The following is a 69,720-nucleotide window of genomic DNA, read 5'->3' as shown; positions in this document are numbered from 1 at the left end:
GTACCTTTGTCATAAAACGGTAATAGGAAAAACTTACAAGTCCATAGAATGCCAAAAATATTAGCTTTGAAAACAAGAAAAAGTACACAAAAAGACATTTCAATGTACATGTTTAGAGGGTTGTAAGGTCTGGAAAATATACACGTCCCTTTCAAGCAGTCGAAGTTCCACGTGAAACACAATTAGAAGTAAATTAGTCCAAGTGTGCCATGGCTTTGAGATACTTTTTGGTTGAAATACAGATCCCAGAGTTGACATACGCGAGGACGACAGCGACGGCCATGCTACAGAATCACCACCACCACGACATCCGCGAGGCCACACTTCAAGTTGAACGATTTTGAGGAGGAAAAAAAAAGTTCTTGTTGACAATTTTACCAAAATAAAAGCAGAAATATCTCAAGAATAATGTCAAACTTTCAGAGGAAAAGAAGGGATTGTTGTGGGTGATTACGGGTCAAATGACAGCTTTAATCTTCATGCTGTTTTCACAAAAATAATTAGATAAAATTCTGACTTGGTGACTTTTTCATAACATTTTTGGAAAATTTAATTTTATCAACGTTTTATGGCCTTTTTCCAGGAAGATTTTGACATTTTAATTTGTTTTCATGTTTATCCTGACACACTTATGACATTTCATAATGCTTTTTTCTCCTCAAAATATTAAAACTCATTTGTCTTTTTTTTTTTTTGCAGCTGTGACCCTAAATCCACACCGCATGGATCCAAATCAGAAAAGTGTCGGACAGAGGGTTGCATTTAGTTTAACAGTCTCAGAGATCCACTGGTTCCCAGCGTCTGATTAGATCTTAATTTTTCAAACCAAACATTTGGCAAAAGAGACGTTTAAAGTTTTCTTTTTAGTGACAGTTAATGTGGGTAAAGATGCCGACGATCTCAAACACTGCTCAGTAATTTTAGCCTGTTAAAGACGCTTCCTGCAGCTGCCAGGCCGTGGAGTCTAATACGTGAAGCTGTCGGGGAAAGCCAGCCCCTGGACGCACTGCTCCCCTCCTTCCACCAGGTAGGGACCCTCCTCCTCGTAGCTGGGCAGCGGGACGCCGTCCTCCTCGCTGGGAGGAACCACGGTGTCCGGGTCGGCCTTCAGACTCGGCCTCTGGTTGTCAGGGAAGGCCATGGAGAAGAGCGCCTCGGGGTTGCACACGAACTTGTAGACGTACCTCTCTCCGGCCACCTGCAGGGGGAGCCGATCAGAACATTCACCGGATGATCCAAGATAATGATGAATGGTGTTACAATCTATAGAACAGTGTTCTGATAGGAAAATGCCAGAAGAATCACAATTTTCTGATCAACTTAAAAAGGTCTCAGATGGTAAAAATGGCTCAATAGCGCCACCTGGAAAATTTTAAACACGCTCTATGACCAGGACGCGTCACTGACAGCTATGAAATTTGAAAAACATGTGTAACATATAAAGACGCACAAAAATGCAACTGACAACCGTGTCTAAAACACAACAGGAATGACACAAATGAGGCAAAAAAATGACAAAATTAAGAAAAAAAAATAAACACAAGTGAAACATGAAGACACAAAACGACAAAAACACGAGACAAGCAACAAAAGTCAGACAAAAATAGACAAAAAGACAAAATTTTACAAAAATGAGGCATAAAATGACAAAAGTGAGACAAACTACATGAATAAAACATGATAAAAAGTTACAAAGCAACAAAAAACGGACAAAACAATACAAAAAATGACAAAAGAGAAACAAAATGACAAAAATATGAGACAAAACAAAAGTCAGACAAAAAAACAACAAAAACAAGACAAAATAATACAAAAATGAGGCACAAAATGACAAAAGCGAGATAAACTACACAAATAAACAAAAAAAGAGAAAAAAAATTAGACAAAAAAGTTGCAAAGCAACAAAAAAGTGGACAAAACGAGACAAAAAAAGTCATGAATACCAACAACTTTCATGCATGTATGAGTCATTTGACAGGAAGATAACAGAATATGCTGCCCTGGTTTTACTACTTGACCAAAGTTTGTCTGTGTTTCGTTTTGTTCCAAGCGTTTTATTGTGTCTAATTTTGCTTCCATGTAGATGGTTTTCCTTTTATTCAAAGCATCAGAAGAGTCTGACTAACGCTTGAGGGCCATAATGAACGGAAAAAGTCAGTGAATGTAGCACAGTCCAAGGTGGAGTACAACCGGTGAATGTAAACAAAGCTGTTTAACAGCGCTGCGTGACGACGTATTCATCCGCTCCGTTCGCAAACTAGTTCCATGTAACAACAAAACACCGTAAACAGAGGACCCCCTGTATTATATTGTATTGTAATCCTTTCCAATGAGAAGTGAAAGTCGACCTGCCTTTACCTTCTGCATGATGCCCTTTTCGTAGTAGTAGCGCAGGGAGCGGCTCAGCTTGTCGTAGTTCATGGCCGGCCGATTCTTCTGGATGCCCCACAGTCGAGCCACCTGCACACAACACCGGAGAAAAACAACTTTAGCCATCCTGCTCTTGAGCTTTTGTTCAGGAAAAGACTCCCCCCCCCCCCCCTCCTCCCCCCCTCCCTCCTCGAGAGATGAAGTCCTTCTCAGCCTATTGGAGACACGTGAGGCTTTTAGGCAGCGACTGACCTCTTCGGGGTCGATGAGTTTAAACTCCATGTTGCGTCCCGTCCACACGATCAGGTGTCCGTTAGCTGGGTTGTCCAGCAGCGTGAGCAGGAACTGCCAGAGCTGCAGGGAGCCGCGGCGTTGGTACGGCAAACCCTCCTGCTTGACTTTAGCTGCTTACAGAACCACACAAAACACACTGAGTACAACCCTCCTGTTTGTGGGCACTAAAATGTTCATAATCAGGTGTTTTCCTCTTGGACTATCAGCAGCAGTAAAAGCAGTACTCAGGGTTTGCTCAGGTCTTACCTTCCAGTCTGTCTGGAACCACACAAGTATCGTCATAGTACAAACGTGGCTCTCTGTCGTGACCAAACCCTGTGGGGCGAAATATGAAATATTAGAAGAGCTGTGGCGGGTCAGAGAACAGCAAACTTTAGCTTAGACTGAAGACAAAAAAAACTTACCTGCACTGTTGTTGTGGTAAAAAACTGAAGACGACTGGCAGGTCTGAACCTCTGAAAGACACAAAGGTCACAAAAGTCAGACAGTTTCTATCTCTGGAGCTTCTGAATGTAAAATCACTGATATCAAATCCATGTGAAGGTTTTTTTAGTATGGATATTGAAAATTAAACAACAAGAAAAGCAGTCAGAGAGCTCAGTACTCCTCCAAGGCTGCTCAGTCGTCATATCATTCGGTGAATGTGTAGTAGGAACGCAATCATGTGATCGTCAGCAGGCAGCTGATGTAGTGTTCACTTGTTGCCATAGTTACAGTGATGCCACTATCTCGCAATGATACAGAAACCTTTAACAAATCCATGGATCCAGACTAAAAGCTGCATCACTGCTCAAATCTAATGAGATGGTCCTTGAGTCATTTCTGAAAATTCCGTCCAAATTCGTTTTTCAGAAATGTTGGTAACAGACAAACGGACGGACAAAGAGATGGACTGACTGGCAGACAGACAGTGTCATTTCTGAACTTCTCTGAAAGGTTTTTGAGTAACGTTGCCAACAGACAGACAGATGGTGGAGTAATAAGGCTGTATGCTCGTGTAAAACCCAACGTCTTACAGGTAGAACAACAAGTCAGTCAGCATCTAAACACACACACCTGAGTCGAAGCCAAAGTCTCTTGGCTCTTGTTTAATCGTGACGTGGCCGAAGGAGGTCTGGGGCCGGGTCAGACCAGGTCCAGGAGGCCCCGGGTCTGGATACCGAGGGTCCACCAGTTCTTGTTTGAACCCTCTGGGGCCCGGAGGAACGAGGGGCTCTGAGAGGTGGCGCTGGTACAGAGGCCGGCCGTCTCTGCATGAAGGGTGATACGCCGTGTTTGTGGTTTTCTCTGGGGGGAGGAAGGACAGGCAGGGATCCGACAGCTGCCGTTGGAACCTGAGGAAGAACGTAGTACGACAGTCAACGCCTTTATGCAACAAACCATGAAAGAGAAACACCAAGTTCACTTTCTATGACTGTTGGTTTTGTAAAAACCATTTTCCAAATCCCCACAGGTGTTACCAACACAGTGACACTACACACACTCACTGCCTCTTCATTAGGTACACCTGGCTAGGAGAAGGTTGGACCTCTGTAGTTCTTGGTGGCAAACCTTCAACAAGGAAGCATTCCTCAGAGGTTTTGCTCCACATTGACATGACAGCATCACACAGTTGCTGCTGATTTATGGGCTGAACATTCATGATGCCAACCTCCCGTTCCACCACGTCCTAAAGGTTCTACTGGATGGAGATCTGGTGACAGCTGGAGTACAGAGAACTCACTGTCATGTTCTAGAAACCAGGTAGAGATGATACATGGAGCTTCAGAAGATGGTCCACTGTGGTCATAAATACTCAGGTAGTCTGTGGAGTTTAAACCAGGATCAGGTCCTAAGAAACTATCCTCCACACCATCAGACCAGCAGCAGCCTGAACCGAAGGCAGGATGGATCCATGATTTATGTTGACCACGTCTGATTTGTGTGGTCATTTTCAATCTCTTTTGTTTTTAGTAATTTTCAACCTCTTGTTGTTTTTATTGTCATGATCAATCTCTTGTTGCTTGTCAGATTGTTTTGTCAGCGCTCGATTTAGACGGTCGCCGGGAATGATAGGAGGTTGATGACATCATACAAAGTGGCTGCCTCCATGAAGAAAACATGATACACGGTTCAGCTCAATCGGGCGCTTGATTTGGACGGTCGCCGGGTCGCCATTTGTGACATTTTTAGTCTTAAATGGCGACCCTCCAAATCGAGTGCTTTGTATGATGTCATCAACTTCCTATCATTCCCGGCGCTCACGGCAACCTGGCAACCGTCTAAATCGAGAGCTGTTTTGTCATTTTCAATCTTTTTTTTTTTTTTTCTATTTTAGTCATTATCAATAATTTCGTTGTCTGATTTTTTTGTCACTTTCAATCTTTGTTGTTTTTTGTTAATTTTTTGGTCATTCTCAACCTTTTTGTCAATTATTTTGTCATTTTCAGTCTTTTTTTGTACTTTTGGTCATTTTCAATATTTGTTGTAGTTTATTTCGGTCATTTTTTAAATCATTTTTAATCTTTTGTAGTTGTCTTTTCTAGTTTTTGTCGTCTTTAATCTTTTGTTGTTTTTTTGGACTATCATTTTCAATTTTTTGTAGTTTTTTTTTTCAATTTTAATGTCTTGGTTTTTGTTTCTATTTTTTGTCATTTTCAATCTCTTGTTTGTCTAATTTTTGACATTAGAAATTTTTTTGCTGTTTTTTTCTAGTTTTTATCATTTTCAATGTCTTGGTTTTTTGCCCTTTTTGACATTATCAATCTCTTTTTGTAGTTTTTTTTGTCAATTTTTTGTAATTTCAATCTTTTTTGTTTGGTTTTTGTCAAATTTTTATCATTTCAATCATATTTGCTTTTTCGTCATCAATCACTTTCTGTACTTTTTTGTCAAATCTTTCGTGATTTCTGATCTTTCTTTGTCTTGTTTCTCTGTCATTTTCAATCTTTTTGTAGCTTTTTTTCCTTGTTTTTGTCATTTTCAATCTGTATTTTGTTTCTTTTTTTTGATGAAATATCATGATATCGTGAATTTTCCCCCAAAAAAACCTAAAAGTCGCACAAGATGATTTCAGGACCGTCGGAAAACTGAATATCTGACAATTCTGTTTCTACAGTTTCTCATTCTGATGAATGTGGCTGCTTTGCCCGTTTCATTATTATTTTTAAATAGCACACCTCTAACAGTAGCAGCCGTCACGTCTGACAGTTCAGCGGGTTAAAACACATAGAAGTGATGATGAGGACTCACCTCTGCTCTGTGCTGAACGACGCCGTGGAGCAGCCGATGGGAGGATGCGGCAGAGCGAACTGCCGGTTCTGGTGGGCCTGAGGGAGGCTGCGATGGTGGGAGGGGCTGAGGGCGGGAACGTGGCTCGGGGAGCAGCTGCTGGGGAGCTGGGGGGCCGCCGGCTGGAGCTGCCTCTGTAGGGGTGGAGGTGCAGCGGGGTGGATGGGGCCACACTGGGCTGCAGGCAGAGCTGGCTTGCTGTCACAGGCACTGAGGAGACATAAGGAAGGCCGTGAGACGTCGGACCGGTGGTCCTCAAATCACACGCCGGTTTCACACGCTGCTTTGGTACCTGTAGCTGTAAAGGCACATGTCGGCCTGAGGCGTCCTGCAGGGAGAAAGGTCTTTGGGCAGACTGGATTCTCGCTTCACTTTACTGGCAGGCGGTCCATGAAACATCACTGCAACACACACCAATTATCATTTAAGCCAGAAGAATGAATTACCGTTAGAGTGAACGCTACAGAAGATACGACCGCGGTTTGATCACCAGACTCTAAGTCTGTTTGTCTGATTTTTAGTCTAAATGTCTCACTTGATTTAAGAAATTCACTTTAGAGACATTTCAGCAGACAGAGGGGCTTGTTTTAGCCCTCGTGTCGTCCTGCGGGTCAAATTAACCCGTTTTAAAGTTTGAAAATGTAAGAAAAAAATTATATTTTCACAGTGAAACTTCTGATGTTCACATTTTCAACATTTTTTGGAAATTTTTGAGCATTTTTTTGGGGGAAAAAAAATGTTCAAAAATGTTTAAGAACATTCACATAAAAATCAACCAAAATCCAGCGAATTTCGCTGGATTTTGGTTGATTTTTATGTGAATGTTCTTAAAGAAAATATTAGAAGCTTCACTGATATACACCCCCTGTCACAAGTTTTAGGACGCTTTCCCATTCAAATGAATGAGAAAGCGTCCTCAAACTTTTGACATGAGGTGTACATGTAATCACTTTAGATGTTTTTTAGGATTTTTTTGGGAAGATTTTTACTCTTTTTTAAAAAAAAATATTTACAAGAACTTTCTTGCCAAATTCGGGGATTTTTTTAAAATAAAACTTTTAAGGAATTATTGGTATTTTCTTCCTGTAGATTTTACAAATTTTCCGAAATTTGGGGGATTTTTTTTACTGATTTTTTGGATTTTTTCAGACAAGGAAACTATATTCTTTGGTGCCCGTAAATGAGGACAACAGGAGGGTTAAAACATCTCAGATTAGGAGGTGACATGAAAGCAAAAATCTGCATATCTGGCTTATTGTAAGACACCTAAGCTTGACAATGCTGTTAAAATAAAGCTTAAAATAAATTTTCCCAGCTCATTTTAAGATCTCAATACTGTAAATATCACATCTTATTTCTAGAAATCTCACCAAGACATTTTCATTTGTTCTATTGGCAGATTTTTTTACGGTAAAATTTGCTTGAAATAAGTTTTTCCTTCTTGTTTTTTCCAGAGTGGTCTCTTCCTTCCTGGAACCTGCAGTGACATCGTCCCCATGTTGTTGCCGTGACGACACCTCAGCGATAACGTTTCCGTGCACAGCAGTCGTCAGCTTCGTTATCTGAAGCGGGAGTCGCTCCTGGGAGGCAGCCGTCATTACAGCGGCAATAAAAGCAAGCAGTACGTGTCTGGCAGCAGCACTGAACGCACTCGCTCACCTGCTGCCTTATCTGTGGCGCTCTTCAGGTACAGGTGAAGTCATTTTATCGCCCACCATTTCCTACGCCACGTGCCTCCTCTCGTTTATTGGAGGCGTTCCAGCGTTGAGTGAGGGAATAGACTGTACTGCTGATGGACTGTATTCACTGCTGTGACCGCGCAGAGTGCAACGAGTTTCAAACAAACGAGGAAAATGTGCACCGAGCCGAGTGTCATTTAGTATCGTTTTGTCATTTTTGTGCTATTTTAGCATCCTTTGAGTCTTTTTGCATTATATTTGGCATGTTTTTGTCCCAAATGTGTTATTTCAGCACCCTTTCCTGTCTTTCTGTGTTATTTAACCATCATTTTTGTCCTTTTTGTGCCATTTTAATAATATTTTTGTGTTAAATTTGGCATCTTTATGTGTCGTCTTTGTGCTAAACTTGGCTTCCTTTTGTGTCGTTGTGTTATTGTTTAGTTATTCAAGAATCTCCTGAGTCATTTTTGTGTTATTTAATCATCTTTTTGTCTTATTTTGGTATAATTTTTGTGGTAAACTTGGCATCGTTGTGTGTCATTTTTAGTTATTGTAGCATCCTTTTGTGTCGTTTGTGACCTCTTGTCATTTTTGTGTTATTTTAGCATCCTTTTGTCTTATTTAACCATCATTTTTGTCCTTTCTGTGCCATTTTAGGAATATTTTTGTGTTAAATTTGGCATTGTTGTGTCATTTTTTAGTCATTTTAGCATCCTTTTGTGCTTTTTGTGTTATTTTAGTATTCTTTTGTGTCATATTTTGTTTATGTACGCACCCCTTCGTGTCTTTGTCTTTCATTTTTGTGTGAAATTTGGCATCCTTTTGTGTCACTTTAGTTATTTCAGCATCTTTTGTGTCATTTTTGTGTTACTGAAGCATCGTTTTGTCATTGTTGTCTTAATTCGGTAATATTTGTGTGCTAAATTTGGCATCTTTATGAATCTTTAAGTTATTTTAACATCCTTTTGTGTCTGTCGATTTTGTGTTAAATCTGACATCCTTTTGTGTCACTGTTTATTTAAGCACCTTTTGTCATTTTTGTGTCATTTTTGTTTATTTAGGCTTCCTTTTCATGTCTTCGTCTTTCATTTTTGTGTTAAATTTGGCATCCTTTGTGTCATTTGTGTCGTTTTGTGTCACTTGTGTTATTTTCAAATCCTTTTGTGTAATTTTTTTAGTTGTTTAAGTGTGTTTTGTGTCATTTTTGTTATTTAAGCACCGTTTTGTCATTATTGTCTTGTTTTGGTAATATTTGGCATCTTCTTAGTTATTTTTAGCATCCATATGTGTGTCGTTTTTGAGTTAAATTCGGCCTCCTTTTGTGTCATTCCTGTGTCTTTTCTTGTCATTTTTGTCATATTTAAACGTCCTTGTGTGTCTTTGTGTAACTTTCTAGTTATTTACGCCTCTTTTGGTGTCACTGCTGTGGTATTTTAGCATCATTTTTGTGTCTTTTTGTGTGAACAGGTTGTTTTATTGGAGAACAATGAGGAGCATAAACATTTATGACGGCAAAAAGCTGCGACTTGAAATGATGTAAGGCAGGAATGTTGGTAGAAAACTGTTAAAGTATTTTTAATAGCTGATGAATCAGACTAAATCAGACTTGTCAGTGGGATCAGTTCATTGTTGGGCTGGTCTTTGCATGCGATTTATATCTTTAATGCTCCACGGTTCAAAAACAACGCCCACGGTTCACATAAATAATGTGTGTTCTTCTGTAAAATGTTCCTGTTGTACGACTCTATAAATATTAGAGGAGAAGGAGCTACTCACAGTTACTGGACTGGAAATCTGGGACAAACTGCTCGTCGTCAGGAACCTGAGCTGTCAGAGAGGAAAGCACACCGAGTTTAAGGACTCTTCTCATCAAATGTCACACAATTCACAGAGCTACCTCCTACATTAACCCAGAATGCCTTCTCTCACCTGCTGTACATGGAGCATGAGTTTATTTGGCTCAACGAGGTAGAAAACAACGATGGTTCCTAAGTTTCAAAAGCGTGTCGTTTCTTAAAGAATCACCAAAATGTCATCATATGTCAGAGCTGCAAACTGTGAAAAAAAAAAGTTTGTCGTTTCTCTCATTTTTGACATTTTCTGTCTTATTTCTGTTATTTTGTGTCTGGTTTTTCTCGTTTTGTCTCATTTTTGTCATTTTGTGTCTGGTTTTTGTTGTTTTCTGTCTCGCATTTGTCGTTTTGTGTCTCGCATTTGTGGTTTTCTGTCTCATTTTTGTTTTTTCTGTCACGTTTGTCATTTTCCGTCACGTTTCTGTCATTTTCCGTCTCGTTTCTGTCATTTTCCGTCTCGTTTCTGTCATTTTCCGTCTCGTTCGTTTCTGTCATTTTCCGTCTCGTTCGTTTCTGACATTTTCCGTCTCGTTTCTGACATTTTCCGTCTCGTTTCTGACATTTTCCGTCTCGTTTCTGTTGTTTACATCATCAAACAGTTTTCCTGAAGAATGTGTAAACCTATGTCCTCTCTTCTAGTTTTCATATTTCCATCCCATTGTCAGCTTTGATTGAACGTCTCACTCTACCTCATTATCAGGATCAGACTCATTCTTTTTACTGTTTTCCATCAGTCAGTTTGTCCTCTTGGTCAGCAGTAACAGCTAGCTAAATATCTAACTTCTACTGCTGAGAAGAAGCTAACATTAGCATGGATTAGCGTCCCTGTTACTGTGATTAGAGTAGGGTTAGCAAACAACAAATAAAACATGGAATAAAAATGCTACCATTGATGTATAAGCTGAGCCTATCAAGCCTTTGATAGTTTATTTCCTATTATTGATCAATATGGAGCAGAATATTGGTTTATTTTTCAAACATTTTGAAGCCCAAATGTCCTCCAGTTCTGGAAGGACCCTTTAATCAAACATTCTGAATGCGAGTGGTAAAATATCGCTCACATGTACCACCAGTATTTCTATTTGCAGTATCAGTAAGACCTCTGGGCACTTGGAGTTGTATTTTTAGGTCTTATTTTCTTTTACTGTAAAGCACTTTGTGATTTTTCTATCTGTGAAAAGTGCTATATAAATAAACTTTACTAACTTACTCATCATTTCCAGGTTACTTACAATTTCTTTTAAATACAAAAAATGAACGAAACTAATTTGTTTCTTTTGTTGTGATTTATGGCCGTTGCTGTGCTGTTTCTACAAAGGTGCAGGACTTTATACGGCAGTGAAAAATGAGCCCACAGCGAGTAAAAAAAAAAAAAGTGTCAGGAGCAACTGGTTGAAGTCGGGACTCACCTTCTGCAATCCAAATTTCTTGGAGCTGACTCAGATCTTGAAAAAGTTCTGCAAGACAGTTAAAAACTGTTAAAAACTGACGTGTTAACTATAATTTAATTATTAAGAAATAAACGTTTATACCTTCTTACAGCCTATAGTTTATTATCACTACTATGTGTCCTTTTAAATTGCATTCACATTTTGAAAACGTCTGAAAAGCTTTCTTGCAACACCACAAACGTCCAAATTAAATCCTCGCCGTTTCAACTATTCCTTTACACTCCTACAGTCCAAATATACAGCTGAAGAGACGCCATGTGATGCACCTTCTGTGTCCTGAGCCAGCTCTGTGTCCATGAACTTCCTCTTCCTGTCGCTGAGGCATCTCTCTGCTCCCTCTGTGGGACATTTCTACAGCCGGAAGAAGAAAAGCGAGCGTGAGTGCAGCCGGCAGCTTTTAGAGCAGGAGTAAATAAACGTGTGCATCCAACTTACGCTCTCAGGGACCACAAAGGGGACCTGCTGGTCATAAAAGCCGTCCATGTCGCAGCAGTCTTCACCCTGGATTTAAAAAGGAAACATCTTAAAAAGCTGTTCTCTAGGTTGGTGGCAGAAGGATTTCTGTATCGGCCCACAGCGATGGACTAATTAGCGGGCTAACCCCTCCGCACACGTAACCGTCATCCCTTTCATGTGACTTTGTGTTTTTCTAACCTCCATGACCCCAATGATGGGAGGTGGTTGTAAAAGCCCCGCTGTCAATGAAAGTGTTACGCAACCGCCGGTGCATTAAACATGACGTGAATAAGAGCAGCTCTTCAAAGAGCAGCTGACGGCACTTTCTAAGGTAATAAAGAGGCAATAAAAGGCAGCTGTACAGGTCAACAAAACGTGACGTCCTTTCCCTCAGCGACTTCGTCATTAACGGCGCAAAGACGACCGTCCATGTGTTTGGAGTCAATCTTTACAGGACAGACATTTCTAAAGGTAACAAATAAATATAAGCAAGAAAAGAGTGGATGAAGGAAGAAACCTTGAATAAAAAAAGACCTTGCGCTGAGCACAGGCATGTGCTATACATGTGTACGTTATCAATGGATATCGAACTGCGTGATCTAAACATGTAGCAGGCGGCAGGAATTGATGGGACTCGGAAACACCCCCACAATTTAATCAGTTGTTCCTTGAATCATTTCTGACAGGTAAGTCCCGATAAGTCCTCAGTGGTGGATTTGTAGTAGGATCACAATCATGTGATCGTCAGCAGGCAGCAGATGTAGTGTTCATGGACTGTCATGGTTACAATGACATGGAAATCTTTAGCCAATTCATGGATCCAGACTATAAGCCACATCACTGCCAAAATCTAATCACTTGGTCCTTGTGTCATTTCTGACCGTCCCTGAAAATTTCATCCAAATCCGTTAATCTGTTTTTGAGTAATGTTGCTAACAGACAGACAGACGAACAAACCAACACCGATCGTCACATAACTTCCTTGGACGATTAATAATTAAGGGAACAGCTTACTTGTACATAGTTTGACAACAGTCTATGAAGTGTTTTCATAATAATACAGCTGAGTACTAGCCTTTAGATTTACTTCAACAACATAGTGTCGACAGTAGGAAATTAGTGCACCTGCAGTTCTTTCATTACAGACATTCAAATCTTTGGTTTTAATGTCTCCATCCTCAGCACAAAGGATACAAAATTTCCACAGAGAGATTCTGTCATTCTTCAGAGACTATTTTTTCTTTTCTGGAGGGGTTGTACTGCTCTATCTACTTCTGCAGCCATAATTAGTGGTACTATGGCCGTTACATCAGTAAGTTTGTCCTCTTGGTCAGCAGTAACAACTAGCTAAATATCTAGCTTCTACTACTGAGAAAAAGCTAACATTAGCATGGATTAGCAACCCTGTTACTGCGATTAGAGTAGGGTTAGCAAAAAGCAAATAGAACATGGGATAAAAACGGTACCATTGATGTGTAAGCTGAGCCAATCAAGTCTTTGATAGATCATTACCTATTATTGATCAATATGTAGCAAAAATTTGGTTTATTTTGAAAATATTTTTAGGCCCAGATGTCCTCCAGTTCTGCAATGAGCCTTCTGTGTAAAGCAATATTTTGTGATTTTACTAGTTGTTAGCTCTAGTTTCACAACTCTGAAAAATAGCAATTAATTGTTCCAAAAATTAAAGTTAAAAGGGTTGTTTTTTTAATTACACAAATCAAGATATATGTTCTTAGTTCACTCACAATCATAACTGAATTGAATAACATAGCAAAATTATAATGGTGTAAAGGTGTTTTTTGTAACTTCCTGTACATCGGATTTAGTTTGATGAGAAAATTAACAAACCGGAAGCTGAGATTTACAATCTGCTTCGATGCTAAATCACTCTGACTGTGTTTCTAGTTGATAATTCTGAACTCAGCCTGCAGGCCGGATGTTAAATCAAGTCTTTTTTTTTTTTGTGAATGGAGTCTGTGACCTCCTTGTTTTTCTCAATGAAGTGAAACCTGATCCTGGCAGGAGGGGGGAGGAGGAGGGAGGAGGAGGGAGGAAGGGGGACGCCATTGAGAAAAACCTTCACGCAGGACAGAGAAACAATCACGACGCTTTTAGAGGCTCTCAAACGGCGTCCACGCAAACGGACACGCCGCTCCGCAGAGCCCCGCGGATGCGGCGAAATGGACGCGGTGTCGCCTTCAGGGTTTTTTAGAAAATGGCGTTCGCCTCTTCGCCCCGTTCTGCTCGGCGCGCAGCCCGGAGAACAAACACGAGCAAAACAAGCACCGAGACCATCGTTAAAAAATGTTTTGAAAGCAAATAAAAACAACAACGGTGCAGCACTCACCGGCGAGGTGAAGTTTCTCGGTAGTTGTGTAGAATCGAAGTGGACGCAGATCCTCTCCTACATCCCCTGCAGCTCCGCGGATAAACACTCGGCTGACGACTTTTCTCAATGAAGACCTCTGGGAGCTGGAGCACAGCGCCGCCATCCCATTGGCTGAGATGCGGCGTCACTCAAACATCTGACCAATCGGAGGGCAGGCTGCTCCTGACGTCCGTCCCTTGTGTTTTTTATGAATGGCTGCGTTTCATTCATGGATTCGCAGCTCTCTTAAAGGGCCAGTCACTGCTTTTTCTCTTTTTTCCCCAACTGTGTTTATTGTTTTATGAGCGTCTTGGTTTAACAAACTAAGACACGTTCCACACATACGCACACGTGCTCGGCTACACACAGGTAAATTAAGAATAAATAAATAAATAAAAAACTAAAAAGTAAATTAAAAAAACCCACTGTTGAAATCTGATAAAACAAAAGTACATAACAGAACAAGCAGGAATACACACATATATATATGTTCTAATGGCAACATCTCAGGAACTGTTTAAGATAAAAGCCTGAAATTTTCAGTCTTTTTCCTCATCGTGCTGTTGATTAAGATTCTGTAATATATAATAGAGTATCTCATCTGTCCGTCTCTCTGATGCCAGGTCCTGTGTGTTACGTTAGATTTATCTACTCCGTTCTCTAGCCCACATGACTCCTACAACCACCACGATCCAGCATGTCATAATAACTGCAGACGTGAAAGGTGTGAGAGTAATGTCCTCATTACCTTTATTGTTTATATTTTTATCTTTACTGCATCTTCTGAGCTTCTTCAGGATGTGAGATCAATAAAGTCCATCGTTATCTTTTCAATTGCACTCTGTAAAATATTAACTGTCAGAATTTGATTTGTATTTAGACCAAGCTTTTTTTTAAAGCATTATTAACTTAAAAAATCAAACAAACAAAAAAGACATGTTACCTAACTAACCATTGGCTCTTGAAAACGAATAAAATCTTTCAATCCAGGCTGGTATTGTGTCTCCAGAAAGTTCCTGTAAGTGCATATATATGGATGGATCCATATTTCTCCTAAAATACAGTCTTTGATCAATATTTAACCAACTTTGAGGCTCTATCAGGAGAATCTGATGAGTAGCAAATAAAATGACAATATATGTACATTTAATATGTGCTTAAATAACACAGAATGACAAAAAAATGACACAAAGAGAAGCTAAAATGACATGAAAATGTTCATGATGTTTCACTCACTTCCTAAACATTATGCCAGGGGTGTCAAGATCCGTTCCTGGAGGGCCACTGTCCTGCATGTTTTAGATGCTTCCTTCTTCCAACACACCTGATTCAAATGATCAGCTCGTTATCAGGCTTCTGCTGAGCTTGATGATGAGCTGATTATTTGAATCAGGTGTGTTGGAAGAGGGAAACATCTAGAACATGCAGGATAGTGGCCCTCCAGGAACTGAGTTTGACACCCCTGCATTATGTTAATCTCTTACAAAGACAATATTCGGTGTGGTATCAACAGCTGGTCGGTCAAATCTAAAACTCAGAGACACAATCTGATCAATAAAAAACAGCAGGTAAAGATTCTGGGTCACACTGGACTTCATACAGCCTCTGGACTCGATGATTGAGCTCCAGTTCCCACCTGGGACTCATCAGGACTGATTAAGTCTGGAGCTCCAGACCTCCTCCATCACCATGATTCTTTCTCCTACAAGCCACACGTGAAGAGCTTAAAAACTGCAGGTAAACTCTCAGTCAGGGGGGCTGGTATTGGTGACCAGTCCACCCTGGTGCTGCTGTATTGTTGTCCTTTGTGGTCCTTCGGTCTGTAAGTATTTGCGCTACGGACAAATTCCTGCTTCTGTTGGCAGCTGTTGATTTGGTGTGGAGCCTTAAGTCTCTGTGGAGACTGAGGCTCCAATTCGCCAACTGGGTAAAGAAGCTGTTTGGGATTTTGACAAGCTAGCCGTGATCTGGAAAAAATGGCCCTCCCAAAACAAAAACAAACAAACAAAAAAAAACTTATTTCAAGGAACTTTTACCTTGAAATAAGTGGGGAAAAAATCTGCCAATAGAAAAAATGAAAATAAGCTGTGATATTTAGAATCTTGAGATCTTAAAATTAGCTGGGAAACTTATTTTAAGCTCTATTTTACCAGGATTGTCAAGCTTGGGTGTCTTAAAAATAAGTCAGATATGCTTAAAAAAAAAAGTGTTTTTTTTTCTCTCAAAAATAGATTTTTATTTTAATGTTACCTTCTAATTTGAGATGTTTTAACCCTCTTCTTGTTCTCATTTACAAGCACCAGAAAGTATTTTCCTTGTCTGAATAAAACAAATCCAAAAAGTCCCCAAATTTCTAAGAAGTTGCCAAACCTTCAGGAAGAAAATTTCAATAACTCTTTGAAAGTGTTTTTTTTTTTTTTTTTTTTTTTAATCCCCGAATTTGGCAAGAAAATTATTGTAAATATTTTCCAAAAAATGAGTAAAAACATCTGAAGTGATTCCATATGCCAGTAAAACTTCTAATATTTTCTTTAAGTACAGTCACCAAAAAAAATCAACCAAAATCCAGTGAAAGTCGCTGGATTGTGGTTGAGTTTTTTTGTGAATGTTCTTAATAAACATTTTCAACATTTCTTTTTCCACCAAAAAAAAAGTTCAAAAATTTTCCCAAAAATGTGAGCATCAGAAGTTTCACTGTGAAAATATATATATATATTTTTTTTCCCACATTTTCAAATTTTTAAAACGAGTTAATTTGACCCGCAGGACGACACAAAAGTGAAACTCATTCTGAGTTTTCTTGTAAAATTCAACTCAAAACAAGATAATTTCAAGATTGTTTGCCTTAACAAGATATTTAAGATGCGTTGTCTTAAAACACGTCCCTCCATCTGCTGAAATGTCACTTAAGAGAATTTATCTTCAAGTGGGATGAGACATTTTGACTAAAAGTAAGACAAATAGACTTGGTAAGATTTAGAGTTCTTGCAGTGCAGGATGTGTGTTTTGTTTTGTGCACTTTTGTATTGTTTTTGGACAGTCTGAGTTCTGACTTGCGGTGAAAATCGCGTTACGTTGCACCATTAGAACAGAATTCCAACGTTGAGGCCCTCCTGTATACGCTGTTGGACTCAGAAGAATCAGGTCCCTCTCTGTAAATATAACAGCTAATCAGTCATTTGTCTTGGTCTGTCAGGATCGTCAACAAGCAAACATGACAGACTGGTGCCTTTCTCTTTGCGCGTTGACTGTGTTTTAGTCTGTCTTGGTTTGTTTTATTATCTGTATGCTTTTATTCTGAGCTTGTCTTGCTGTTTTTGTGGTCTTACACCCTGAATGTTTTTATTGTTTGTGCTGCAGTACCCCTCTTAAGCTAAATTTCTCCCACCAGAGCTGAATAAAGAGTTTTGACTTCGTGTTTCTAGGTTGTTGTTTTTTTTTTTTTTTGTTTGTTTTTTAAAGACGAATATTCAAAGACAGTCATGATTTATGTTGCTGTCACCCTGGCCAGAACACTGAAAAACTAAAAATCTTATCAAGTCTATTTGTCTTATTTTCAGTCGAAATGTCTCCTCCCACTTCATTTAAGATAAATTCACTTAACAAGAGGCATTTCGGTGAGATGGAGAGACTTGTTTTAAGACAACGCATCTTAAATATCTTGTTAAATCAAACAATCTTGATCTTGTTTTAACCCTCGTGTCGTCCTGCGGGTCAAACTGGTCCCTTTTAAAGTTTAAAAATGTGGGGAAAAAATGGATGTTTTCACAGTGAAGACTTAAACATTTTCAATTTTTTTGGGAGATTTTTGAACATTTTTTGGTGGGGAAAAAATGGATGTTAAAAGAAAAGTTTCTTCCAGAACATTTGGGGAAAAATCCAGTGGATTTCACTGGATTTTGGTTGTTTTTTTTTTCCCCCCTTAAATGTTCTTAAAGAAAATATTAGAGCTTTTAGTGACGTATATGTAATCACTTTAGATATTTTTAGGATTTTTTTTTGGAAGATTTTTGTTCATTTCTTAAATATTAATAATTTTTAGATTTTTTTTTTTTTATTTCTTGCCAAATTTGGGATTTTTTTAAATAAAACTTTTAGGGGAAGCTTTAGGAATTTTCTTCCTGAAGATTTGGGGATTTTTTTTATTTATTTTTTTTGCTGAATTGTTGGATTTTCTTTTGTTCAGACAAGGAAACAACCTTTTTCGGTGCCGTAAATATGGACAACAGGAGGGTTAAGAAACCTCAGCTTCGCAATCCAGGAAAATGTAGCTTAAAATAAATGTTCCCAGCTAATTTTAAAATCTGAATATGATATCTTATTACAAGAAATCTTACCAAGCCATTTTTAACTTGCTCTATTAGTGGATTTTTTTTTCACTTATTTCAAGGTAAAATTTCTTTGAAATAAGTTTTTTTTTTCTTGTTTTGAGAGGGGCATTTTTTACAGTGAAGACGTCCTCTCCTAGTCAATGTTTTGCTGTTTGCAGTAAAAATGAACACACAGAGAGCAAAAGGAGCTCAGAAGTGATGTTGTGAGATCTATTTGGAGCGACAGACGCTTCACCAAAGCCAGTTAAACGTTTTCTTCTTAACAGCACCATGAGATTTCACTTTAACTTCTAAGCTTCAGAGAATGAGCACAGTCTTGCTTAATTTATTTTATCACCTCTGACTCCACCTGTCCATCAGTTCCTGGTGTCTGCTTTACCTCAGGACGTCTTCATCTGAGATGCAAAAATCTGACGAATCAGACGCTTGGAACGCATTTAGAACTGGTGATATTTAGGATTTCCCTCTGAAAGCTGCATCTTTATAACTCAAAAACGTTTGAAAGGCTTAGCCCTACGTCACACATGACTGTTTAAAGTCCGTTCATCTCAGTGGGTGGCAGAACGGTTCGTCCACTTTGATCTTTCACCACTTCATTAGCAGAGAGATCCCCAGCAGCTCCTCGTGATTCCAAACCTCAGCGACCGACGGCTCGCACAAGGAAACAGTGGAGCCGTTTATTCACATCAAACCTCTTAGTGCTACTTTTGCTCCTGTCACATTTCTGCTCACTGTAGGTTCATTTTTCTCTGCAATCTAAAGTCCTGCAGCGCTGCTGAAACACAAGAACATGAAGGAGAGAGAAAGAAGAAAGGAAGTTGGAATGAAACAAAAAGGTGCCAAAATGTCACAAAAGGATCTGAAAATAACACACAAGTGGCACAAAAGGATGCTAAAATAACAAAAATGCCATAAAAGACAACAAATGACACAACAGGATGATAAAATGGCACTAAAGCCACTAAATAATAGAAAAAAATTACATAAAAAGACACAAAAGGATGCTCACACCACACAAAAATTACAGACATAAAAAAGACAGGATGCCTAATTAACACAAAAATGACACACAGACAAAAGTTGCACACAAGGATGCTTCACTAACAAAAGTTACATAAAAAGACAGAGAATGACAGAAATTAGAAAGACATGAAAATGACACTAAAATAAGACAAAAACTAGACGAGCCCTCAGTGGAGGGCAGAACCACACCCATGCATGACACTCTGTATCAATGTTGATCATCCTACGTATCTCCCTTCTTATTTGATCTGCTGACCTGTAACTCCACAGCTGAGCAGGAGACCTTAGACTGATCCTCAGTGCCAAGTTTGATTATCCTGACTTCAGCACTTGCAGAGATATCTGACCGGACACACACACACGCACACACACATACTTACCCAGCCAGATACCGAAGCGAATGCAGGCGTGGTTAACTACACAAAAAGATGCGAAAATGGCAAAAAAGAAGTGAAAATGATGCAAAAGAATGCTCAAATGGCATTTAAATGCCACAAAAAGGCATAAAAGGATGCTAAAGCAAAACAAAAATACCATCAGACATCAGAGCTGGGATTATTCTAAAGCACTGCAGACACAAAAGAATGCTTAAACCACACAAAAATGACAGATGTTCAAATGACATGAAAAAGATGCTAAAATGACACAGAATGACTTAAAGAGAAGTTAGAATGACAAGAAAAGGCACAAAAAGACACACAAGGATGGTAAAATAACACGAAAAGACAAAGAATGACTTAAAGAGATGTTAAAATGACACAAAAAGACACAAAAGCACTGGAGGGCTGAAAGAGGGCCGTAGTGGTTAGCACTAGAAGATCCCTGGTTCAAATCCTGGGGTGGGCCTGGGATCTTTCTTCATGTTCTCCCTCCCACAGTCCAAAAACATGCTGAGGTGAATTGATTACTCTAAATTGCCTGCAGGTGTGAATGTGAGTGTGACTGTTTGAGGATTAAGTGGTGTTTAGATAATGGATGGATGGACTGCACAGCTGAAGGAGGATTTTTGGAGCAGACTAACTCAGATTGAGCAGGATAGTTATGGAGAAAAGCAGCAGTGTGTCTGATAAGGAGGTGGAAGAGTTCAGCTTAACGTCAGCTGATCATTCTCCGTTTAAAGTCCCGTGTGGCGACCTGCTCAGGTGGTGTGTTGTGTGCTTTTTTTTTTTTTTTTTTTTTTTTTTTTTGGGTTCTACTTAGAAAGTGCTCGGTCAGCAGCGGGAGATGCCAGAACGGATCTGCCGTGTGATAAAAGTTCCAGTTCAAACATGAGCTGAGCTCAGCAGCTCTGTTACTGATTTGCAGCGTCTCCTGTTCACCGGCAACATCACACCGCTGACTTTTATTCTTCTTCCGTTCTGGCAGGTCGACAAGCACAGCAAAACACACACTGCAGCTTCTTATCAAGCCTCAGGTGTGTTTTATTTCCGCTCCTCGCTGCAACTCTGCTCATTCACTGCTTAAACAACACAATAATGACACAAAAAAGGCATATAATGATACAAAAGGATGATGAAATGGGACAAAAATTACACAAAAGGTGCAAAAAGGACATAAAGAGAAGTGAAAATGACACAAAAAGGCACAAAAGGAGGCAAAAAGATGCTTAAACGGAACGAAAAGGCACAAGATGACATAAAAGGATGCTTAAATACAACAAAAAAGACACAAATTAATGCTTTAACAACACAAAAATGACACAAATAGGCAAAAGATGACACAAAAGGATGCTTAAATGGAACATAAATGAGACAGTGACAGAAAAGGACGCCGAAATAACACAAAAAAGACACAAAATGACAAAGAGATGTTAAAATGACACAAAAACTGCACAAACGGATGCAAAAACTTGCTTCAATACAACAAAAATGACACAAAAAGGCACAGAAATGACAGAACAACAAAAAATGACACAAAACGATGCTTAAATTGCAAACTGAGGATGCTTAAACAACACAAAAATGACAGAAAAAGGCACAAAATGCCACAAAAGGATGCTTAAATAGCATAAAAATGATGCAAAAGGACGGTTAAACAACACAAACAAGACAAAAATGACACAAAAGGATATCAAAATAAAATAAAAAGCACAAAATGATGCTAAAATGACACAAAAGGATGCTTAAACACAAAAAGCAGCTAAAACAGCACAAAATGACAGTAAAAGATGCTAAAATAAAACCTAAAATGACAGAAAAGGATGCTGAAGTAGCATAAAAAAGACACAAATTAATGCTTTAACAACACAAATGACACAAAAAGGCTAAAGATGACACAAAAAGATGCTTAAATGGAACTCAAATGACACAAGGATGTTTAAATAGGATAAAAATGACACAAAAAAACAAAAGGATGCTTAAATAGCTTAAATGATACAAAAGGATGGTTAAACAACACAAATATGACAAAAATGACACAAAAAGATGCTTAAATGGAACTCAAATGACACAAGGATGTTTAAATAGGATAAAAATGACACAAAAAAACAAAAGGATGCTTAAATAGCTTAAATGATACAAAAGGATGGTTAAACAACACAAATATGACAAAAATGACACAAAAAGATGCTTAAATGGAACTCAAATGACACAAGGATGTTTAAATAGGATAAAAATGACACAAAAAGATGCTTAAACGATACAAAAATGAGCTAAAACAACACAAAAGATACAAAAGCACTAAAATGACACTAAAATATGCTAAAACAAAACATAAAATGTCAGAAAAGGACACAAAAGGATGCTTAAGTAGCATAATAATGACACAAAAAGGATGGTTAAACAACACAAAATGACACAGACACAAATTGACACAAGAATGCATAAAATGACACAAAGGGATGCTCAAACACAAAAATAGAAAATGAAACTTTTTTCCAAGTGCCAGCAGAAATACAGATAGTTTACTGTTCATATGTTTTCCATTTGTTTTAATACCTGATTTTTAATCTTCTTCCATTCTGGCAGATCAACAAACACAGGAAAATACACACTGCAGCTTCTGATCAAGCCGTTTTATTTTATTTCTGCTCCTCACTGCAGATCTACTCACTCTGATGGTTTTAATCCAAGAAAAAAAAGGCAGAAATGTTGATGTGAGACAGATTTTACTAACAGTAGTGACTCAATATCCCCAAATTATCACTGCAGAAAGCTTAAAGACTCTCCACTTCTTAAATATGGGACACAATGCAGTGACTAATATAAATAACACACATCACTACGTGCTTTCCATGCGTAGTTTTGCCACTGAAGCATGAAACCTCTCACTTGTAATGCCCCTCTGAGACCACCAGGGGGCTCCTATGTCTGGGTCAGGTCTGTCCTCACTGCTGAATGACTTCTCAGATATTGCACTCCTCTCAAAAGGTTTATAAGCTGCAACTGTGTGGCAGTTTGTTTGATTTTTATGTTTTCCTCGCTGTTGTTTCTGTGGAGGAAAAATAACTCTTTCCCTTTTCTCAGATCAGACAGGAAGACGCTATAGAAGGAAGACATTCCAGGACTCTCTGCTCCGGTCACGGTTAGATATCGTCTCTTCTGATGAAACTAAGCAGACTAGTTACCTCCATATTAATGTGACCTTCATCCAACTACGATATGAACCCAAAGATCAGAGAGAATCCTCAGCTTATTCAATACAAATACCAAAAGGTTTCCTTAACTGCCTCAAAATTGCCTCAAACTTTCTATAAAATAATGAAAATCTGTCCTGTCTAAAATGTCCAAAAACTTGCTCAAAATGCCCCAAAACCTCTCTAAAATATTGGGAACCTGTCCAAAGTGCCCCCAAACCTCTCTAAAATGATCAAAACCCATCCAAAATGCCCAAAAAGTTGTCCAAAATGTTCCAAAACTTCTCTAAAATAATAGAAACCTGTCCAATATGTCCAAAAACTTGCTCAAAATGCCCCAAAACCTCTCTAAAATAATGGGAACCTGTCCAAAGTGCCCCAAACCTCTCTAAAATGATCAAAACCCATCCAAAATGCCCAAAAAGTTGTCCAAAATGTTCCAAAACGTCTCTAAAATAATAGAAACCTGTCCAATATGTCCCAAAACTTTTCCAAAATGCCCCAAAACTTCTCTAAAATAATGGGAACCTGTCCAAAGTGCCCCCAAACCTCTAAAATGATCAAAACCTATCCAAAATGTCCCAAAACTTGCTCAGAATGTCTCAAGACTCCTCTAAAATAGTGAAAACCTGTCCATCTAAAATGCCTCCAAACAGCCTATGTAAACTTGCCCAAAATGTCCCAAATCTTATTCAGAATGTCTCAAGACTTCTCTAAAATAGTGAAAACCTGTCTATCTAAAATGCCTCCAAACAGCCTATGTAAACTTGCCCAAAATGTCCCAAATCTTATTCAGAATGTCTCAAGACTTCTCAAATAATGTATACCTGCCAAAATGCCCCAAACTTGTCCAAAATGTCCCAAAACTTCTCTGAAATAATGAAAACTCCTCTAAAATGCCCCAAAACATCTTATGTAAACATGTCCAAAAGGGCCTAAAACATGTCTAAAATGGTGAAAACCTGTCCAAAATGCCCCAATAGCTGCTCAAAACGCCCCAAACTTCTCTAAAATATTAGAAACCTGTCTAAAATGCCCCAAAACTTCTCTAAAACAATAGAAATCTGTTCAAAATGCCCCAAAACTTGCTCAAAATGTCCCAAAACATCTTTAAAATATTGGAAGCCTATAATAAATGCCCAAAAACTTGTCCAAAATACCCCAAAACTTCTCTAAAATAATAGAAACCTGTCCAATATGTCACAAAACTTTTCCATAATGTCCCAAAACTTCTCTAAAATAATGAAAACCTGTCCAAAGTGCCCCCAGACCTCTTTAAAATAATCAAAACCTACCTAAAATGCCCAAAAAGTTGTCCAAAATGCCCCAAAACCTCTTTAAAATAATAGAAACCTGTCCAATATGTCCCAAAACCTCTCTGAAATAATGAAAACTTGTCCAAAATGCCCCAAAAACTTCTCTTCTCCTAGCTAGATTCTGTAAAAAAATAAAAATTCCGCTCTCTTCTGTGCAACTGTGAGGCTGCTATTGACTGAGCTGTCACCAACAGTCCTAAAATAATAAATAAAATAAATCTGTGACTTTTTGGCTGAACTGCAGGCAGTGTTCACACATCACAGAGAGAAAGTAAAAATATAAGTCGTGAAAAATAACAAGTGATTTTTTTTTTTTTTTTTTTTTTCCATAGAGGAACAGGACTTTATAATGCAGTGAGAAATGAGTTTAGAGAGTAAACCTATAAATCACGAGTAGATGATCAATTGCCATTAATAAAAAAAAATAGAGAAAAGTATCAGTTCAGGTTGGGTGAAGTTAAATTAAATAATAAAAACCGGATCCTTCATCTTGTCTGTTATTTTTCTGTCCATATTTAATAGACAAATCTACGCAGTGTTGTTGTTGTTGTGCACCAGCTGCTGGGTGGTTTTTGTTGAACCGCTCTGCCGTCTCTGACAGCAACAATAGCTGCTGGCATCCCACTGAATCATCCATTTTTCTGCCTTTTTGTTTGGAGGTTTTACCGCCGACCACCAGGCGTTGGTGACGACCGCAACCATCGGTGGTCAGAGAGGAACCAAACTCCCCCATGATGGAGAATAAAATGTACAACAAAACATAAAAATAATCAAGGAAATGTTTGGATGAACAGACTTCCCAGGATGGATTGCTAGAAGTCTGGAAAGTTGCTGTGCTTTTTTGTTAAATCAGGTTCTGGTTGTTTCCAATCATAATATTCTCGATAAGTTTAGTCACAGAATAATAACTGATCTAAGTAGTGATACCAGCCTCAAAATGGCTTCAGCGGCAAGTCCTCAAAGTTAAATGAAGAAGAAACTCCAAACACAAGTCCATCTGTAAGTGTTATCCATGTGGTTAGCTCATTCAACTTCACTTTTTTGAGTTTCTTGAACTTGCTTTCTGGAGTTGATTGAATTTACCTCCTGGTTTTACTCTTTCACCACTCCTGAGACTGGATTTTGAACTACTCATCTGCAGTTAATTCACATTTTAAGGCAGGAAGGGGAACAAAGAAGCCGAACAAACCTTGTCTTGTATGTTTTTTTTGCAACCACAGGAAATAAAGTCACACCCATTCAGCTGCAGTTTGTCTGCATGTGTGGATTTATTTGTGGGACATTTAGCCGGAGAGAGGGAGGTGAGGAAAGGGAGTCAGGTCAAGGCCTGGTCTAAAAGTCCACGACCCGTCTAATGGAGCCGACAGACGGATGAAGAGCGCCCCACTCTGAGTGCCGCCGGTACTCGCCCTTCTCCAGCAGGTACTGGCGCCCCCTGTAGTTCGGATGCTCGTAGAAGACCCAGAAGCCGTCCTGGACGTGAGCCGAGTAGACGTCCCGGTAGCGCCAGCGCTCCAGCAGGTTGGGCTGATCGTCGCTGAACTCTAACATCTGGCCGCTGAAGTCTGGACGTTCGTAGATGCGGATCCTGTGCCTGCTGGATGGCTTCAACAGTCAACCACAAAGACACGAGTTAGCATGCCAGCTTTGGACGTCATTTCACAAAGAGCTAAGCTAGCTGATTCCTCTGCTAATGGAAACACAACATCTCCAGAATGTGAGGACATTCTGGAAGACGGATCACCTCAACTCGTCAAGTTATCTTTAAAACCACAGCATGGACACAAGACCGAACCCGTAAAACAGAAGCTTTCTTTAAACTACGCATCAGTGACGTGTCGCTCTACTGACAGAACTTATTTTTCAGCACTGCAAACACCTTTACAACTCACATAATGCAATAATTTATGACGTTATAACTGTCTTACTGCACAGAAGTAGAGTTCTTTCCACTACTATTATGACAGAGCTGCAGGACTTTATAGTGCATATTGTGGACTGTAAATACAAAAACATCACCCACAGTTACTTTGCTGTTACTGGGTGAAATGAAAAATGGTATTTGAATGAGAAAGAAACCAGCACGTCTTCACACTTGGTGTTTAATAAGCCGTTTCCAGCCACAGCTTGAAAACAGTTTGGCGTCTGGCCTCGACTTACATATCTGATAAGGCGACAGGAGCGGATGGTGTCGTTGAAGCCGTTCCAGCTCTGGTAGTTGGGGTAGTCCCCTCGCATCAGGACGTACTGGTAGCCCATGTACTGGGGCCTCTCGTAGATCACCCAGGCGCCGCCCTCCACCCGGATGGAGTTGCAGCGGCTGAAGTGGGAGCTGAGCTCAGGACAGTCGCTGTTGCATTCATAGTACCGACCCTGGAAGTTCTTGTCTTCATAAAAGAAGATCTGCAGAAAGGCCAACCGGGAGGGGAACCAAGAAACATCACGCAACATAGCATTACTGCGTCTATAATAAAGGATGCATGTACACTAGTGTTCAAAAGTTTGGAGACGCTTGGAAATGCCCTTATTTTGAAAGAAAATCAGTTTATTCCAATGAAGACAACATGAAATGAATCATTGTTAATGTGGTAAATGACTGTTCTAGCTGGAAACGGCTGAGAATATCTCCATAGGGCTACAGAGGAACATTTCCAGCAGCCTGTGTTCAAATGCTACATTGTGTTAGCCAATGATGTTGGGCAATTATGTTAGCAATGAAAATTTGAGTTTCCATGGAAAACATAAAATTGTTTGAGTGACCCCAAACTTTTGAACAGTAGTGTAGGTCAACTTTACCTCATTAAGAGCAGCTGTAACTAATGCAGTAGTATTGGAATATTGTATTAGCTAATCATGTTGTTGTCAATGTTTTGACTATATTTTCTAATCATTTTGCAACTCATTTGATGAATAATAGTGTGAGATTTCATGGAAGACATGAAATTGTCTGGGTGACCCCAACTTCTGAACAGCAGTGTATGTTTGGACCTCTATGAAACTTTTTGTGCTCCTATTCAAGGAGCATGGCGGTGGCATCATCATGATTTAATGTGAGGAAAGTTTGACCAGGCAAGGTCTCGGTTTTTCAACATCCAGATGAAACGTTGACGTGGACTCATTGGTGGGAAACGGGAACTCGTGTTCATAGTGGTTTAAATGTTGGTTTACATGCTCAACACACATCCAAATGACACACTTTACAAGTTTCCTGATGAATTTGTAAGCGTGACATAGTCAACACAGGCGGCGCAATAATTCAGAGCTACATGTCCTACGAGTCCCTATTATATAAAATCCCATTGTGGTAAAAGTAGTAGTAACCACTGCTACAACAGCATGTAGGGATTATGTCAGTGTGGTGTTATTATCAACACTCTGAACCCCAAAGAAGCACTTTCATTACTTAAAAGTTTTCATGGAAAACATGAAATTGTCTGGGTGACCCCAAACTTTTGAACAGTAGTGCAGTTTATTGCAAATTGGGAGCAGGTCTGGTTGGTAATTTTACCATTCATACCACCATGTTCTCCCTGCTTGAAGCAATTTATGTGGCGGAAAAAATCTCATCACTGCTAAAAAAAAAAAAAATTGGGTAAAAAAAACCCAACTAAAGCTGATGGAATTCAGCGTTAATTACAAAATGATCGGACTGTCACCGCTCAAGATGAACGTCGCCCACAAATTTCAAGTGTTTTGTTGCCCTCTAGTGGCGAAACGAGCTTTCAGTTTTAAACTTCAGCGGAGGTTTCACTGGCACCGTGATGCCGAAAATGTAAAAACTGGAAATGTTTGGCAGCAGGGGCACAAAAAACAACAACAACCTAAAACGAAACAAAAGAAAAACATTTTCTCGCCATAATGTACGTGAGATCATGTTTTAAATTCTCAATGAAGAACAATTACATGTGTAAAGAAGAAGACATTACCTGCAATATTACGTTTTCTACATATATACACACACAGTAGTATATTTAGTAGCTTAAAAAGTTGAAATTGTTTTGTAACCACTGAAAATTCTGGTATTTTTATTCAATGCTCTTCTGTTATTTTTACATTTTTGGTCCCCAGTTGCCAAAAAGTATTCATCAGTAAGCCAAAGACAGCCTCACAAAATAATTTAAAGTTTGGATTTTCATCCACTTGAGGGCAAATTTCTGCAAGATTTTTTTTCTTCTGATTTACAAAAATATCAACAATGCTTGCCAAAGTCACATTTACACAAACATGTTGGTGAATTTTAAAAATAAGTTTGCAAATGTCATTTTATGGTTATTCAGTTGCAGGTTTTTAATGTTATTTTACATCAGACATGTAAATTCACAGTCATTTTGGAAAGCAAGGGGGAAAAAATGCTAAATTAAAATGAAAAACACCATCAAATTGTAGATTTTTTTTCTTTTAACCATCCTGTTATGTTGCGGGTCAAACTGATACATTTTACAATGAAATAAAAAAGATTAAAAAATATAAAAAATATTTTTACATATTTGGAAACCCACCCTAAATAAAAAAAGGTGTAAATTAATCAGCATCACTCCATTAAAAAAAATCAAAATGTAAAATAATTCAATTAAAAAACACCGTCATGTAAAACGACTGTATTTTATATGTAAAAAAAAAAAGCTTTAACATGCATTTTTTTTTAAAAAAAAAACGAACGAATTATCCTCATTGTACTAATTGGTGAGGAGTAAAAAACATTATTGCACTAATAATTGAGTTAATAATGAGATATTAGCAATATTTGTTGGGATGTTTTTGGTTTCTGCCATTTTTGTAGAATTAAACAAAACCATTGCTGTTCCTGAGAAACGAACCTAAATCCAGTCCATTTATGCAGTTTTATTGACAATTTGAAAACTAAAGGGGCAAAAAAATATGATAAAATTAAACTGAAAAAACCCATAAAATCATAGATTTCACTTTTAAAGGGCAGCATCTATCTTTAAATGTTTGACCAATCGACTCGTCTTGACAAGAATCCTGCTTTTCCACACCTAGTTCCTGACTGAGGCTAACTGCACCAGACGTGACGTTAGCTCGACCCTCACGGTGTTGCTGTGCTGTGTTGTGTTGTGTTTTTGCCGCTCTTACCCTCCATGCGTGCTCCATAATCACCTGGTGTTCCTCCTCACTCTATGGAAAAAAAAGCCCCTCATTTGCTCTGCGTCCCCGTTGCTCCACTTTTATATAAAGGCAGATGAAATGCATCGCCAGGGGAATTATTGTCATTCAAATGAGCGCTCCATTAGCTGATTCTGCAATTGTTTTAGCGCACGGCCTTCATATGCGTCGATGCAGAAATCTGGACTGAAAGCCTCTAGAAAAAGTGTCAGTTTTTTAAAATCGCTTCTTCATTTGGGTCGGTAGTGCTCTCTAATCTGGCATCATTGCTTTCTTGTTGTGCTTTTCTCACGGATGTAAAGGTTTTTAATCATTTTGATTGATGGATTGAGTTTTGACGATTGAATTTTGGCTCCAAACTGTGGAAACTCCTTCCAGAAGATCCCAGACTGTGAGTGTCTTCTTTCAAAACACTACTGAAAACCTTCTTAACATAAATATCGTATACGCTGGTCTGCTGGTGTTTTCTCTTTGTCATATTTTAGTATAAAACTTTAAACTTTGTGGGATGAATAAAGCCATTCTCACTTGTTTTTATTGTCACGTGTACAGTTAACATCAGGCGTGTCAAACTCATTTTTCTTCAGGTTAGTTCCACTTTCAGCCCAATTTGATCTCCAGTGACTGGTAAAATCACGACATAATGACCGACACATAGCCAGAACTCCAAATGACGCCTTTCATTTAGTGCAAAAAAGTACATTCTGAAAATGTTCACATTTAAGGAATTATCTTGTGAGCAAACATTATGAACAACCTGAAATTTCTTAAGAAAAATAAATTCAATTTCAGCAACATTAGGCCTCAGTTTATCATTTACACATTAGAACTTCCAGATCAGAGTGTCTACAAAGAAAAAAAAAGTTAGACATCTGGAACTGAATATCGCATTTTACTTGATGATCAAAATGATAAAAGTCAGAAAAACAACAAAAACAAGACAAAATATTACAAGAAATGAGGTACAAAATGAGACTAATTACACAAAAAATTTGCCAAAAAAGTTACAAAGCGACAACAAAATGGACAAACGAGACAAAAAAATGACAAAAGCGAGAAACAAAACACCAAAAAAACAGACACACAACACAAGCGAGACAAAAATAACCCCAAAACGACACACAAAACAACAAATAAAGCGAAACACAAAATGAGAAAAATGAGAAACAAATGACAAAAACATGAGACAAACGACAAAAATCAGACAAAAAAAGATAAAATATTACAAAAATGAGGCACAAAGTGACAAAAGAACAATGAACCATCTAGTATTTTACTTTATTTTTTAAAACGACTGGTCATGAACTTGAAATTACAGTTTTACTAATTCACAATCTGCAGTTAATGTCTTCTGTGGAATTCTTACACTTCATAAAGTCGGGCCGGATTGGACCCTCTGGAGGGCCGCTTTTGGCCCTCTGGCCACATGTTTGACATCCCTGGTTGACAACATGTTTATGTGGACAATGAAAGGCTGAAACATGCTGTTCATCTCCAACGTCTCTGTGCATATATTTCGATTGTTTTGCTCTTAGAGAAAACACAGAAACAAAGTCATTCTTTTCTCTTGGGCCAGGAAGTGTGAGCATGTAGGCAACGTTTGTTTTATTAATGAATTGTAAAAATCATGTAATAATTTCGGTGTCACTCCCTGTACAACTTAACTAATACTCTTTATAATCATCATTGCATTAAAACGTATTTAAAGTTTTATTTCAGTTTGACGGTTCATCAGATATGCTTCGCTTGAACCCTCTGAACCACAACAAAAACACAAAGAAATGTCTGATTTCCAACTTTTCACTGGTCCTTGAACTCATCGTTTGCGACGTCTGGTTCCATCCAGATCAAGAAAAAGCTCAAAAACTGTCATATTTCAATGGAACCACTTTATTCTACGTGTCTCATTTCACGCTTTGGCAAAAATAAACCATTTGCAGTAAAATACAAATAACTCTGAGCTCCTCGCTATAACCGTGAAGCCGTTGTTGCTTCAAAGTTCAGCACCTTCTTCTGTTTACACGAACAAATAAACAACGTTGGTCGTAAAATATCTATAGCATTAGGAGTCACCGATGTTGGTAACATCTGGAACAACAATTGGAAAGTGTTGGCACAGATTTAGGTGGTTTCTTTCAATTATTCTAAAACATATTAAATTAATTAAGCCATCTCTGAGTTCTCTTTCCGTCTTCATGGTTGTTCTGTTTCTACATAGCTACAGGACTTTATAATGAACCAATGGTGAAGAAAAATGAAAGAGAGCTAATGCAGAATACATATGGAATCAAAAGAATTTAATTTTTAAAAAGGCAGCAAGGCGATATTTGGTATCATGATTTTATTGTTCAAGATGTCACCCAGTTTTACACGTCAGGGCTAGTGGTCCTTGACCCGGCGGATGGACCCGACCCCGGGCTGCATGCCGCCCCACTCGGAGTAGCGCCGGTACTCGCCCCTCTCCAGCAGGTACTGGCGCCCCCTGTAGTTGGGGTGCTCGTAGAAGACCCAGGCGCCCTCGAACACCTTGCAGGAGTGGACGTCTCGGCTGTGCCAGCGCTCCTGGAAGGCGGGCATGTTGTCCGCCACCTCCATCGACTGGCCCTCGAAGTTGGGCCTCTCCCAAACCTTCATCCTCCAAGAGTTCCCCACCTGGAAGAGAGAAAGGAACTATGCTGAAAAAGATTTTTTATTGATACTTTGGGTGTGATCAGTAAGTTCACTTAAAGGTCTGGGTTAAGGTTAGGGTTGGGTTTAGGGTTAAGGCTGGGGTTTAGGGTTGAGGTTAGGGTTAGGGTTCTAATCCTGCAGAATTGAAGCTTCTTGAATGTGCCAGTGGAATAAAATCTTCACTCTCTCGTGCTATCAGTCCCATACGTCCCGACTGAACTGTGTCATTTTGCACCTTTTGCATAGAAGATGTTCCAGAAACTAAGCGAGTTCATCTCATGGAGCGCCTTTAAATCCAATCTGTGAGTTCTCGAGGCCATCTTCACCACTTGTTCTTCATAACTTGCTTGTAAATTTAACTTTTATCTTGTGTTTTGCCACTGCCTGTCTTGGACTCCCTTGAAAAATAATCTCAGTGGAATTTCTCCTGGTTAAAGAAAGACTACTAAATTAAGCAAACTTGGAAGGAGAAAAAGGAAAGCACTGAAAATCCAAACGTTTAGTAAAATAGTGGGGCTAAAACGGCGGACTCTTAACTTACATTCCTAATAACGCGACAGGACCTGATGGCGTCGTTGATGCCCAGCCAGTACTGGTAGTCGGGATACTCTCCTCGGCTCAGGACGTACTGGTAGCCCATGTAGTTGGGTCTCTCGTAGACCACCCAGAATCCTCCCTCCACCCTGATGGAGTTGCAGCGGCTGAAGTACGTGTGCAGGTCGCTGGAGTCATTTTCGCACTCGTAGAATCGACCCTGGAAGTTCCTGTCCTCGTAGAAGACGATCTAGAGAGAGAGAAAATTCAAAACGATGCTCAACTCGTCTCTGAAAGCAAATACATCGAATATACGATGCTGGATATGAGAGGAGCCAACAGACGGTACCTTCTCCATGGTTGATATCAAATGCTTTGGTGTGTTATATAAAACATTAAGGCAGCCACCTCCAATATTCTCTTTATACGGAACAAGAACAATAAAACTAAGCACATGATTTTGCTTTGTGCGAACTGGATTATTCAATCAGCGATTCAAATATTTATCCAGGCTTATCACATTGTTCTGAAGCAGTGAATCCCGTTTCCCTAAACAATGCAAATGCAAAGTGCAAAGCATCCAAAAGCCGGAGCGTGCTGACAAAAACAAGGGCACTGCAGGACATTTGGTTTGATATGAAACGCTTTGAGCTGAGTCAGTGGCTCAACGGGAAGGTAGGAAGGCACCAGAGACTCTGCATCACATTGAACAACTCATTCATGCTAAATAAGGTGCACTCCCACCCTTGGAATTAGCAGTTTGAGTGATCATTTAGATGATGTTACTGCTGTTAAAATTACTGAGGAGCAGCTGAAAGATGAATGAATTTTTAAAATAGATTTGGTTAAGTTTAGAGAGCAATCCTGGTTGGTTATTAATCCTCTGAACCCATTAAAAACAAGAAAAGCACTCAGTGAGCGCAGTACTCCACCAAGGCTGCTCAGTCGTATCATTTCCGACAGATGAAATCTTGAAAAAATTCATGTCAGAAATCACGGCAACATAGAATGTGGCCATTTAACATAGATGTACCCACAAACACAATGACCTCACGCTGAGCACAGGCATGTGCTATGCATGTGTACGTTATGTACGGATACTGAATCATGTGACCTACATATGTAACGGGCAGTCGGAATTGATGAGACTCAGAAACACCCCCATAATTTAAGCAATTGTTGCTTGTATCATTTCTAATAGATAAGTCCACGGCGGTAGATTTCTAGTAGAATCGTAATCATGTGATTGTCGGCAGGCAGCTGACATAACTGACACTTGTTGTCATGGTTACAGTGACGTCGTGCCGCTATCTCGCAATGATACAGAAATCTTTAACAAATCGATGGATCCAGACTATAAGCCGCATCACTGCCAAAATCTAATCACTTGGTCCTTGTGTCATTTCTGACCTTCCCTGAAAATTTCATCCAAATCTGTTAGTCTGTTTTTGAGTAATGTTGCTCACAGACAGACGGACAGACAGACATCGATAGTCGCATAACTACACCATTCCTTGGCAGACTAAAAAAAAAGTGTTTAAAAGACGCATTCTAATTTAAGAAAATCACAAAAATAACACTATTTATCAGAGCTACAAACTGTAAAACCTGTTTTTTAAATTTACTTTCCGACAGTAGATCAAACTACGTGTGACATGCAGTTCTGTCTGTAAAAAGATTAAAATCCTCACTTCATTCCACGTGCCTCGTGCTAAAAATTTGTCACCTGAAGTAATCTGAGTCTTCAAAAAATACAAAATTCTCAAATCCTCAGCACAACGTAAGTGATACTGGGTTGAACTGCAGGCTGTGTAGTATTATATCTACACTTCTCACTTTCTCCACTACTGGTACGTGTTGATTTCAGGTTTTTCTCTGCATGTGTAAAATAAACAACCTCGATTTTTATGATTTGTGGGATTCTGACTTTGCTACATGGCACAGAAAATAGTTCTGAGCTCCTTCCAGTCATGGTTGTGCTGCTTCCAAAGAGGCGCAGGACTTTATATTTAAAAATAAGTTCTAAGAAAAGTGCTGCTTGAGGCCCAGAAGGAAACAAGTAAGAAGTGAAAGAAACAAGTGTTGGAAGTTGCAGAATGTGAACAGTGAGCTCCTGTTCCAATGGATTCCCGACATCATCCATTGAAATCCATCTCCAATTCAATATTCAGTTAGAGATTTAAAAACACGTGATGGAAAAGTCTCATCAAAAGTGTAAATATGTTGGTAAAAACACTGTCAGGAAAGTTTAAACCCTCCAACCCTTTATTTCATCTTCATATCTTCTTTTTAAATCATCATAATGATACCATAAACTGTGAAAACTGACCGCCCTTGAACTAGTCACCGGTGATGTTTCTGTTCCCCTCGAAAAACTGCTGTGTTAAAATTATTTTATTCCAAATGCCTCATTAAAAAAACAACATAAAAACAATATTTGTGCAAATCAGATTCAGTAAAAAATGCAAAATTCTGCACTCCGTGCGACTGAGAAGTCAGCAGCGACTCATCTCTTTGGTTGCGAAAATTCAGATTAATCAAAGCAGTTTGGCTCCTGTTTTGTTATTTTTATCATGGTTGTTGCTGCACAAAAGTCATCTTTGAGTTCTTGCATTTACTTCTACTTGCATTGGTAGATCAAACTTAGCATTTTAGCTCGCTGGTGGGGAAGACGACACTGCAAGAAACACAAAGCTGATTATGTTTTACAAAAATCGAGTAATTATCCTCAGGTCCTACATTCTGAGACAAAAAGTGTTTGTGATGGCAGCAGGAGGCTTTGTGTACTCCTAAATGTGCACATTGAAAGACTTAAAAAAAAAAAAAGCTTATTGCAATATTTCAAGTTATCAAACATTTCATCAGCAAGACTGAATTATCTTTTACACGTCTGAGTTTCTTCTTTCTGTTTGTCATTGCTTGGTTCTCAGAGAAATGACTTTTGACAAAATTTTTGGAGAGTTTACCCATTTTGGAGGCGGAGTTGCATTCGGACTTTGGTCTGAACTCTCAAAACATTCATGTATATGAATGTATAGATAAAGACCTCGGATGGACTAAAACAGTTATTTAACAACAACTACGACCTGTAGTGTCGAAATGCAGTCAAGGCCTAATGACAGAGGCAAATAAGCAACTTATTCAAAATCCAAAACTTTGTCCCACTGCAATACTACAACAGTCGGTCTTTGCTTTACGATGTTGTTGACCTACAGCGTTTCATGGTTACGTTGCCGTCCACCATGAATTTATTAAGAAAGTCTTGTTCCATCATTCTGACAAATGGCGTTTGTAACGTTAAAACAAATTTCGAGCATTAACTAATTGCCGAGCAGAGCAGACGAATACTATGCTAATGCAAGGAAGACAACCTTGTTTACATTCGTTGGTTGTACACCGCACTGGGTTGTGCTGCATTCGCTTTCTTTTGTGTTGTTTTTTGGAAACTTTTTGCCCTTCATTATGGCTTCCAAGTGTAAGTCAGACTCTTCTGATGGCAGTACCATGGAAGTTACCACTGTGGTAGTGTAGGTGAGTGACATAGGTACTTATGTACACATGTGAGTTCTGACTTATGGCGAAAATCGCGTTATGTTGCACCATAGGAACAGAATTTCAGCCTAAGTTGAGACCCGCTCTACTGTAATGTTGGGAAAACAACTTTGTATTGTTTCATATCTACAGATGTTGTTGTTAAGCAGCTGCCACAGTCTTCCATACAAATGAACGCGTTTCAGAAAACCCACAAAGACACAAGGCACAGTTTGCTTTTCATTTATTGATGGTGAAGTCCAGACATCTTGCTACACTTCCAGATTTAGACCCAGAACTAAAACTCTGTGATCCTGCGGAATGAAGCGACCCCAGGTGAGGCCGCCCCCCAGTCGCTGTGCTGCCGGTACTCGCCTCGCTCAACGCAGTACTGGTGCCCCCTGTAGTTGGGGAGGTCGTAGAAGACCCAGGCACCGTCGGTCACCACGCAGGAGTACGCCTCACGAACCTTGTAGGTATCGTAGGCAGATGGACAGTCATCACAGCACTCCACCATCTGCCCTCCAAAGTCTGGCCTCTCGTACAGCCTCAGCTTCCAAGCGTTACCGTAGGCCTGCAAACAAACAAGGAAAGGCTCAAGAAAGCTGCTAGTGCTGGGTTCTATCTGATCAAACAGTAAGCAATGGAGAATCTTGCTGGAGCCATAAGATGTCCCAGTAAGATGTAAAGTCAGCTCTGCGTATAGCATAAAACTTTCACTAGCAAACAGCCAAGTTAGTTCTGAATCATGTTTTAGAATCGGTTAATCCATACATTGTGAAAAAGACTCTGAAATCGAAACATTGAGGTGAAAGACCCTAAATTCCTCTGCAGAACTGAGAAGAAAGTGCCGGCTGACAATCTGTGCATGATGTTTTCCCCCATGACATCCCTCTTTCACATTTCTTGGCTACCTTGACAGAAAAAGCTGCAAGTTGCTGCCAAATGTGCTTCCTATTGTTCAGTCTGCCGGCTGAACACTGTTGAACACTCAGCCTGGTCTGGTGCCTTTGCTGCGCTGCTGTGACGGCCTAAACTCATTTCCCAACATTTCCCCCTCTCAAAGAAACATGAAGGAATCCGAACGGGCCTTACATTCTTTATGGCGCGGCAGGATTTGACGCTGTCGCTGAACGCCATCCACTGCTGGTTGTCGGCATACTCGCCAGGACTGAGGACATACTGGAAACCCTTGTAGTTGGGCTTTTCATAGATCACCCAGGCACCGCTCTCCACTCGGATGGAGCTGCATCGGCTGAAGTACGTGTGCAGGTCGGCACAGTCGCTGCTGCAGTTGTAGCAGGGCCCCTGGAACTTCTTCTCTTCAAAGAACGTGATCTGTGGAAGGAAAGCGTCTGATGAACCTCGGCATCTTCAAAAGGAGCGAGAGTCTTTAAAAGCACTCCGGTTGTGATGTCTTACCTTCCCCATTTGGACGCGCTGTAGACCTCATTCTTTGCTGCTGCGGCATCAAAGTATTTATCGATAAACAAAATGTGCAGAGTGTGGCAGGTCTTTGATACCCAAATGAACTAGATTTACATATCAGCAAAATGGCCTGGAGCCGTTTGATTTGCCTTTGTTCTCAGCCTGATGATGACTCTGTATCAAACACATGCTGGAACAGTGAAGGCAGAGGACCAGCGTCGGACTCCGATGGAAAGAAATGGTTGAGCTCTGTGTTTTCATGACAGCTGCAAATCATCCCAACTGAAATAACTTTAACATTTCAGTGTTTTTATTGTTTCTGATCCTCAAATAACTAAGTAACTTGATGACCAAAACTTCTGATTTAGCTGTGACTGAAACTGGTGCAAATATTTCAAATAAAAATACCAAAATTTCGATCTGCTTGGAAACAGAAAACACTCCTTGCAGGGAGGCAAGGGCATTTATTTCAGCTTTTCTTTAAAGTATCATGAAGTTCTGTGGTTCACGTGTACAAAGTCTTTAGACTGATTCAAGGAGTGGAATACTGAACAAACTCCTAAAGGACCACGTTTGGTGGTCATAAAGGGGCTTCGCACTGTATTTTTGTTTATTCTTGGCCAGTTTTTTGTTAATGTTTGTTCGTGCAGGGTGACACTCATTCCAACATCATACATGGCCAGACGTATCTTCACAGCGCCAAAAGCATAGGTCCATCCTTTAAGCTATTCGCAAACTTCCTGCTCAGCCCAGGATGCAGCAATGGTGTTCCTGCAAAATAGGGTCGGATTGAGGCGAGTGCTTTAGTCGAAATGGCCAATTCACCGGCAGAACAAAGCAGACCCGGTAGACAGAACTTGCCATTTTCACTGCGGCAGGTTGATGCTCGGAGGTTGTCGTTTCCCGCGGCAAAGGGAATTCTGAAAACAACACCAGGAGACAGCAGAAGGGGAAGGGAATGTTGTGGCAGGCTCTGGTGAGCACGCAAGCCTGTACCAGATCGGATGTTGTTTTAAATAGAGTGAAGCAGTAAAGATGCTTGAGGCGATGTAGACATGGTGTCATCACGTAACCGACCAAGTACATATCCCAATTGAGCAGACGGTGTCTTCACGGTAAGATGCCAACTAGTTAATATACACATATACGCTGGTGCAAACCAAGTGGTGAGGGGAGAGTTTTTGGTTAAATAACAACCGTTTTTGTAACTTCCAATTCAGTTCCCTTCGTATGCAAATTGAGGCAACTCGTTTCCAGATGTAAAAAACAACAATAAAACACTTTACGCAAGAAAGAGTTCAGATTCTCTGGGATGTACACCCTCCATTGGCATCCAACAAAGTCTGGTAGCACAGAAGCGTCTTTTACGTTAAAGAATAGTCAGCGTATTAGAGCACTGCCTCATATCTTTGCTGCTTTTCATCTGCTAAAAAAAGCTGCAGCTGGTTGACAAACGCTCAAGCTTCTAGGTGATGAAGTAAAGAAACGGAGTGTTGTCTGATCTTTAAGAGCGATGAACCACATCCTGCTTTTCATTTTATATCCCTTCTCCATTTGGGTATCAGATCCTGTTGCCATCAACGGATCGGCATGTTTAACAGCTCAGCTTGGTACAGCGTGAACTTCATAAGAATAAGTCATGGGTTTGTCGTCAGCAACAACAACGAAAATTTACCAATGAGTTCAAGTGCTGACGGGACAATCATTTGAGTTTTGAGAGGCCAAATTAGTGATGTTTATTACTTGTGTTAACTAATTATCAATAAATTAGATGCAGTTTGGCTCTGCTGCAGCTGCCTTTCTCTCTCTACAGTCATTCTGTGGTCTCAGCATTGTCACACCACAGCACAAAGCTACTGTTTACAGACTGGAATGGCATTTGCAGAGGGGAGCTGTGTTTCAAAGGTGAGCTAAGAGATGTTGTTAGAGTCATAACACACAACAGTCTACCACCAACAGGCCCAGTTTCCACATTGCACTGAAAATGCCTGAAAAATGCAGTTGTTGATGGCAGCTAGAAACCTAGCACTTGGCTAAGGCTATCACTTGGAAGCTAACTGTCTGGAGCACTGTAACATAACAGTAAATTAAGACTAGGATTTATCAAGCTGTTGTAATGCTATCTAGCAGAGACACAGTCTGCAAAAACTGAACAAGAAACACAATCTGTTGCCACAAATTAGCAAATAGCCATTGTACATATTAAGCTAAAGCAATCCTTATCAATTAAGAAGCATAGTTATGAAGAGTTAAAATATTAATTATTGGTATTTCTTGATTACCAATAATTGGAATTGGCTCTGACAACCCCCTTATAAGTTGATCCCTAATAACTACCAGTGACACTATGTTGTCTGAAAATCTGAGAGGTAATATTCTCAACTCAGGAAGCCCTAGTGAGTTTTTTTTTTGTTAAATTTTGGGTAAATGATCACAGCTAAGCAGGTCAGACCGCAACTGAAAGTGGACTGACGTTTAGAATATTGCAGCTAAAGTTCAGGTTAGGACGGAATCTCTATTTTTTTTCTTAAATGTTTGTAGCAAATTAAGTTTATGGCTTTTTTTTTAACATTAAAAGTTTCTGGAAACCAACATGACTGACGGACACTAGACCTTTTGGCTGTCTTATGGAAGTGTTATTTACTGGGAGCTTTTTCGGTTGCTTTCACCGAGTTCTCTAGTATGTCCTAGCAGGGAAAAGCATGTGTCTGGGCCATGACTGGGAAATAATACAGCTGAGGGTGTTAAACTTGCCTGCCGACCACGAGGAGGATACGACAGGATGTGATGCCGTCGCTCATACTACTTCCCATCAGGTACTGGTTGACTGGACATGAAGCTGGGCACCTCTTCGACCATGAAGAAGGAGGTAGCCCCTCAGGACGGCTGCTGATGGTCTCATGAAGCGACCCTGGAAGTTCTGGTCTTCACAGAATAGAATCTGCATTCAGTGGCTGGGCTTAATCTGGACATAAAGTCCACTGTGTCCTGAAGTAAATTCTCCCTTTGAATCTTTGGAGCATTACTGTTGCTGGACGTTTCTAAAGTTTCACTTACCCTCCCCGTGGTCATGATATTTGTGAGCTAATCTCAGATGTATAGCATCAACATCGACCCTTTTGCCTTTTTATACATTGCACAGCCATAGCATTTCCACATGGCTTGTGCTGAAACCTTTGAGTCATCACTCTATATTGTGGGAGAGAGCAGCACTATAGGATGGCATACTTTACTGTACATCACAATCTGCCGTGAGTACTGTGAATTGAATATTAAGAGGGCTTCCAGCAACTTCAACTGTTTATTTTATATCGCCTCTGAAAATCTATACGCTGTGAACATCACATCTAAGCATATCAGTGGTAAAACTAACAGCGTTCACAAAACTCCATGAAACGCTGTAGATTCCACAGAGCAGCATCACTTTCACACCTCGAATCACTGAAGTGTAACACAATCGGAAAGGTAACCAGTAATACTGAGCCATTTCAGGAACATTTTGCTTCTCCCCTGAACTTACACGACCTCCCTAAATTACATTCAACACACAATAACTATTCAGGTGTTCTGTTTAAAAAAAATGAATGCAGGGCCACGTGAACCTCATGATGAGTCATGAGGTTTCACACAAAGGTGTGCAAGGTGTTCAGCTGCTGAGAGTCTATATAAAAGTAGTGTCGGGTTGGTGTCACTTAGAGAAACGCAAACCTTCACCATGGGCAGGGTAATGTTTAGAACATGTTTCTATAGGGCTGTAGAAGCAGTTAAAACTGATTAATAGTTTACAGATATTGTTCCTATGCGAGGGTTGTCATCTAACTTCTTGTTCCTGTTCTGTGCCGCAGATCATTTTCTATGAGGACAGGAACTTCCAGGGCCGCACCTATGAGTGCAGCAGCGACTGCTCCGACATCCACATGCACCTGAACCGCTGCAACTCCTGCAGGGTGGACAGCGGCTGCTTCATGGTGTACGACCGCTCCAACTTCATGGGCAATCAGGTCTTTCTGAGGAGAGGGGAGTACCCCGATATGCAGCGCATGGGCAGCATGATGGGCATGATGGGGATGTCCATGATGGAATCCATTCGCTCCTGCCGCATGATCCCCATGGTAAGACATTTCCCTTTGTTCCCTTCAATCTTGGGTTCTTGAAGGCGTTGTTAGGTCAGATGGAAGCCTCTAAACTCCCGACCATTTCCCATGTCTTCTCTTCCTCCAACAGCACAGGGGACAGTTCAGGATGAAGATCTACGAAAGAGAGAACTTCAGTGGCAAGATGCATGAGCTGATGGAAGACTGCGAGTCCCTCCAGGAGCGTCTTTTCATGTCTGACTGTCAGTCCTGCAGCGTGATGGACGGCCACTGGCTGATTTTCGAGCAGCCCAACTTCAGAGGCAGGATGATGTACGTGAGGCCGGGAGAGTACAGGAGCCTCCGGGAGATGGGCATGAGCAACATGATGAGGATCAGCTCCATCAGACGCATCATGGATATGTGCTGATGTGAAACTGTGGGTCAAAAATAAACGTATTCTGAAGTATCTACTTTGACTTCTTTATGTTCCGTAAAGAGTACAGCTTCTTCTCTCATAAAACAACATTAAATGCATTCAATAAATGCTACATATTGGGGTTCCATGAACAATAAATTTCACTTTTTCAAGAAAGTCTCACAGAAAAGTAGTTATATTCTTCCACAGTACACATTTTTTGGAATTAACTTCCTTTTAAAATGCACTAAGTTTGTAAAAAGGGGACTCACACACCTTGGTTCTGAGATCCAAATTCAAAAAGAGTGATGTAGCATCATGCTGATGCACTGTGACTGTAGCGTCTCACTGGCAGCTAGCTAGCAAAAACCACATGGTGTTAGCGAGACTGTCTGATTTAAACCTGTACAATTCTAAAATCTCCTAACAGGAGGGCCACTGTACTTACTGTAATGTTGAGCATATATTTATACGTGTAATATGCAACATAAGGATCATAATTTAATTATAATAAGCCTGTCAAGGACAAAAAGTCAACAACAATAAGATTATAATTCTGTTTGAGAATTCTGTTCATGTTTGTTCGGTCGCCTGCATTGAAACTGACAGCGGATAGCTCCGTCTTCACACGTATCATGAGCAGCTATGAAGTTTCTGTTTTTTGGACTCAGGGGAAGGTGCGATCTAGACCAAAGCTTGTCAAGTCTCCAGACAAATAAATTACTCATCCACGCAGGAAATGAATGAGCTTGGAAAATATCAAATAGCGATTTTTTATGCAAGATTTCAGCACCAATCACATGCAGTGTTGCAGAGGAGTGTGGGACAAATGAAAACAAGCAAAAATGCTTGTTTTTTTCTGAACACAACATAGGATTCCCACAGTACTGATGTTCGTGCTACAATGCAATAAATATTACACTGCTAACTGTTAGCGACTTTTTGCTATACCATTTAACGCGCTGTCTGCTAATGTTAGCAAAACGTTTCAATCAGAATCCACGCTGTCTAAAGCACAAACACACATTTATTAGAGGGATGTCATCAGTCAAAAAAAGAAACACAAACACATTCTGCTAACTCATTTAGAGCAACTTAAATTAATATTATTAACCTTAACTAATACAGAGCAACTTTAATTCATTTAGAGAGACTTCAACTAATTATTTTTGAGCAACTTCAACGAATATAGAGCAATTTTAAAAAATGTAGAGCAACTTTAACTGATATCAATTTTAACTAATGTAGAGCAACTTTCATTCATACTACATGCTGTGTTACAATGCAGCAAAAATCATACTACTAACTGTTAACGTCTTTTTGCTTTACCACTTAACGTGCTGTGCAATCAGCTGTCTAAAGCGCAAACATACATTTATTAGCGAGACATCATCAGTCAAAAAAACAAACAAAAACACATTCCGCTAATAATTGTACTTTTCATTGAAACTTATGGACACACCTGCTTCATGGGCTAGATGCGCAAACAGTTCCTTTGGTTTAAATGACTTGCTATGCCATGCTAACATTTATCAGCACAGATTACTAAAATGAGCTGTGCTTTGTCGCTCGGAAATCAAACTCACTAATGAGAGGACTGTGTTCTTACAAAACTTCCATTTTTACTCCACCAAGGAACGTGGCAGAGTTTTGTGACAATCGGCGTTGGTTTGTCTGTCTGTCTGTCTGTTAGCAGTATTACTCAAAAACGGAATAACAGATTTGGATGAAATTTTCAGGGGAAAAATGACACAAGGACCACCTGATTAGATTTTGGCAGTTATGCGGCTTCTAGTCTGGAGCCATGGATTTGTTAAAGATTTCTGTATCATTGTGAGATAGCAGCACGGCATCACTGTAACTACGACAACAAGTGAACACTATGACGATCACATGATTGCAGTCCTATCACAAATCCACTGCTACTGACTTATCAGGACTTATCCATCAGAAGTGATACAAGGAACAACTAATTAAATTGTGGGGGTGTTTGAGTCTCATCAATTCCTGCTGCCCGCTACATATTTAGGTCATGCAATTCGATATCCGTACATCACGTACACATGCATAACACACGCCTGTGCAAGGTCGTTTTGTTTGTGGGTACATCTATATTAAATCATCAATAACTAATAAGCAAATGCTGCAGTTCTACAAAAAATGCTGCATTTCTGACAACGCCATATGGAGGAATGAACAGACTTGGTGGAGTACTGTGCTCTCTGAGTTCACTATAAAATCTAAGCATTTATTTAAAATGATCAATCTGCCAGATACCGCTCCACAAAGAAAAACGTGCCCCATAATGAACGGTTTGCTTTGTCACGGTGAAATCTGCACCACTCCACTTTAATGCGAGCGGCTGCAGCGTGCACAGCTTTGATGTACAGTACAGTAAGGACTTCCATACCGATGAGCTGACTCGGCCATTTCATACAATTGAGAAGCAGATTCCTTTGATGTCACATGATGCATAAAAGGCAGCGCGCCAGTGAGAAGAACAACACAAATCAAATAGTGTGACCATGAGCGGAAAGGTAATGCAGGGTGGAGATCAGTGCAGCTGCCAGGACACCGAAATGATTTTATACTGCCTGTGTACCAAAAGCTACCATGCAGCACAGTGTCATTTGTGCTACTCCTCTGATAAATCACAACTCTTTATCATGTAACTCTGCAGATTTTCAAATGCTGGAGCCAAACACAATCTGTCTTTGCCTCTAGATCGTCTTCTTCGAGGACAGAAACTTCCAGGGCCGCTCGTATGAGTGCAGCAGCGACTGCTCTGAGATCGCCTCTCACCTGAGCCGATGCAGCTCCTGCAGGGTGGAGAGCGGCACCTTCATGGTGTACGACCAGCCCAACTTCACAGGCCAGCAGTTCCTCCTGACCAGGGGAGAGTACCCCGAGTACCAGAACACTATCGGCTTCAATGACTGCATTCAGTCCTGCCGCATGGTCCCTATGGTAAATATGAGCATCGTGTTATCAGCTGAGGAGAGTCAGGAATCAGGATGATCAACCCCAAAGTGTCGACACCTTTTCTCGTTGTATTTTCACATCGATAAAAATGTTTCCCATTTTGCCCTTCCACAGCACAAGGGACCCTTTAAGATGAGGATCTACGAGAGACCCAACTTCGAAGGCCAGATGCACGAACTGACCGACGACTGCAACTCCATCCAGGACAACTACCACATGTCAGACATGCAGTCGTGCAACGTGATGGAGGGCTACTGGCTGATGTACGAGCAGCCCAATTATAAGGGCCGCATGTTTTACCTGAGGCCAGGAGAGTACAGGAACCTCCGAGACATCAGCAGCGACGACATGAGATTCAACTCCGTTAGACGCATCACTCAGTCTTAACCGTGAATGACTTCAGTTTTAGCTAATAGGGTTGCTTTGTTTCATAATAACTGACACGTTGTAGGGTGCAAAAAGGAGGAGCCTTGTTTTTATCCTGAAATTGTGATTTGTGCATTGTTTTGGTGTAGTTCCAGCTGTACTGTACACCTCACTGTGAATTTACCTCTTTTCCTGTGTGATGCGCACAATAAACTGACTGGAGCACATCTGGATGAATTCTCTCTGGACGAATGACTGCTTTAGCCAATCAGTGGCACAGAAATATACTAAATAATATAGAGTAACTATAGCTACTATAGAGCAGCTTTTATTAATACAGAGCAACATTAATATAGAGCAGCTTTAACTAATATAGAGCAACTTTAATATCGAGCAGCTTTAACTAATATAGAGCAACTTTAATATAGAGCAGCTTGAACTAATATAGAGCAACTTAAAATAGAGCAGTTTGAACTAATATAGAGCAACTTAAAATAGAGCAGTTTGAACTAATATAGAGCAACTTTAATATCGAGCAGCTAATATAGAGCAACTTTAATATCGAGCAGCTTTAACTAGAGCAACTTTAATATAGAGCAGCTTGAACTAATATAGAGCAACTTTAATATAGAGCAGCTTGAACTAATATAGAGCAACTTTAATATAGAGCAGCTTTAACTAATATAGAGCAACTTTAATATAGAGCAGCTTGAACTAATATAGAGCAACTTTAATATAGAGCAGCTTGAACTAATATAGAGCAGCTTAAAATAGAGCAGTTTGAACGAATATAGAGCAACTTAAAATAGAGCAGTTTGAACTAATATAGAGCAACTTTAATATCGAGCAGCTAATATAGAGCAACTTTAATATCGAGCAGCTTTAACTAGAGCAACTTTAATATAGAGCAGTTTGAACGAATATAGAGCAACTTAAAATAGAGCAGTTTGAACTAATATAGAGCAACTTTAATATCGAGCAGCTTTAACTAGAGCAACTTTAATATAGAGCAGCTTGAACTAATATAGAGCAACTTTAATATCGAGAAACTTTAATACAGAGCAACTTAAAGTAATATAGAGAAATTTTAACTAATATAGAACAGGTTTAATATAGAGCAGCTTTAACTAATAGAGCAACTTTAACTAATATAGAGCAATTTCAATTCATTTTTGCAATAACTTTAAATTATATAGGGCAACTTTAAATCATTTTTGAGCAACTTTAACTAATGTAGACCAATTTTAACGAATTTTTGAGCAACTGTAATTCATTTGGAGCAACTTTAACTCTTATAGAGCAACTTCAACTAATATAGAGCAATTTTAACTCATTTTTCTTATAAATTTAAATAATATAGGGCAAATTTCACTAATATAGAGCAACTTCAACTAATATAGAGCAACTTTAACTAATAGAGAGCAACTTTAATTCATTTGGAGCAACTTTACTTCATTTAGAGCAACTTTGACAATGAAGCATTTAAAAAGAAAATTAAACATTAAAAGGTGGCAAAACATTTAAAAATAAAAACCTTAAAGATTTAATCAAAAAATAAACATTGGAAAAGAAAAGGAATTTTTTCAAACAAGCCGATAAAACATTTGAAAAAACAACAATTAAACATTAAAAAGACAAAGCATTTCAAAATCAAATCAGACATTAGAAAAGAATAAAAGGTGAGAAAAGGGCAAAACTAAACATTTAAGAAGAATCAAACTAAAGACAAAACATTTGAAAAGACACCAGTTAGACTTTAGAAGATCAAATTAAACAGAAGAGACGATAAAATGATCAAAAAGAGCAAAAACAGAAATAGGTCTTAAAGCATTTTCTAGTCTGAAATGAAAACACCAAGTTGTTTCTTCAAACATTTCCTCTTTCTGTGTTCTTGGTTTGATTGTGGACAGATTTACTAAGAACTCATTTCAGAAAACTGCTTTCCAGATAAAGTCTACTAGTAGTTGAAGGCATCGATCAAACTAATGTTACCTTCTGATCTCCACAAACTTTACTGTTCAGTGAAGAGAATCAAAGTTTGTTCAGGATTTCTAAAGAACCCACAGGTGAAGGTCTGAGAAGAACTCAGATGGATGGTCTAAATGTGAAATCAAGACTCATGGTCACAAGTTTTAAGGCTTCTGTTAACCACAAAGTTCAAACTAACACAGAAGTACAGAGATACTTTTAAAACTTCAGTCCTCAGACTGTCTAAAGGTTCAAACTAACAGTGAACTGCTCAAGAACGTCTTAAATTTCAGTCCTCAGACTGTCTGAAGGTTCAAACTAACAGAGAACTACTCAAGAACGTCTTAAATTTCAGTCCTCAGACTGTCTGAAGGTTCAAACTAACAGTGAACTACTCAAGAACGTCTTAAATTTCAGTCCTCAGACTGTCTGAAGGTTCAAACTAACAGAGAACTACTCAAGAACGTCTTAAATTTCAGTCCTCAGACTGTCTGAAGGTTCAAACTAACAGTGAACTGCTCAAGAACGTCTTAAATTTCAGTCCTCAGACTGTCTGAAGGTTCAAACTAACACAGAAGTACTGAGAAACTTTTAAAACTTCAGCCCTCAGACTAAAGGTTCAAACTAACAGGGTACTACTCAGGAACTTGGGCCCCATCCACACGAAGACAAAACGAGGTCTAAATGCATAAGTTTCTTGCCGAATCTGCGTATCATCCACACGAAGACGGCGTTTTGGGGGTCTGTAAACGATCATTTTTGAAACCAGGTTCCAGAGTGGAAAGATTTTGAAATTCCATATACGCAGCTCCGTGTTTACTGGCTATCCATTACTTTTCAGATACGCTTGTGTCATAATTTCATATCTTCATTGACATGCATGCGCCACAAGCGGCAATGAAGCTAGCAACCCTACTATCCCTGTTGCAGCAAAATCTCCTTCTTCTCAATCACCACCGAGTTGAACAAACAATTATTGAGGACACATTACGGCACTTTATTTACTTCCCAGCTTGGTTTCTGTTTACAACTTTTGCCGCAAGTGCGCATGCCCACTGTTTTTTCTTCTGTTTGCGCGTGTTTCCATCATATCGTTACAGCGCCCCTAGAGGTCTGGCATGTGTTTTACAGCGTTTCCATGCGTATCGAGTGCATTCATGTAGACGCACACATTTTCTGAGACGCCTTCGTCTTTATGGCGATCGTTTTTGAAACTGTTAAGCGTTTTGTCTTCGTGTGGATGGGGCCTTAGAAGATATCAGTCCTCGGACTGTCTGAAAGTTGAATCTACCAGAGATCAACTGTGGGACTTTGACATTTTCAGTCATTTTGGAGATTTCTTTTGGTCTTTTAGGACAAATTTGAGTCATTTTGGGCAAATTTTAAACAATTTCAAACCAATTTTAAGTAATTTTGAACTTTTAAGTCAAATCCATGGATCCAGACTCGAAGCCACATCACTGCTATATTCAAATCACTTGGTTGTCCCATTTCTGACCTCTGAAAATTTAACTGAAATCCGTTAATCTGTTTTTGAATAATGTTGCTAACAGACAGACAAACGTACGCCGATCATCACATAACTCTGCCGCGGAGAAACAAATATAAATCTTATAAAATATGAACTTTGTTTTAATTAAACAAGAAATTAAACAGTGTCTACTCACCAAACAACCAAACAATCAATTATTAAATAGAGAAAACATTAAGCAGATGAATTAATCAGGAAAATAAACAATATTTGCAGCCACTAAAATCCTGCTTTTACATTAATGCACTACGTAGAAATAATAATCTGATGATGTAATATGACAATAACAGCCACAGGGGAAAATTTTATGAGAACGATTAATACTTTGAATACATTTTCATGATAGCACTTGTAACAGAGGAGTTTTGCAAAGTGGTATTGTAACACTTTTATGCTCCAACTATTAGCCCTTCAAATATATAAACTAAATGACTTGTCACAGCTGTGCATTGGATTTCTCAAGGTTGCATACTTCTTGCTCTATGTTTTTTATAAATGTCTGCATGCTTGGAAACTTGTGAACAAGATTTCCACGTGCTGCACAACAGACACCAGCATTTACCGTATAATATGCACACCTTTGACATCACACTGACAACACACTGTGTTTAGCGGCTCTCGTAGCCAAGCAGCTCATGCAGACTATGTTGAAATTACATTCTGGAGCTTAGCCTATAGAGGATATCACAATATGGGGGATTGAAAGCACACAAAAGCAAAAGCGAACAAACTAGAGGCAGCAACTGGAGTTGTTGTGCTGACATGAAGAAAACAGTGTCTGAATTGTTCAGCTTTATAAAAGGGCCGCTGCCGCTGTGCGCTCAGGCGAGGCAGCGGCTGTGCTCACCGCATTTTGGAAAGTGTTAAAGATTCATGGCAGCTTGTGCAGCATAAAACTCAAAATGTGTGTGAAGTTTCAACCTTTAAAGTGTTGTATCTTTTGCTGATTTATCCACACAGTCCCACGAATTAAAAGTTTTGTTTAACGAAGATGAATGTAAAAATGGCGTCGCATAAATAAACTTTTCAGCAAAAATGAGCTTTTGCATCTTTTCATTCAAGTGTGTACAGACTTTTCATTTGGATTTTTCGTTAAATTCTATGAGTGGGTTATCAGGAACTGCAGCTCACAGATGATTGGCTTTGTTGATCGCATGAAGCCTTAAAAAAGAAAAAAGCTGACGAGCCCGGTCATTGTTGGGGATCACAATGCCACAGGTCATCGGTGGGTTATAAAGGCAGCCCGGACCCCACGGCTGCTGCTACAGTGTGACAAAAGTTAGCCGACACAATGGGGAAGGTAAGGCTGCTTGTTTTGCTGGGTCTCTTTTGTGCATCTGTCTGCCTGAGTGGAATCTTCAGCCAAAAACCGGCAACCCGTTTTCCCTCAATTTGACTTTAAAAATGGCTGATTTCCTCCCAGATAATTTTCTACGAGGACAGGAACTTCCTGGGTCGCTCCTATGAGTGCAGCAGTGAATGCTCCGAGCTGCACTCCCACTTCAACCGCTGCAACTCCATCAGGGTGGACAGCGGCGACTGGATGGTCTACGAGAGGCCCAACTACATGGGCTACCAGTACTTCTTGAGGAAGGGCGACTACCCCGACTACCAGCGCTGGATGGGATTCAACGACTGCGTGCGATCCTGTCGCATGATCCCCACGGTAAGCCTCGGCCCGAATTCACGGTTTTCACTTTACGCTGCCCAACAAGCTCAAAAATCTCTCCCACAGCAACAAAGCTCCCACAAAATGATGATCTATGAGCGGCCGGAGTACGGAGGCCAGATGATGGAGCTGACGGACGACTGCCCGTCCCTGTACGAACGCTTCCACTCCAGCGACATCTACTCCTGCAACGTGATGGACGGATACTGGATCTTCTACGAGCATCCCCACTTCAGAGGGCGTCAGTACCTGATGCGCCCCGGTGAATACAGGAGGTTTAATGAGTGGGGGAGCATGAGTCCAAGGGTGGGATCCATCAAACGCATTACTCTGTGAGGAAGCTGATGTTTCTGTGAAGTACTGCAATAAATCTATCCAAACAAATGGGCCTTGTCGGGTGCTTTTTCAAACCGGGTCTTATGACTTGTGGAGAATGAGGGTTGCAACACAAAAACATGCTTTCAGTTCTTTCATGAAGGGAGCGAACACAAAATCACTGCTACACACGCACTGATTTAGACCAGCAAGTTTATTGAGAACAGACAGAGGAACACGGTTCTGGAGACTTTTCAGTTGAAGTCGGTGATTCGCCTGAGGGAGCCGATCCGTGGGCTGGCGCCACCCCAGTCGCTGTATCTGCGGTACTCGCCGGGCCTCAGGTAGTAGGTTCTGCCCCTGTAGTTTGGCTGGTCGTACAGCAGCCAGTGGCCGTCCACCACGTTGCAGGAGTTTATGTCGGACATGCGGAGGCGGTCCTGGACGTTGGGGCAATCATCGCTCACCTCCTGCATTTGGCCGCTCATGTCTGGACGCTCGTACAGCCGGATTTTGTAGGAACCGCGGTGCTGCAGACACAACAAGAGGCAGTGTCGGGTTACTTTGTTACCACCGATCTAATATTATTTGCAGTTTAACCAGCAGAAGCCAATCATTATAATGTATTAAACCAAAGATACCGTCCACAGAACAATGGACTGTTTAGCTTCGAGGTATCCTTTTTGATCACATTATTTGCCTTAAAATTTACATCCTAGCTGCGAGGGGTTGATGTAGCTTGTAGACATTCAGCATGTTACTTAGGTGTGTTTTAGCAGAATATTGCTGCTTTTTCTTTTGCAAACCCTGAAAAATAAAACTAGCAGTAGAACTTTATTTTTTACTTTTCTTTTAATTTTATCGAATACTAACTTTTACATCTTCCTTTGCTTTCGTGCTGCTATAAAATCCCCGTATGCAGCCATAACATGCTCGTTTCCCAGGCTTACCATGGGGATCATGCGGCAGGAGCGGATGCAGTCGTTGATGCCGATCATGCGCTGGTTGTCGGAGTACTCGCCCCTGCGCAGGAAGTACTGGTGGCCCAAGTAGTGAGGCCTCTCGTACACCATGAAGCAGCCGCTCTCCACCCGGATGGAGTTGCAGCGGTTGAAGTAGGGGTGCAGGTCGGCACAGTCGCTGATGCACTCGTGGTGCCGACCCTGGAAATTTCGATCCTCGTAGAATATGATCTGCAAACGGTATCAATGAAATATTAACTCCCGTTAAGTTCAAACAAGTCTACTAATGTTTGCAAGCTTCTTCTATTATTTAGCTGTGTATTTTCAGTACTACATAAACTCACCTTTCCCATTGTTATATTGGTGTGGGCCAGACGGACGCTCAATAGTCGCTCCCTGTGCCGCTGTCCTTTTATATAAAGTAGCTGTGTGATGGCACAGCATAAAGTATTGTCATCCAAATTGGTTTTATAGTACAAGTCTGGTTATGTATAGCGACACACCGCAGTGTGATGACTTATTGTTGTCCGGTTTTCACAGCTTCATCACTATTGATCAAAACAGCGCAGTGTGCTAGTGGCCCGGGGTCACCGGCCACAGTATCAGCAAAACACCAGCCACGACTGGCTTCCTTTTCATTCCAAACGATTCCTATATGTCAGGGTTGGAACGAGGCTGTTTCAGCTCCGGAGCATACGTTAAAGTAATCACTCAGGAATAAATGTAGGAACTCCTCTGGTGACCCTCGGCGGTCACGGGGTCCAGTTGTGCGGACTTACTGAGTTTGGCGATCCTCTAACTTTTCATTGTCGTCACATCAATGTTTAATTTGTCCAACCGTGTGGCTCACGACAGCTGTACTCTCTGCTGATTTCTTGTCGATATGAACCCTTTAAATCACACGAGAACTGCGATGCTCCCATTTTATGAGCGCTCTTTAAATTACCGTAACTCCTCAACCATTTCCACAAGAGAGAAAATGCAAACGGCTCCTGAAAGAAGAGAACAATGCAAAAACTCAAAATCTTACCAAGTCTATTTGTCTTACTTTTAGGTAAAATGTCTCATCCCACTTGATTTAAGATAAATTCACTCAACAAGTGACATTTCAGCAGATGGAGGGACTTGTTTTTGGACAATGCATCTTAAATATCGTAATAAGTCAAACAATCTTGAAATTGTTTTAACCCTTCTGTCATCCTGCTTGTCAAATTAAACCGTTTTTTTTTTTTTTTAATGTGGAAAAAAAATATTTTCAGTGAAAACTTCCACATTTTCTAAATTTTTGGGGAAATTTTTGAACATTTTTTGGTGGAAATAAAGAAATATTTTTAAAAAATGTTTCTTTAAGAACACTCAGATTTTTTCTGAGCGTTCTTAAAGAAAATAAAAGTTTTATTAATATATATGTAATCACTTTAGATATTTTTAGGATTTTTTGGAAGATTTTTATTGATTTTTTGAAAATATTTACAATTTTTATATTTTTCTAATTTTTATTTCTCGCCAAATTTGAGGATTTTTAAAAAAAAAAAATTTTTAAGGGAAGTTTTTAAGGAATTTTCTTCCTGAAGATTTTGCAATTTTTTATATATAAATGTGGGGAATTTTTGGATTTTTTTTCAGGGAGGAAACTATATTTTTTTGGTGCTGTAAATGAGGACAACAGGAGAGTTAACACACCTAAGCTTGACAATCCTGGTAAAATGTCGCTTAAAATAAGTTTTCCCCGCTAATTTTAAGATCTTAATATTCTAAATATCATATCTTATTTCAATAAATCTTATCAAGCCATTTTTCACTTGTTCTATTGGCAGATTTTTTCACTTATTTCAAGGTAAAGTTCCTTGAAATAAGTTTATTTTCCTTGTTTTGAGAGGGACATTTTTTCCAGTGAAGATGCACTTTACGGGGTATTATGGAGTGTTAAAGGAACCACGTGTAACAACGTCCATCACAAAATCTCACGGGAGCGGCGCTGCTCCCATTTTACAAGTACTATGAAATTACATTTTATGTAAATATTTATTACAGTTCATATTTTACATTTTTGTTGTCTAGTATTTTGTTCATGTTCAACTCCAGCTCCTAATTTAATAAAATCCTGAAAAATCCAAGTCAGTTTTTTGTTTTTTTCCCACTTTAAACTATTGTCACGTTGTCTAAACATAGATTTTTGCAGATTTTGCCAGACATTGAAGGCTTAGTTTGTTCTGAGAAAAAGGGTAAAAGCAATCAGTCATAGTCTGATTTCTGACTCTTTTACAGCCCAAGTAAAAAACTCCAGGCGGCCTGTCTGACCCTTGGGTGCTAAAGAGATTAACATCATCAGCATGTTGACGTCGAGTTAAAAGTTCTGCAGTGGCTCCAGTTATTAGTATTTTAACTTATTAGAGCAAATCTACAACTAAATCTGTAACATTCTGTCATTATCCAAATCTGAGCTTAAAATCTACATTTTTTCTTAATGAAAATCAGTTTATTCTTCACATCTTGCTTAAAAATCTGCCCCTAAAAAAATACCCGCAGTAATAAAATGATGTAAAATGACTGATGTGATGATAAAACTTCAGGGATTTTTTTTGAGCTGAACTGCAGGTAGTGTTCACTCGGAGCGAAGAGGAGACAGGTACAGAAACGACACAAAAATCCAAGTAATACTTCACATTGAAACCATTTTACTGGAGTCAGAAAGAACCATCAGATTGTTTTACTTTCCTACGGTCCTTGAACTAATCATGGCTGCTTAAAAAGTGAGTAATTTCATCAGAATCATTAAAAATGAATCACCGAAATGAACCAAAACCAAACAAAAACAGTAACGTAACTAAGAAAAAAATACAAAAATTCGGGTGAGCTGCAGGCGGTGTAAAAACAGACCAGAGAAAATACAATGCAATATGGATTAAAGCAGCATGGTGAAACATCTTTCTGGAGTTACTGGAGATTATTGTGCGTTTATGGAGGCGTGTAGGCGGCAACCACTGCCTCTGTGAACAACTATAATTCATGATTTTCTTCCCTGAGGAACCCCGTTATTAAATAAATAAGAGCGCCATCTAAACTTTCCAGCTCCACAATCAGAACGTCACTCATCAGATGCTCTACAAGCATCCAGAAGACGGATGAAAAATGTGATTTTGCTGCAAAGATCAGACTGTTGTGTGCCTGATATGACAAGAACTACTACAAACTATGTAGTTAATGTAATGGTCCATTTCAGGGGTGTCAAACATGCGGCCTGTGGGCCAAAACCGCTCCAGAAGGTCTAATCGGGCTTGACTTTTTAAAGTGTAAAAATTCTAGAGAAGGCATTAACCTTAAACTGTAAATTTGTAAAACTGTAAAATTAAAATAATTTCTAGACGATGCCAAGTTGCTCTGATCATGAAGTAAAATAACAGATTGCTCATTTGTTAGCTTTTCATTTTGTGTCTAATTTTTGTAATATTTTGTTGTTTTTTGTCTGATTTTTGTCGCTAATCTCGTGTTTTTGCCATTTTCTTGTTTTTATCCCCCGCTGGCCGTAGGCACGGAAGGGGGATATTGGCGTGGTCACGTCCGTCCGTCCACATTTCGTTTCCGGAGCATATCTCAGACACTACTTGATGGATTTCATTCATATTGCGCCCAGGCCATTTCTATATAGTATAAATGTGCCTTTTGGGTGTATGACCTTGACCTGATTTTCAAGGTCATAGTGAGGCACTCCAAATATTTTTTTGTTTCCGGAGCATATCTCAGACACTAGTTGAGGGATTTCATTCATATTGCGCACACTAAGCCTGTTGGTAATGTAGATGTGGTTTACGGGGTGCATGACCTTGACCTCATTTTCAAGGTCATTGTGAGGCACTTAAAATATTTTTTGGTTTCTGGATCATATCTCAGAAACTACTTCAGGGATTTCAGTCATATTGCGCACACTAAGCCTGTTGGTAATGTAGATGTGGTTTATGGGGTGTATGACCTTGACCTGACTGTTTTTTTATTGGAGTGAAGATGTATCATTTTGTAGGTGTATCGTCCAGTATATATTATTATTTCTTGCACTTAGAGGCACTATATATACGGCGGGGGATGTTTTAAGCGGAGCGTGTTGATTGTCATTTTGTTTTCTTTTTGTCTCGCTTATGTTTTTATCTTATTTTTGTCATTTTGTTTCTCACTTTTGTCATTTTTGGTCTCGTTGGTGTCATTTGTATAAATTTTGGTCTCGGTTTTGTCGTATGTCCAATATTTTGTCGCTTTCTAACTTTTTTGTTTAATTTTTGGTCTCTTTTTGGTCTGATATGAAGGACTACTCATGTCACTGTGGAATAATTTACTAACTTATATGCAGAAAACAACATCTGAACAACATGTCAGTTCAACTGAGTTGAAGCTAAATCAATTACTAAAACGATTAAAACAAACTAACTAGTAGAGAAACAGCCTTACTGCACTATAGTCACATCAAATTTATTCATATAAGAGTAAGATGGGAGAAGACAAGATGAGATAAAATGAGAAGATCTCAGCTGAATGATACGGTATTTTACTTTATGATGAAAATGAAAAAAAATGACCAAAACGCAAGTCAAAATATTGCCAAAAAAATGACAAATGAGACACTAAATGACAAAAGCGAGAAAGATAACGACAAAAAATTAGACAAACGACACAAAAGACACCAAAACTTTGACATAAAAGTTACAAAGTGACAAAACATGGAGAAAAACGACAAAAACATGACAAAAAATAGACAAAGAACAACACAAGTGAGACAAAAAAAACACAAAATGGCAAAAACAATACACAAAACAACAAATATAGCGAAACACAAAATGACAAAATAACAAAAAACACAAGCGAGACAAAAGCGTTAAACACAAAATGACAAAAATGACAAAAAACATGACACAAACGACAAAAGTCAGACAAAAACAACAAAAACAAGACAAAGTATTACGAAAACGAGACACAAAACGACAAATGAACCATGTAGTATTTTACTTTATGATCAGAGCAACTTGTCATGGTCAAGTTATTTTGAATTTAAAGTTTTACTAATTTACAGTTTATAGTTAATGTCTTCTCTGGAATTTTTATACTTCACAAAGTCAGGCCGGACTGGACCCTCTGGAGGACCGGTTTTGGCATGCGGGCCGCATGTTTGACACCCCTGAATTGGACCATTACATTAAATGCTGCTGTAGATGAACCCTTCATGTCATCATCTCACTGTTAATGTTCATAAATACTGATGCAGTTTGTGTTATAAAATGATACCATGTGTTTTAGGAGGACCCAGAACCTCTTTTCTTACATGAAAAGTCTCCATACTGTAAATACCTATCTGTGTTTAGACATCAGGAGGATATCTAAAATCAGCAGTGATCTGTAGATGTAGAAACAGCGTTTTCCTGGAAGGTCTTCAGAGTGAAGTTCAGCGTGCACAGGCAGCTGTTTTATAAATCTCCATCTGAAGTCACGAGACACAATCTTTTGTTATTCTAATGAGCAGGCATTTGCTGCTTTTGATGCCCCGCCAGCTTCTTTATCCCGTTCGTACAGATAAAACCCTGATTCATCACTGCAGCGGCCTCGGCTGGCACAGCATCGACTCCCTCTAATGCTATGGAGCAGGATGTCCACACACTGGGTGAAAGTGCAAGACTTTCTCAGTGTATTTTAACTCATTACAGACCAATATCTAATGGATCAGTGCTGGATGCTTGATGAGAAACGATGTCATGCGTCATTGTTTATTGATCTATCGAAAGCGATATTTTAAAACTTAAACCCCTCGGTATACAAATTATCTCAGTAATAAGACTCAAAGGGGTGACGCAGGGTTCTGTATTAGGTCCTCTTTTGAATTTTTCTCTCTAGCAGAAAATCCTGAAGGAGAATGTTCGGCCATCAGTTCATGGCCTCCAGATGAAGCAGAACAACGATCTGCGATCCTCCAGGTTCGTCAGGTTTCATTCCTCCAGGTTTGTCCCCTTGGTCGGCCGGGTTTCATTCCTCCAGGTTCATCTCCTCAGGTCGGCCGGGTTTCATTCCTCCAGGTTCATCTCCTCAGGTCGGCCGGGTTTCATTCCTCCAGGTTTGTTCCCTTGGTCAGCTGGGTTTCATTCCTTCAATCCAATTGAAATGCTGTGGCAAGACCTTAAAAAGGCTGCTCATGCTGGAAAACCCCAAAGTGTGGCTGAATTAAAACAATTCTGCAAAGAAGAGTGGACCAAAATATCCCCACAGAGACATGAAAGACTCATTGTCAGTTCTAGAAACACTTGATCTCTGTTGTTGCTGCTGAGGGTGGAGCAACCAGTTTTTAGGTTTAGGGGGCAATTACTTTTCTGCACAGGGCCAGGTAGCTTTGAATAGTTTTTTTGTCTTTAATAAATAAAATCATCATTTAAAAACTGCATTTTGTGTTTACTTGGGTTATCTTTGTTTGATGATTGTAAACATTAAAGTGGGGAAAACATGCAAAAAAATAAGAATTTAAGAAGGGGGGAAATACTTTCTCATGGCAACATATGTCTCGTCATGGAAATTACAGCCCATCTTCTGCTTTAAAAATGACTGATTCTACTTCTAATTCATCTCCCTGAGTGTAATTTTCCTTCTGTTCTGTTGCTGCGTATGAATACAAAGGCAAACACCAGGGAAAACCTTTATTTCCACAGAAGAACCACAGACACTCTGAACTGGAGGGAACGTTGGAACAAAACAAGTCACTGTTGGGCATTTTCATCGAGACGCTGCGCAGATACATCACTGAAAAAAACGATACATGAACATCTACATCAGAAGCAAACCTGAGCTCTACAACACGTACGAAACAAAACATACGACAATGCAGAAACTGTCGAGGCACTCTGACAGTTCCAGGTGGGTTTACAGACTCTTTACCGGACTTAGAATCACAAACACTTCAAACTGAACACATTTACAGGGACATTAAAGCTTTAGTGCTGCTGCAAAAACCTCACAATGAAAGTCAAATTTAAAGTGGATAATATCTAAAAAGATTGAGAATGCATTTTGAACTACAACTGACAATTTCAATTTCCCGACAAGTTATTCATTCAGTCGTATTTTTATTATTAGTTCATTGGTGACGGAGCAACTCAGCGGAGCCATCGAGTTTGAAGTAATCTTCAGTGAGATTATCTCGTCTGCTTCTGTTTTGCGGCAGGTTTAACAGGATTCAGAGGCAAATTGTGAATTTTAACGTTGCAAAAACACAACCAAACCTGGTAGAGCTGCTTGAAAAAGCAGGGTAACCTCCACTTCATTTGAATTTTATAAAAAACCCTGACGTACTTGTTGACATACGTATTTTCCAAATATATACACCAGTGGAAAACGGTGGAAAACGCATCGAAGCGCTGCTCTGAAGCTGACCCACAGATCAGGGATCAAGTGCAGCGAGGCTCCTTCATACGACGAGGTAAAAACGGGGAGCAGACATGGTAAGAAATACAAAAAACATTTAATGATCGCAGCTGTAATGTATTCTGAGTTGCTTTAGCACAACATGAAAGCGAACGAGAGGACTTTAAAGTATGTTTGATCTAACTGATCTAGATCTACCCACCTTGTTTTTTATTGTTATTATAGTTATTCTTGTGGGAAATACAAACTGGAACTGTGGCTTTTATTTTGCTCCAGCAGGGAACCTTTCAATCTGAACTTTGTGGGATTTAGGATCCAACATTTACTGTAATGTGACGCTGGATTTACGAGCACTGTTGTTCCACCACCAGCTGCAGATAATCTCCTGACTGAGGCCGGTGAAGCCGATGAGGTGAGAGCTTACCTGCACCACGCTGTAAGGCACATGTTAAAGTCCACAGACTAGAACTACAACAGTGTCCTGAGCTGTCCGAGGGTTTGGCCTACAGGAGGGGCGGAAACATGGAGACCTCCAGAGGCTCGGCTGCTTCTGGCAGGTAGTGGAAGTCCTTGTAGCGGCAGTACTTTGGCTTTAGGTGGACTCGAGAGGGCGGAAACATCGGGCTCTGTGGAGGAGAAGGTGATGACTCAGTGAGGAGGAGCATTATCAGAAACATGGCAGGAGACAAACAGCACCTGGCTGTGAACACTGAGCTTTAGACATCTGGGACATTTAGCAGGTTTCTCACAGTAAGATCTTTTCCAAAACTGCTTCAATTTCCCAAAAACAGTCCAAAATGACTAGAATTTACCTAGAATTTGTCTAAACTGTGTCCTAAACAAGATGAAATCTGTTCAAAATTACCTAACTTGATCCAAAATGACAGAAAAAAAAGTCTAAAATGACTCAAATGTCTCCAAAATAAAATCAAGTTGTGTCCTTAATGACGATGACATCCTCAAAATGAGTCATAATTAGTCTAAAATGGCATAAAGCTAGTCAAAAATATTGTTCTAAATATCCCAAATGAGCAAAGTTTCTCCAAAATTCCTAAAATGAGTCAAAAATCAGGTGAAATCCGTCCAAAAGGACCTAAGTTTATCCAAAACTAATCCAAAATGACTGACAGTTGTCCAAAATGCATAAACAATTGTCCATAATGACACAAAATGAGTCCAAAACGTGCAAATAGAAGAAAGAAGGTGCAAAACTAACACCTCCTTGTGTGCACTGTTCTGCTTCTAGCTGCACATATCATTACAAATACACAAAACTAGACTCAAAAAGTGTCTAAAATGACTTAAATCTGCTCAACATTTACCCAAAAACAGTCCAAATGACTAGAACATTTCTAAAAACTAAAATCAGGTGAATTCCATGTAAAATAATTAATCTCTGAACATTAAATGTTAGAAGTTCATAGTGTTGTCAGTCTGATGTTTTGTTGAGTTCTGATGAACCAAATGCTGCTGAACTCCATCCTTTGCCTCCCCCTTCTGGCAGTGACAGGAATTACACGATGCTGGAATCACTTTCTTTTAAAAACTAACTTTTCCTGTGAAGTTTCTTTTTTATCAGAAACTTTTCTTGGACATTCTCTTTAAGAAGCCAGCAGGTCGTTAGACAAACAGTAAAGGAAATGTGTGTGGTGATCACTGTTTATCTTCACTGCTCACAGATTAAGGTCCGTTTACCTTTGCAGGGTCGTGCTGCAGAACAACAGGAGTCAGTCCTTCTGCTCTCTGAGGATAAACCGGGTAGACGTGCTGCATCGCTGGCTCCATGAACTGAAAACACACAAGAGACAGTGGACAGCGGTGTTCGTAAACACACAAACGTCCAGCAAACCTACGAAACATGTGGGGCTCTCATGGCTTTAGTTTTAATTGAATACTCCTGTACTATGCTATATGTGTACAATAACCCTATACCATAAATGTACTGCAGTCCTGTACTATGCTACTAAACTGAAGGAGTCATTCAGCTGGACTGGTCAGCTGTTCTTGGTAAAGGGGCACCTCTGCTGCTCCGTCCTCCATGACGGCCACAGGGTTCTGGACAGAGCCTCCATCAGCCGGCTGGTAAACATAATCTGACGGCTGGGAACACACGGCTGCACCGGAGGGCATCGCCAGCTGGACCATTAAAAAGAAAAGGTCAGCACCCGACAGGACTCCCCTGGATTCAGAGCAAAGCAAGGCTTCTGTTGGTTTACCTGGACAGGATTCCACTGATACTGGTTTGGGACGCACTGAGGAGACAGAGGGAGACAGAGGGTTAAATCAGACCACTGATGGAGGGGAAGCAGAGGATGAGCTGATCTCACCTGGTAGTGGTGATGGGCTGCAGGCTGGTAGACGGGCTGCTGGGGCTGAGGGAGCATCAGCTGATGGGCCGCCTGCAAGGAAGTAATCATCATTACCGTTATGACATTTAGAAAAAGGGTTATGACAAGATTCATGTCATTTTAGACTCAATTGAGAACGCCGTAGTCACAATTTGATTTTATTTTGGATACATCTGAGTCATTGTAGACTTTTTCTGTCATTGCAGACAAATTACACCTACTTTAGGACACAATTCAGATAAATTCTAGTCATTTTGGATGATTTTTGGGTGATTGTTGAGCAGATTTATGTTATTTTAGACACATTTTGAGTCTAGTTTTGTGTATCTGTAATGATGTGTGCAGCTAGAAGCAGAACAGTGCACACCAGGAGGTGTTAGTTTAGCACCTTCTTTCTTCTATTTGCATGTTTTGGATTCATTTTGTGTCACTATGGACCATTTTTTATGCATTTTGGACAAATTTCAGTCATTTTGGATTAGTTTTGGATAAACTTAGGTCCTTTTGGACGGATTTCACCTGATTTTTGACTCATTTTAGGACTTTTTGAGAAGCTTTAGTGATTTGGGACATTTAGAAAAACAAATTTGACAAGATTTATGCCATTTTAGACTAATTTTGAGTCATTTTGAGAACATTGTAGTCATTAAGGACACAATTTGACTTTGTTTTGGACACATTTAAGTAATTTTAGACCCTTTTTCTGTCATTTTGGATCAATTTTGGATAAACTTCCGACGGGTTTCATGTAATTTCTGACACATCTTGTGAATTTTGGATGAGTTTTAGTCATTTGGGACATTTAGAAAAACATTTTTGACAAGGTTTATGTCATTTTAGACTCATTTAGTGTCGCTTTGAGAACATGGTAGTCGTTAAGGACACAATCTGACTTTATTTTGGACACATCTGAGTCATTTTACAGTTTATTTCTGTCATTTTAGACCAAATTTGAATTTTGAATTGAATTTCATTTCGGATGAATTACACCTACTTTAGGAGACAATTTAGACAAATTTGAGTCATTTTGGGCTATTTTTGGGTGATTGTTGAGCAGATTTATGTTATTTTAGACACATTTTGAGTCTAGTTTTGTGTATTTGTAATGATGTGTGCAGCTAGAAGCAGAACAGTGCACACAAGGTGGTGTTATTTCAGCACTTTCTTTCTTCTATTTAAATGTTTTGGACTCATTTTGGGCCATTATGGGGAATTTTTAAAGCATTTTGGACTAATTTTGGATAAACTCAGTTCATTTTGGACGAATTACATGTAATTTTTGACACATTTTATGAATTTTGGGGGAAAAAATTAGCTATTTGGGACATTTAGAGAAACATTTTTGTGTCATTTTCGACTAGTTTTGTGTCATTCTGTGAAGGACACAATTTGACATGATTTTGGACACATTTGAGTCATTCTAGACTTTTTTCTGGATAAACAGATTTCATCTAATTTTGGACACAATGCAGACAAATCTTGGGAATCTTAGAGAAGTTCTAGTCATTTTGGACTCTTTTGGTTTATTGTTGACGAGGTTTTCGTCACTGGACACATTTTCTTACATGCAGGTGCAACTTCAGTGCATTTTTTGGCTTTTTTTATGTATTCTGATCAAAATTTTCGCCTCCAAATGAACAAAATGTCATAAATAAGCACAGAAAGATGGACTTTTGTTGGTTTCTTACATCTATATTTGTTTCTGTCGGTTCTAACTGTTTAGACAGAGACAGAAGTGATCATAAAAACAGCCGGGTTGGTACTTACAGGCCAGTGGTGAGCAGCAGGGCTCATGTTGGGGCAGTGGAAGTAGGCCACTCCGCTGTGGTAGGTGTAGGGGGTGGTGAGGCACGGGGGCATCTGCTGCTGGGGGACGGCGGGTTCAGGGCTGGCCGGGGGGGCGCTCTTAGCTGGGAGACCAAAGCAAAGCGTCAAACAGCGGCTCACCTCGTGGTCCTTCATATTGTCAGACTTACTTCTTGCTGAGCTCTGATGCTTCCTGATGGCCTGACCAATGAGCAGCTTCTTGTCTTTGCAGCAGATTCCATTGGCCTTGAATGAAGCAGAAGGAGGGACGGGCGTCACATGAGACTAAATCCTGAATTATCATCCTGACCTACAGCTGACACGACAATTTAGAACCTTTAATTTACATCTATTTCTTTAATCGCTGCTCATTTTTAGCGATCTATCTCCAGTTATTAAGGCAGAGACGCAAAAAATGGAATGAAAAACGTACAAAAATAAACGGAAAATGACTGAAATGTTTGGAAGCAGAGAGGTCTGACCCTCTTTCTGCAGTTTTTAAGGCAATTTTTAAGTCATTTTGGACAATTTTACTGATGTTTTGAACTTTTTTTTGCCCTTTCTGGAAATTTTTTCTGTCACCTGGACAATTTTCAAGTCATTTTGGACACATTTGGATGAGAATTTGGGATGATTTTTGAAGCATCTAGGACAAATTTAGTGTCCTTCTGCAAGTTTTCAGTCATTTTTTTAAGATTTTAAGTTCACTTCTGAACAGGTTTAAGTAATTTTGGACGATTTTTGAGCCATTTTGGGGCAATTTTAGTGATATTTTAAACAATTTTTTCATTTCATGAAAATCTTCTGTAATTCTGGATCATTTTCAAGTCATTTTGGACACATTTACAATATTTTTTGGATAATTTTTAAGCATCTTGGACAAATTTAATGGCATTTTTCAAGTTTTCAGTCATTTTTAATGATTTTAGTTCACTTCTGAAAACATTTAAGTGATTCTGGATGTTTTTAATGATATATTGAAGAGATTTTTTTGTCATTTTTGCAAAATTTTCTGTAATTCTGGATCATTTCCAAGTCATTTTGGACACATTTACAATATTTTTGGATGACTGTTGAAGCATCTTGGACAAATTCTGCAAGTTTTCAGTCATTTTTAAAAGATTTTCAGTTGACTTCTGAAAAGATTTAAATATTTTAGACAATTTTTTGTCATTTTGGACAATTTTGGTGATATTTTGAACAAACTTTTCTTTAATTCTGGATCTTTTCAAGTCATTTTGGACACATTTGGAATAATTCTGGATAATTTTTGAAGCATCTTGGACAAAATTTAGTGTAATTCTGCAAGTTTTCAGGCAATTAAATGATTGTACGAAACGATTTAAGTAATTCCGGATGACATTTGAGACAATTTGGACCATTTAAGTGACATTTTTGAATGCATTTTTGTCATTTTAGACCATTTCTAGAAACTCTTCTGTAATTCTGGATCATTTTCAAGTCATTTTGGACACATTTGGAATATTTTTGGATCATTATTGAAGCATCTTGGACAAATTTAGTGTCATTCTTCAAGTTTTCAGGCATTTTGAATGATTTTCAGTTCACTTCTGAAAACATTTAAGCAATATTGGATGATTTTAGTGATATTTCAAATAATTTTTGTTGTTTGACATCATTTCTGGAACATTTTCTGTAATTCCGGGTCACTGTGGACACATTAGGAATGGCTTTTAATCATTTTTGAAGCCTCTTAGACAACAAAGGTTTGGAAGCAGAATGGTCTGACCCACTGTCTTAGTTTCTGAGATGATTTTTGAGTCATTTTGGACAATATTTGTGATGCTTTGAACAAATTCTTGTCACTTTAGATCATGTCTAGAAACTTTTCTTTAATTCTGGATCTTTTCAAGTCGTTTTGGACACATCTGGAATAATTTTGGATCCTTTCTGAAGCATCTAGGACAAATTTAGTGTCATTTTGCAAGTTTTCATTCACTTTTAGTGATTATCTTAAAAGATTTAAGTAATTCTGGACGATTTTTGTGTAATTTTGGACAACTTCTGTGATATTTTGAACAAATGTTTGTCGTTTTAAATCACTTCTGGAACATTTTCTGTAATTCTGGATCATTTTCCAGTCATTCTGGACACATCTGGAATAATTTTGGATGCTTTCTGAAGCATCTAGGACGAATTTAGTGTCATTTTGCAAGTTTTTAGTTCACTTTAGAAAAGACACAATTTATTCTGGACGGTTTTTGGACCATTTTTGACAACTGTAGTGATAGTTTGAACGATTTTTTTTGTCATTTTAGATCATTTCTGGAAATTTTTTATATTATTCTGGATCATTTTCAAGTCATTTTGGACAATAAGAGTTTGGCAGCAGAGTGGCATGACCAACTTTCTGCAGTTTTAGAGAAAAACGGGTTGAAAGTTTTGTGTTTTTCAGAATGGTCTGACATTCCACTGCAACGCTGTATTTGGGTTGTGGGTTAGACCGCTCTGACACTACAATCTAGACCATAAAATAATACAGAAATGACATGCAACCAACTCAAATAATAAGAAAGGAATGATCCCGCTTTAATACACCTTTTACATACGACTTGTTCTTTACTCACATTACTCAGGATCTTCAGGGCGTCTTCTTGGGTTTCAAAGGTGACAAAGCCATAACTGTTTAAAGACACAGAATCAAAGTGAATTACCTTTAACATCCTCTAATGGACGAATAAAAAAATGGCACAATCAGCTCACCCTTTTGACATTCCTGAGCGATCGGTGACAATCTTCACCTCTTGGACCGCACCGTGTTGTGAGAAGACGTGCCGCAGGTCGCTGTCGTTCACCTGAAAACACACGTGCAGATTTGGGATTGAGCTCTCGTTATACGACAAAGTGTGTTTGCTGAGTGAGTTTACGACCAGCAGGGGGCGTCTGTGAAACATCTGCATCGGCCCTGTCCACACGTATCCGGATAAGTCTGAAAACGCATATATTTTTCTCTGATTCGGCCTGTCATCCACACGTAACCGGAGGTTTGGGTTCTGAAAACGGAGGTTTTGAAAACTCTGGCCAAAGTGGAGATTTGGGAAAAACCCCGGGTATGCGTTTACGTGTGGACAGACATAACCGGAGTTTTAGGAGCGCAGACGTCACTGCCTGCGACAAAAGTGCTGTGACGTCAGACATGCGACCTTTGTAGACAATCGGAGCAGAATGGACGCGCTCAAATGTGTGCTGGTTTCAACATTACTACAGGCGCTTTTTGCTTGTTTGATCTTATAAGCTCATTTACTGCTTCACCTCGAAGAGCATCGGAGAAGGAGGACTGCTGTGACTTCCGCTATTTTGCACCGGACAACCATTCCACGTCCTCGGCGTGTTCGACACGAGAGACGCCGCCGCCGCTTCTTCTGATTGGATAAGCTTGATATATACGTACATGTATCCGGATACGTGTAGACGGAGATTTTTGCAGAAAACGGAGACGTGTGGCCGCAGATTTTTTCCTAAACGGAGGGGGGGCGGATATTCAGTTTTAAAAATATCCGGATACGTGTGGACATGGCCTGAGAAATGTGATGCTGCTGCTGAGTAACGGTTTGTTCTTACGCTGTAGTCAATCCCACCAACAAAGATCCGGTTGGGGATAACGGTGCCGCTCGTGGGGGAGTGGAGGCTCAGGCCGTCTGCGTGCTTTTCTGGAGGCGACACGTCCGGGGTGGAGGAGCTGCTGCCGCTCTGGGATGGACACAAAACGACACGGCATGGTGGCATTTTCTTTGTTGGCCAGCAAGAAACGCGAGCCGAGCACATTGTGTTGCAAATAGAAAAAAAAGGTTTCACAAATCAAAAAAGAGTTTTAAAGAGTCTTCAGCTTTTCTAAGGCCATCTAGGTCAGATTTTACTGGTCTGAGAATAAAGATCCATGTGAGGGAAAAGCACAGAAATACTCCTTGTTTTGGAATTTTGCAGAAAGAGTAAAGCAGGGCTGTCAAACTCAGTGTAGTTCAAAAGCAAGAGAAAATATTACAAAAATGAGACACAAAACAACAAAAATGAGAAACACAATGACAAAAGACAGACAATGCGAAAAAAAGATACAAAAAAAATGACAAAAGAAAGTTACAAAGTGACAGTGAAATGGACACAAACGAGACAAAAAAATGACTAAAGCAAGAAACAGTACAACAAATACATGAGACAAACGACAAAAGCAAGCCAAAAAAAGCACAAAATGACAAAAACGATGCTCAAAACAAAACACAAAATGACAAAAATAAGACAAAAAACACAAGCAAGACAAAAAGGAAACACAAAATGACAAAGACACGAGACAAATGACAAAAGTCAGACAAAAGAACAACAAAAAAAGTTGCAAGAATGAAACACAAAAGAACAATGACCAATCTAGCATTTTACTTCATGATCAAAACAACTTGTCATGGTCTACAAATTATTAGACATTTATAGTTTTACTCATTTTCAACTGTAGTTAATGTCTTCTCTGGAATTTTTACACTTTGAGGGCCACATTGGACCCTCTGGAGGACCAGTTTTGGCCCGTGGACCTCATGTTTGACAGCCCTGGAGTAAAGGTTTCATTAACCAGTGCTGTGTATAATCTGCTCCACACTTGACCCATTTACATGGAGTGGCGGGCGAATATTCGGATATCAAATTAATATCCAGATAGTGCTGTAGCGAACAAATATCCGGATATTCGGGATATTCGGGTCCAGCCCTAGATATATTTTTGTATCATATTCCATACATCAGGCACTTTTGTCAACTTTTTGGTCACAACAATCTAAAGGAAAACCATGGCAACAAGTGAATGCTACCTCAGCGGCCAACAGATCTACCACTGTGGACGTATCGGAAATGACACAAAGAACAACTGATTAAATTGTGGGGGTGTTTCTGAGTCATATCAGATCCCGTTGCCCGCTACATATTTAGGTCACGTCATATTAAACTGGTATCTGGCTGCTGCTGATGTCCCACTGTGATGTGCCAGCTTTTGTGGAAATGGGTTGGAACGTTAAATAATTAATTTCGGAATAAATATTGTCAATTACAGTGTTGAAACATGTTCTACAAGCTCGAAAAAATACAGCTTTTTAGCATTTGTCACTATCTCCTGCAATTTTATCTCAACAAATAAGCTTAAAACATCCCAACTTTTATCACAATTTTTAAGAAAAGCTGCCGCGAATTCAGGCATTTTCAGCCGCAACAATCACGAAAAACGCCCACGAAATCCTAGAGGGACTGCCCAGTAGGTTCTCACACTAAACATCTGGTCGTTTTGACACCTAAAAAATGTTCAATATAATATAGATATTATATATTCAGAGAAATTATTGTAAAAACATTCAAAATGCATTTGAAGATGGTGTTCCATTTATTAATTATTAGTTAACTAAGTAATTAAAATAATGTGTGTTTGTATTTTACAGGTATAATGTAAATTACATTACAAAAATGACAATGACAATTCAGGAAAAAAGCACGTTATAAACCTGGAGATCAAATTTGATACAGACATTTTAACATGAGTTAATTGGAATCTAAACAATGAATTACAGAGTAAATATGCATTCATTCAATGCAGAAAACACTTATTTTTAAAAATGAGTAACAATTTAGATGTTATTTTTACCTTCACTTCCTGAAAATTAGCAATGATTTTTCTGAAAACCTTACGTGGAAGATTTCACAAGAGCAGCCACATTGAAAAGGGGCAAAATGTATCAAATGTGATAAAAATGACTTTGCAGGGTTAACAATAATAATAATAATAATAATAATAATAATAATAATAACAACAACAATAAGCTCAGCTTCCTGAACTTTCAACCTGAACTGCCGCATGCTAAGCTGCTAGCTAATCTAGCATTTCTATTTGGCTAATTTTAACAAACGCAGTGAAAGAGGCTGATAATAAATAGTAAATTGATCTCATAAAATTAATAACATACTACCGCACCGACGGAAGTAACTAAGAGTTATTCAATGTGGGGGAAAAAAACGATTTTATGTGACTACGTTAGCACGTTAGCCTAGCAGCAGCGGCTAGCAGGGAGTCATTAGCTCACCGCGTTCTGGTTCTCAGCGTCCATGTCCGCGTTAAAGTGTCCTGTTTGCGTCCGTAAATGTTTTTATTCGGGTTCAAATCTCGGTTTCTTCATGGCCCGGTTCGATGTGGCGGCCGGTTCTGCTGCCGGTCACCTCTGACCTGTGACCTCATCACTCCGGAGACTACGGAAACGAACGAACCCGGGACGGAAACACACGAGGTACAATGCTAATACTGCTACAACTACTGCTGTTAATACGACTACTGATAATAAAATAACAATAATAACGAAAATAATAATATAAATAATAATAGCAACAATATGGCATATTGTTGTTATTATTTTGAAATCATTACAATTATTACATATTATTACATTGACTATGTAATTATTATTGCCACTATTAACATTTTTATTATTATAATTATTATTGTTGTTGTTAGTTTTAGTATTATTATTGCTGTTATTATTATTAGTTTGTCATAGTAATAATTATTATTACATTGATTACATTATTATTATTATTATTATTGTTTGTTTATTGTTATTATCATGGTTGCGTTAT

General features: G+C 39.3%; 9 protein-coding genes across 10 annotated transcripts in view; 3 read left to right on the top strand and 6 right to left on the bottom strand.

Annotated features, from left to right (window-relative positions):
• Window positions 1–13,878, bottom strand: part of LOC110968781 (ETS translocation variant 5-like) — a 14,222-nt gene extending 344 nt beyond the window's left edge. Inside the window, exons 1-13 of one of the 2 annotated variants that reach the window (XM_051943150.1) lie at window positions 13,724–13,878; window positions 11,353–11,418; window positions 11,184–11,268; window positions 10,876–10,923; window positions 9,390–9,440; window positions 6,227–6,335; window positions 5,896–6,144; window positions 3,721–3,998; window positions 3,069–3,119; window positions 2,911–2,979; window positions 2,623–2,777; window positions 2,359–2,460; window positions 1–1,198 (exon numbers count right to left, since the gene is read on the bottom strand). The exon at window positions 1–1,198 is cut by the window's left edge and continues 344 nt beyond it. In XM_051943150.1, the coding sequence (XP_051799110.1) occupies window positions 965–1,198; window positions 2,359–2,460; window positions 2,623–2,777; window positions 2,911–2,979; window positions 3,069–3,119; window positions 3,721–3,998; window positions 5,896–6,144; window positions 6,227–6,335; window positions 9,390–9,440; window positions 10,876–10,923; window positions 11,184–11,268; window positions 11,353–11,400 (1,479 nt within the window). In that variant the 5' untranslated portion in view covers window positions 11,401–11,418; window positions 13,724–13,878 and the 3' untranslated portion in view covers window positions 1–964. The remainder of the gene's footprint in view (window positions 1,199–2,358; window positions 2,461–2,622; window positions 2,778–2,910; window positions 2,980–3,068; window positions 3,120–3,720; window positions 3,999–5,895; window positions 6,145–6,226; window positions 6,336–9,389; window positions 9,441–10,875; window positions 10,924–11,183; window positions 11,269–11,352; window positions 11,419–13,723) is intronic. The other variant, XM_051943151.1, reaches the window with a different exon arrangement.
• Window positions 13,879–25,237: 11,359 nt separating this feature from the next.
• LOC110968783 (gamma-crystallin M2-like) lies at window positions 25,238–29,139 on the bottom strand. Its single transcript, XM_022218753.2, has 3 exons — window positions 29,083–29,139; window positions 26,149–26,391; window positions 25,238–25,593 (listed from the first exon to the last, which is right to left on the bottom strand). Exons 1-3 carry the CDS (start codon window positions 29,098–29,100, stop codon window positions 25,321–25,323), a joined length of 534 nt encoding a protein of 177 aa, XP_022074445.2. The 5' UTR covers window positions 29,101–29,139; the 3' UTR covers window positions 25,238–25,320.
• A 2,253-nt stretch (window positions 29,140–31,392) lies between these two features.
• On the bottom strand, window positions 31,393–32,749 carry LOC110968780 (gamma-crystallin S-1-like). Its single transcript, XM_022218749.2, has 3 exons — window positions 32,666–32,749; window positions 32,324–32,566; window positions 31,393–31,764 (listed from the first exon to the last, which is right to left on the bottom strand). The coding sequence occupies exons 1-3, from the start codon at window positions 32,672–32,674 to the stop codon at window positions 31,492–31,494; spliced, it is 525 nt and encodes a 174-aa protein (XP_022074441.1). The 5' UTR covers window positions 32,675–32,749; the 3' UTR covers window positions 31,393–31,491.
• Window positions 32,750–36,076: 3,327 nt separating this feature from the next.
• LOC110968775 (gamma-crystallin M2-like) lies at window positions 36,077–37,278 on the bottom strand. Its single transcript, XM_051942337.1, has 3 exons — window positions 37,270–37,278; window positions 36,943–37,221; window positions 36,077–36,421 (listed from the first exon to the last, which is right to left on the bottom strand). Exons 1-3 carry the CDS (start codon window positions 37,276–37,278, stop codon window positions 36,146–36,148), a joined length of 564 nt encoding a protein of 187 aa, XP_051798297.1. The 3' UTR covers window positions 36,077–36,145.
• Window positions 37,279–40,962: 3,684 nt separating this feature from the next.
• LOC110968774 (gamma-crystallin M3-like) lies at window positions 40,963–41,817 on the top strand. Its single transcript, XM_022218741.2, has 3 exons — window positions 40,963–40,999; window positions 41,121–41,387; window positions 41,500–41,817. The coding sequence occupies exons 1-3, from the start codon at window positions 40,991–40,993 to the stop codon at window positions 41,776–41,778; spliced, it is 555 nt and encodes a 184-aa protein (XP_022074433.1). The 5' UTR covers window positions 40,963–40,990; the 3' UTR covers window positions 41,779–41,817.
• Window positions 41,818–44,285: 2,468 nt separating this feature from the next.
• LOC110968778 (gamma-crystallin M3-like) lies at window positions 44,286–45,347 on the top strand. Its single transcript, XM_022218746.2, has 3 exons — window positions 44,286–44,303; window positions 44,491–44,733; window positions 44,863–45,347. Exons 1-3 carry the CDS (start codon window positions 44,292–44,294, stop codon window positions 45,133–45,135), a joined length of 528 nt encoding a protein of 175 aa, XP_022074438.1. The 5' UTR covers window positions 44,286–44,291; the 3' UTR covers window positions 45,136–45,347.
• A 4,517-nt stretch (window positions 45,348–49,864) lies between these two features.
• LOC110968777 (gamma-crystallin M2-like) lies at window positions 49,865–50,666 on the top strand. Its single transcript, XM_022218745.2, has 3 exons — window positions 49,865–49,913; window positions 50,037–50,279; window positions 50,349–50,666. Exons 1-3 carry the CDS (start codon window positions 49,905–49,907, stop codon window positions 50,616–50,618), a joined length of 522 nt encoding a protein of 173 aa, XP_022074437.1. The 5' UTR covers window positions 49,865–49,904; the 3' UTR covers window positions 50,619–50,666.
• Window positions 50,667–50,793: 127 nt separating this feature from the next.
• LOC110968776 (gamma-crystallin M2-like) lies at window positions 50,794–51,985 on the bottom strand. Its single transcript, XM_022218744.2, has 3 exons — window positions 51,904–51,985; window positions 51,548–51,790; window positions 50,794–51,127 (listed from the first exon to the last, which is right to left on the bottom strand). Exons 1-3 carry the CDS (start codon window positions 51,910–51,912, stop codon window positions 50,852–50,854), a joined length of 528 nt encoding a protein of 175 aa, XP_022074436.1. The 5' UTR covers window positions 51,913–51,985; the 3' UTR covers window positions 50,794–50,851.
• An 8,940-nt stretch (window positions 51,986–60,925) lies between these two features.
• On the bottom strand, window positions 60,926–69,197 carry LOC110968782 (protein boule-like). Its single transcript, XM_022218752.2, has 9 exons — window positions 69,174–69,197; window positions 66,685–66,813; window positions 65,827–65,918; window positions 65,691–65,745; window positions 63,273–63,348; window positions 63,064–63,206; window positions 61,276–61,347; window positions 61,165–61,200; window positions 60,926–61,084 (listed from the first exon to the last, which is right to left on the bottom strand). The coding sequence occupies exons 1-9, from the start codon at window positions 69,195–69,197 to the stop codon at window positions 60,926–60,928; spliced, it is 786 nt and encodes a 261-aa protein (XP_022074444.2).
• Between the last annotated feature and the right edge of the window lie 523 nt (window positions 69,198–69,720).

The sequence above is a fragment of the Acanthochromis polyacanthus genome, chromosome 22 (genome assembly GCF_021347895.1).
Source record: "Acanthochromis polyacanthus isolate Apoly-LR-REF ecotype Palm Island chromosome 22, KAUST_Apoly_ChrSc, whole genome shotgun sequence".
NCBI classification, from domain to species: domain Eukaryota; kingdom Metazoa; phylum Chordata; class Actinopteri; family Pomacentridae; genus Acanthochromis; species Acanthochromis polyacanthus.
This window is presented reverse-complemented; position numbering and strand designations above follow the sequence as displayed.

Bases quoted from the DNA above. Each gene is read 5' to 3' on its own strand.
- LOC110968783 (XM_022218753.2), bottom strand. The intron at 25,594-26,148 runs GTAAGTCGAGGC...TGACTGTTGAAG, and splicing joins CCTGTCGCCTTATCAGATAT to CCATCCAGCAGGCACAGGAT.
- LOC110968780 (XM_022218749.2), bottom strand. The intron at 31,765-32,323 runs GTAAGTTAAGAG...TCTCTCTTCCAG, and splicing joins CCTGTCGCGTTATTAGGAAT to GTGGGGAACTCTTGGAGGAT.
- LOC110968775 (XM_051942337.1), bottom strand. The intron at 36,422-36,942 runs GTAAGGCCCGTT...GTTTGTTTGCAG, and splicing joins CCTGCCGCGCCATAAAGAAT to GCCTACGGTAACGCTTGGAA.
- LOC110968774 (XM_022218741.2), top strand. The intron at 41,388-41,499 runs GTAAGACATTTC...TTCCTCCAACAG, and splicing joins CCTGCCGCATGATCCCCATG to CACAGGGGACAGTTCAGGAT.
- LOC110968778 (XM_022218746.2), top strand. The intron at 44,734-44,862 runs GTAAATATGAGC...GCCCTTCCACAG, and splicing joins CCTGCCGCATGGTCCCTATG to CACAAGGGACCCTTTAAGAT.
- LOC110968777 (XM_022218745.2), top strand. The intron at 50,280-50,348 runs GTAAGCCTCGGC...TCTCTCCCACAG, and splicing joins CCTGTCGCATGATCCCCACG to CAACAAAGCTCCCACAAAAT.
- LOC110968776 (XM_022218744.2), bottom strand. The intron at 51,128-51,547 runs GTAAGCCTGGGA...TTGTGTCTGCAG, and splicing joins CCTGCCGCATGATCCCCATG to CACCGCGGTTCCTACAAAAT.
- LOC110968782 (XM_022218752.2), bottom strand. From the start codon at position 69,197: ATGGACGCTGAGAACCAGAACGCG. The intron at 65,919-66,684 runs GTAAGAACAAAC...GTGTGTTTTCAG, and splicing joins TTGGTGGGATTGACTACAGC to GTGAACGACAGCGACCTGCG. The intron at 61,085-61,164 runs GTAAACCAACAG...TTAATGGTCCAG, and splicing joins ATCAGTGGAATCCTGTCCAG to CTGGCGATGCCCTCCGGTGC.